This window comes from Notothenia rossii, assembly GCF_949606895.1.
Source record: "Notothenia rossii genome assembly, chromosome: 6".
Taxonomy (NCBI): domain Eukaryota; kingdom Metazoa; phylum Chordata; class Actinopteri; order Perciformes; family Nototheniidae; genus Notothenia; species Notothenia rossii.
Window position 1 is genome coordinate 43,571,126 of NC_136909.1, and position 72,089 is coordinate 43,643,214.

Sequence of the window (72,089 nt, forward strand, 5' to 3'; positions counted from 1 at the left end):
AATACATATGCAATGAAAGCCGGCGATTCCATATTTTTGTGGCCAATCGAATTGCAGTCATCAGAGAGGCAACTGATGTTGACCAGTGGAGGTATGTAGGGACTAAGGAGAACCCTGCAGATGAGGCGTCAAGAGGAATGAGGGCAGAGGACCTCCTGAATGGAAGGAGATGGATGATGGGACCTGATTTCCTCTACAAGTCCGAGGATGAATGGCCTAAATTGGACGTAGATGTTCAGATGATCCCTGGTGCTGACCCTGAGATGAAAAGGGACTTGACTGTGAATGCTGTTGTTAAAGACACAGACAATGCTATGAGCCACCTGATTCATCACTTTTCATCTTGGAAGAGACTGCAAGTAGCTGTTGCTTGGCTTCTTAAGTTCAAGGAGACTCTTGTGTTATTGGGACATAAGAGAAAGGAGCTTTGTGCTTCTGCTGAACTCAGTCAACAACAGGTTAAAAGCCAAATGAAGAGCTTTAAGTCTACACTTAAAGGACAGAGTCTGATACCTCAAGATGTGACCAGAGCAGAGCTGACAATCATCCAGTATGTGCAACATCAACGGTTCAAGGAGGAAATCACCTCGCTGCAGAGTGGTGTGAAAACCATATCCAAAGACAGTCCCCTGTACAGATTGGACCCAGTGATGGAAGGTGAGATCCTCAGAGTTGGCGGTCGGCTTAGCAAGTCCTCGCTGCCAGTTGAATCTAAACGTCCTGCTATTCTGTCCAAAGACCTGCATGTATCCACATTGATTCTGCGCCACATTCATCAGCAGCTAGGTCATGCTGGAAGAAACTACATATTGTCCAGATTAATGCGGAAGTATTGGATTATAAATGCAAACTCTGCTGCCAGAAAAGTCATATCAGATTGTGTAGTTTGCCGACGCCAAAGAGGAAGACTCCTTGAACAAAAAATGTCTGACTTACCTGTCGAGAGAGTGTTGCCTGATGAAGCTCCCTTCACTCATGTTGGCGTTGATTATTTTGGGCCCATTGAAGTTAAAAGAGGCAGGGGTCTTCTCAAAAGATATGGAGTGCTCTTCACATGTATGACCAGCCGCGCTGTACACTTGGAAGTAGCACACACGCTGGATACGGACTCCTGTATAAATTCAGTGAGAAGATTCATCTGCAGACGAGGCCCAGTCTCCACTCTCAGGTCTGACAATGGAACCAACTTTATTGGAGCTAGCCGTGAGCTCAAGGAGAATATGATTGCTCTGAATCATGACAAAATCCAAGGAGCCCTTCTTCAGGACGGCATAGAATGGAGATTCAACACCCCATCAGCTTCACATCAAGGTGGTGTGTGGGAGCGCCTGATTCGCTCAGTAAAGAATGTGCTTAACTCAGTCCTTAAACAGCAAACCTTGGACGATGAAGGACTCCAAACAATGTTTTGTGAAGTTGAGGCAATATTGAATGATAGACCTATCACAAAGGCCTCAGATGATGCGAATGACTTGGAAGCCCTTACTCCGAATCATGTTCTGTTGTTGAAAAACAAACCAGTTATGCCACCAGGACTGTTTGACAGAAATGATTTGTATGTTAGGAGAAGATGGAAGCAGATACAGTACATGGCGCAACTCTTCTGGAAGAGGTGGGTTTCTGAGTACCTGCCATTGATGCAACAGAGACAAAAATGGACAGCACTAAGAAGAAACCTCATACCTGGAGATGTTGTTCTTGTGGCAGACGCTACAGCCCCAAGAGGATCTTGGATGATGGGGAGAGTTTTAGAAGTCAGAGCAGATGTGAATGGCCATGTGCGCTCTGTGCGTCTCCAAACAAAGACCAGTATCCTGGAGAGGCCTGTGACGAAGCTGTGCCTGCTGCTGGAGGCAACACTGTGACCGCATGGACTCTCTATCTTTCTCTTTGCCTCTCTCTCTGTCTCTTTCCATCAATAACACCTTTCCTTCATAGGTTTGCCAGAGAAGACATCAGTGCCTGAGAATGCATGTTTAGTGTGTAGCTCCATGTTTTTTAAGTCTAGTAATTGTGATAAATGCCCAATTAGGGGCCGGAGTGTTAGAGCTACACAGTCTTTTGCATATAGTAATTGTAGTTTGTCATTTAATTTGTTTATTATGATTTTGCTCACATTAGAAGTATATATTTGTGGTAATATTCTGTTAAGTTAATAATAATTTGTTAGTTAATTTCTTTGCTTTATATGTTAGTTTTTATTTGGGTTAATTTATTTAGTGTGATTTTTGGTTTAGACACCTGGGGGTAGTGGTGAGCACAGGTAAGGGTGTATATAGGCAGGAAGTGGCAGACCACCTGTTTTTGCACCTGGGTAATGGGCACATGGTTTTTTAACAGCACGAGAGAGGATTGTTTGTACAAGGAGAAAGAATTGTTTGTGACCGAGAAAACAATAAAACCAGCCTCAACGACAGAACCCATGCCTGGAAATTGGTTGACTTTCTACACTGCGTACATTACCTGCCCAGGGTGCCAGAAGTGATCCGTTTGAAGGTTTTAACTTATTTTGAGTTTAAGTTTAGGACAAACGGCCACTACAACATGAATTAAGGTGACTGAGGCTTTTTAACATACAGGGATGCAAACTCATCAGGTATGAAAAAGGTGACAAGGATCCGAGCCCCCGGCTCCCCCACCCCACGGAATGACAGAGGATTTTAGCAGTCAGAACAACTAAAGCAGCAGTGTTAATAATAACAGAAACGCCAAAGAGTCACATCTAATAGAAATATATAAAAGCATTCATTTTAAATTGTGGAGCAGTCAGTTTATAATTTTGGCAGCACTGTTGGGCATTTTGAAAATGTATTTTCATGCCTCTGTGCAAGGCTTAAGTCTTTTTATCTTTATAGCCACATGGTGTAAAGTAACTAAGTTCATAAACTCAACAAGTACTATACTTGGGCACAATTTTGAGATACTTGTACTTTATTTAAGTATTTCAATGTTTTGCTACTTTGTTCTTCTACTCCACTACAGTTCAGAGGTACATGGTGTACTTTGACTCCACTACATGTATTTAATACCTTTAGTTACTTTACAGATCTGGATTAATTAAGTGAAATATAATCAAGTGTTAAATCAGACTTTAGTTCCACCTGGAGTAAATCCACAAGCTACCCTGCAGTATACAAAGTCATTCAAACTAGCTGCACCTTTAGCAGCTTTGAGAACACTTTCATGATCAATCATTATAAAACATATCATATCTATTATTCTGAAATGGACCAATCTGCACAATGACTACTTTTACTGTCGCTACTTTCACTATATTTTGATGATAATACTTTTCCTTGAGGAACATTTTGAATGCAGGACTTTTACTGTAACAGAGTATTCCTACACTCTGGGACTATTACTTTTAGTCAAGTACAAGATCTGAGTACTTCTACTTTTACTCAAGTACAAGACCTGAGTACTTCTACTTTTACTCTAGTCCAAGATCTGTGTGCTTCTACTTTTACTCAAGTACAAGACCTGAGTGCTTCTACTTTTACTCAAGTACAAGATTTGAGTACTTCTACTTTTACTCTAGTACAAGATCTGTGTGCTTCTACTTTTACTCAAGTACAATATTTGAGTACTTCTACTTTTACTCTAGTACAAGATCTGTGTGCTTCTACTTTTACTCAAGTACAAGATCTGAGTACTTCTACTTTTACTCAAGTACAAGACCTGAGTAGGCCTACTTCTACTTTTACTCAAGTACAAGATCTGAGTACTTCTACTTTTACTCAAGTACAATATATATACTTATACCACCTCTGTTTATAGCCTATGAAAAAAACTATTAGAAATAGAAGGCTAAAGATAACGTTAGCAGATAGTGACAATGTATGCTAGCTAGCTAGCTCAACGATTCCTTAAATAATATTGCCACAGAAAAACTTTTCAGTTCACATCACGCTCTGCCGCTCCGACAGGGAGCTCTGCTCTGAACACCTGAACAGCCCGTTCTAACAGCTGTTCACCAGCGGTCCAGTCTGTGCCACAGTGACTCCGGACGCACAGTTAATATTAACGAACGCACCCGTAGGTAATGTAGCTGCTGAAGCTAGACCATCATCTCGGAGCAGCAGAGCCTTATTATACATCCATGAGCAGAGCCGACAGGCAGGAAGACTCGAGCACACAGCTCGTACTTCATTATAATCAGTAGTCGAGTTGAGGGGGGATGGGGGGGGATGGCATCCCCCTTAGGTATTAAAATGGTCAAAACCATCCCCCTTATGAAACGGCCATCCCCCCTTCCCATCCCCTGTTATTTGATCAATTCATGTGGAAATATTGCCAATGTTTAATTTTCAACATTCTACATTTTATATGTGCACGTCACGTGCCCCTCGTCCACATTATTTTAGCCGCTAAAATACTGTTGAAGAGGGGCTCGTGCACATATCACGATCACGAAATTGATGTCAAGTCAGTCAGCGTCAACGATAGCAGCGCAGCCTGTGCAAGCATCATGGCCAGTAAGCGACAAGGACAGCTTGACCTGAGGGACTACTTCGGCTTTAAGAGGACAAAAAGTACCACTGAAGGTAAGTCAAGAATACTTTTGATATGTCACCAAATGTGTAATCTCTGGACAGAGGCGATAACAACAGAGTTATAGTTTGGGAGCTTACGTTTTTTTTCTTGTTAACTAGCCTAACGCCAGGCAGCTAGTACTAGCTGCTATAGTAACCAACGTCAGGTTAGACCTTTCTTATATTCACAAAGTTAATGTCAGATTTGATTTCTTTTTCACATGGAATATCTCGCAGGGTTTCCCACAGCTCTTTACTGCTTAGGCGACCGCTTAAGCAACACACTTAACTAGCCTAGACATGTTCAGTCGGGGAAAAAAATTTAATGTAATTTAGGATGAGGCAGAGCAAGCTAGTGTACAAGCAGAGATGACAGGGGCAGAAGAACACAGAGAAGAACAGGTGTCGTTGACGGTTCCTGAAACAGCCGGTGAAGTTCAGTTAAGGATGGTAGATAGTCCAAGTTTGGGATTCTTCAGTATGAAAACTGGTTCCGAAAGAACCCATTTGAATTAAGGTTCCTGGAGGATCTTTAGGCTGATTTTGTGTATCAATTCGATGATCATGTATCCACTAGTGATTTAAGCACTTTGTTTGATAAGCTTTCCATTCATTTTAGTGAGATCATATAATATAAATTAAGTGTGAAAATTGCACCTTTAGTCACTGTGAGCGACCAAAATGTATTACTTAAAAAGCTTTAAATGTGATGCATGCCTCCGAATCGTGTGATAGCGGCTTCTGGTGGTTGAATGTCATCGCTCTTATTTTATATGAAAAAAAAACACAACTTGACAGTAGGCCTACTTCACTGTCTGCTCATTCTAACAAAACCATAATGCCGTTGTTTTCTTCATATAGAGGATAATCATGGCGAGGAAGCAGGAAGGAGAGCAGAGGAGACTAGAGCAGAGGAGACTAGAGCAGAGGAGACTAGAGCTGGAGAAGGAACAGGTTTGATATTTCTAAATAGACACTTTTCTTTTTCGAAGAGGGGGAAATGTAGCTAATCCTACCAAGGGGGGGTTTTAACAGATTTTATGTTTTTGTGGTAGAAAAAAGAAGAGAGGAGGAGGCAGAAGCAGAGGAGCCTAGAGCTGCAGAAGGAACAGGTTTGATCATTCTAAATAGACACTTTTCTTTTTCGAAGAGGGGAAATGTATCTTACCAAGTGGGGTTTTAACATAGATTTTATGTTTTTGTGGTAGAAAAAAGAAGAGAGGAGGAGGCAGAAGCAGGGCGAGATAGTGTCGATGATTCTGACCAAAATAAACAGGGAGATAATGAGCAAGATATCCCTGAATGCTGGACATCTACCAAGTTCAGGGAGAAAAAAAAGTATTATCCATGGCTAATATGTCAAAGCAAAAAACTTGGCTGCCTAACCTGCCAGAAAATGAAAGTGGTTGGGCCAAGTACAGGTGGGAGCAGCCAGTTGCATATTGCTGAGGAGTGGTCCAACGTTAAGCTTACAGCCTATGGTACAAACCGAGCAGCACAGCTGCAGTCTCTTCGTAAGAAAATACACAAGCATAAAATGTCAGACTATCACCAAGCAGCTGAGAAAACCATGGAAAAAGCAAAAGAAAAGACATTGGAAACATTGACTTCTGAAATGCAAAGGGATCACTTCTTAACTACTGATAGGGTATTTCGTACAGTTTACAAGATTGTGAAATCTGGAAGGCCTTTCACAGATCTACCGTCCGATATTGATCTGCAAGTCTTGAATGGACTAGACATGGGAAGAACTTTACATTCAGACTATTCCTGTGCAACAATCAGCCAACACATAGCAAATGAAATGCGAAAGAGAGTAGTTGGAAAGGTCCTTCAAAGTGGAACAAAACTTTCTGTTATGATAGATGAAGCTACAACTGACAGTAAAAAATCAGTATTGATCATTTATATTAGAGCGAGCTTAGGGATGAGTGAAGAGCCCCTAACATTCTTCTTGGATCGAGTTGAGCTTTCTGCTACCAATGCAGGTGAAATCTATCAAGCTCTAATGAAAAATCTGTCACATCATGGCTTCTCTGAAGCTATTCTGAGTGAACGCTTTGTTTGCTTTGCATCAGATGGAGCTTCTGTAATGCTTGGAAGTAAAGCAGGTGTTGCAACCAAAATCGTAGAAAAGTTTCCAAACGTAATGGTGTGGCACTGCATGAACCACCGTCTTGAGCTGAGTGTTGGAGATGCTGTTGAAGAAACTGTAGGGATGAATGAATTCCAGTTTTTCTTTGACAAAGTGTACAGTCTCTATCATGCATCGGCCAAAAACCGCCGTGAGCTCACTGAATGTTGTGAGGAACTTGCTTTACAGTGTCTGAACATAGGGAGAATTCTCAGCACTAGATGGGTGGCATCCAGTTACAGGACCATTAAAGCTGTATGGCAGCAGTACCCTGCAATCCACAAGCACTTTTCCAATGCCTCAGTTGATCCTAAAAGAAGTTCAACAGAGAAATGCATGTTCAGTGGTTTAATAGATCGCCTTTCTAATGTCACCTTTGTGCACAATCTTGGAATCATGTATGATGCTTTAGAAGAGTTGTCTGAATTCTCTCTCTCTCTTCAAGACAGAAACATGACGCTCCCCAAGGCTGTAGCAATACTCAGTCAGCAGGTCCGTGTGTTGAAGTCCATGGCAGAGCAGCCTGGACCAGCGGCAGAAGTGGCTCAGACTGCAATCGGTTTGAAGCTATTCAAAGGGGTGCCACTAACAAATAATTTAAGACACAGCAGAGAAATAAACCACCAACATTTTTTTCATGCTTTGGCTGCTAAAATTGAGACAAGAATGGGATCACTGCCTGGAAAACAGAGAAGCAAAGAAGAGTACCAGAGCTTTCTTGACAATGTCAAAGTGCTGCAGCCATCAAACTGGCCAGATGTGTGTGGTGTTCGTTATGCTGAAAAGGAAATACAGGAACTCTGCTCCTTTTTCAAGCTTGATGATGGCAGACAAATTCAGAGAGGAATGAGGGAATATGTTGATATGGTGAAACTCAAAACTGTTGATGAAATGACACCACAAGCACCAGAAGAGCTAAAACCCCTCCTTCAAGCAGTGAACACACTGGTCATCTCCACAGCTGAGTGTGAGCGTGGGTTCAGTCAGATGAACATTTTAACCACAACTAGAAGCACGCTAGAGGTAAAAAGTATGTCAGCCTTGCTTTTCATCAAGTGTGTTGGCCCTCCACTACAAATGTTCAAACCAGAAGTTTATGTCAAGTCTTGGCTTCAAAGTCATAGCTTGGCTAATGATCTAAGAGCAAGAGCCCGGAAAGTTGTCATTAAAAAACATGATTATGAAACTCTTTGGAAGATCCTATGAGATACTACAGTATAGGGGAGAATTGGGTTGGTAGCCATTGAATAAAACTGTTTATTTGTATTTGTATATCATATTATATGTATTATTTTCAGATTTTGTAAATAGTATATTTGTTTAATCCATGTTCTTGCACTTGAATTAAAATGGACTTGACTAGAGAGGATTCATGTTCAATGTTTTGTTTCAACATTTAATGGATGAATTCCCAGTAGATTTATAGGTATTGTGAGTGTGAAGTTGAAGTTGAAGTTGCACCCAGTGGGAAAATGTGTCCTCTGCATTTACCCTAACTATGTAGGAGCAGTGGTAGCCATGGGACCAACTCTAATTCTGAGGTGCCTTGGTCAAGATCAATGACAGGAGTATCTGACACGTAATATATCCATAGCATGCAAGTTGTTTTACAGTAATAGAATATAATAATTATCTTTGTGCTTAAACACTAATCAAAAGGGTACAACGTTGGTCTCCCACCAAATGCGCTGTCATCAGATCAAATTAAGGGCCCTTAAGGCAGTCAGCACCAAACATATATCCAGTCTACTCAACTACCCTGAATTGCAGGTTAGTTTTTGTTTTTAATCTCCGGGGGGGGGGGGGGGGGGGGGGCATGCAGATCCACCATCCCCCCTGGCTTTTTTTTACAACTTGACCACTGATTATAATATATAAAAAAAGAACACCATGCGTGTCATGATGGCACATAACAGCTCACGGCCGCAGATTACTCCGGGTCCCAGCCCCCACCATACCCCAAAAATATTTGTATTGCAGATCTACTACATGAATCACACAAACGACTTATTTTGGATTCAAAACGGCGAATTTCGCCGAAAGGTGACAAGTTTGCATCACTGAACATAGACAGAGCACATCTGAAACGATGTAACAACATAATACACTTGTGGGAATGCTTGGGATGTGAGGAGTGAGGGACACGGCTTAGAACGGGCGTGTCGCCTGGCAGGACAGGAGAGTGTGTGCACCAGTCTGCCTTGATCTATGAATTCATGTCCGTGACACTCACTGCTGCCCACAGCTGTTTTATAGAAGGAAATTCCTTCACTTCATGAAAGTGTTTTAACCACACACACTTCTACACACACACATGACGGGTGTTATTTTCCCCATAAGGAACAAGTCGCTGCAAATTATCCCGCTTATTACACGGCCAAATTCTCAACAAAGTAACGACATGACTCCCAATATTAATTGAAATGCTTTTATGGATTTAGAAAATGTCTTTTATTGATTTAAAAAATAGTTGTATGTATTGATTTAAATTGACATGCATCCGCTAAGAAAAACCACAGCTCTCTCCCCCCTCCCCCCTTGATCTTTCTTCTCCAGCAGCTAAATTAACGTTAGATTACTCTGAGTGACAAGCTTACAGTTAGACACAACACTGTCATTGCAAGTGACCCTCAGCTAGTTGACTTTTATGTTCAACTGCTAAATTCGTTACTGATAAAAAAGGGCTTCTACTGTACCTAATTACCTTAACACTAGAACTGCCAGAGGTTTTTGTATAGGCCTACCTAAACCTGTCAAATCCCGCTATTAGAATGCAATTTTTAACAACATAGGGGTGCTACATAACACACTTTCAGGAAAAGTCACAGACTGGGAGACTTTAATATTTTATTGAAAAAAAGTTACATTGCACACACACACACAACACACATCACCGAAATTTAACCCGATTGGTGGTTCTAGTATTAAATAAACTCACTAATTAATTAAACTAGTTCAATACGCATTATTCTTATTCTTATCATTCTTTATGAGCGCAGAAATAGTCTTAAAATCAGATCTGTTTTTTAAATGAAATCTGACGGCAGGCAGTTAGCTCTGATCATCTATGACAAATGCGCCGCACCTAATCGCTGGCCATTCAGCCACAGACACTGTTCGAAATGGGGGGGAGCTAGGAGGAGCTTGGCTCCCCCGAAGAGGGAGGGAGCTCCCCTGAGGGCTGACTTTGAGATAAATAGGGGGAGCCCAAAACAATCGTGCATATTTGTGTCACACAGATTAGAAATGTTGAGTTTCTGTAAATAACAGTTCTTGAAATAAATAATAGTTATTGTTCATTACAGTTTCTGAATATTTGTTTTATATTTGTGAATATGTCTGGGTGTTGCCATCTGTATGTGGCGGCGCTGCATTCTTACTTACGTTGCTATGATTATGGCGGTGATGCCGGCGCGGTATTTGAAATGTTCATATTGATATTTTTTTAACTCTGGCTGTGTAATAAAAAAATATGGCAAAACAAAAACAGCCAAGCGTCACAGCTTTTGGATTCACAAGCAAAGAAGCGAAGGAGTCTAAAAATGACAACGTGAACGGAAAACAACTTTTAGTTGGCCGGCTGTAAGCGGCGTTAGGGTCGAGTTTGACAGCTCCACACCGAGGGAGAGGCCTGCCGATGCGGAGCCTGAAGAGGCTTCAACAACGGCCACATCCGCCGGCATAGTTTCACCGTCTGTATTAGTAGAAGAGTGTTTTTATAGCAATGGATCGCATCCGCGCTGCTGCGCCAGTCAACAGAGCGTGCGTGTGACATATTTAGTAGCAGGATGTGCTCTGAAAAATAGGGCTCCCAGAAAGCAAATGGGTAATTCGAAAACTGACAGAGCTCCCTCTATACAAATCAAACTGTAGAAGGTGTGAAAGCACCTATTGTTTTAAATAATGGTCGGAATGTGACCTGTGAGCCTTCTGAATTACTGTGGGACAGCACATTCTAAACTAAAATGTTCAATCAATAAAGTAACATCTTATCTTAATAATATCTTCATATTAATAATAATAAATCATACAGTATGTGTCCGAAAGGGAGCAGGAGGAAGCAAACACAAAAATATACTGCATATTAAAGCAAACGATTGTAAAGGTTAAAGTATGAGCATAACAAATAAAGAAGTGTAATGTAAACATTTACATTATAATTATGATTATTTAATATATAAAGACTATATATTATTGAATTACAAGATTAGATATACTTTAGTTGATCTAAAATATTGATGTGTTCAAATGCTCTTCAAAACACAACTGAAAGTCCATGAAACTTGTCTTTCTGTATTTGTGAATGAAGCGCCATCTCCTGGTTAAAACCTGAAATTGAAAATCTGGCAACGCCCTCTTGGAAAATAGTGGGAGGGCTTAACATTCCTCTATACTGGTCTTTGGCAGGCCGTAGGAAGGAAGCTGTAAGCTGGAGTCCGAAATTCAGTGCTACATCTGTACCTGTAATATGTGCAATAACAATAAAGTTGAATCTAATCTTGAGCTTGAACAAATGTATTTACTTAGTACATATCTGACATTAACGATTAAACACATATGTGCATTCTTTAGAAATGCAAACCGAGTCAAGCCGACTCCGGAGGTGGCGGTATGCACCTTAGAGTTGTTTGCAATCCGCCAAAAAACCGAGAGAAGAAGAAGAAGGCGAAGAAGAAGAAGAAGGCGAAGAAGAAGAACCCGACTCGGAGCTGTCCGACTTCAGGCGAGCTTTTTGAAACCTCCCCCGGCTGCGATCGGCTATTCCAACACACCATCAGTCCATTATCGTCCAGGAGCGATGTTTGGTCAGGGTCCCGTGGCGTGCAGTTGTGACGCTCCTAGGCTCCTTCAGCTTCATAAAGGGACGCAAATAGCTTTCAACTGATTGCAATTTATTCCCATCTGCGGCGGGATTTGACGCTCATGGAAGCACGGCATTCGTTTGTGTCGGCTGCCCTTAAAGGCAATGTGAGCGACAATTCCCATTGGATAACGGAGAATTGTACACCCGGAAGTAAGTATTCGCCTTACTGTCGATTGATTTTACAGTGATATCTGCACTACTCATCGACTAAAAAAACACCAGATTATCCTTGTTAATTACACAACATTGATTGGTTTAAATTGTGTGCAATGCTTTTGTATTTTTCCCCTTCGATTTGGAGAAACAAATATTTTTTCGGAGTAAAGGATGGCAGAAGACACTACACTACCCAGAATCCCCAGCTATCGTTTAGGACTACACCTTTTGCTCTGTTTGACAAACCCCGTTTTTTTTCACCATTCATTCCAATGGCTGGCGTCTATGTCACGTGATCTTCAAATTTCTCCCTGCAGAAAAAAAAAAAATGGCCGAACTTCGTTTTATTCTCGGTGGAAAATGCCTATTTTAAAGTTAGTTTGGCCATTAAAATGCATTTTGATGTCATTTGAAGCGAGAAATATGAGTTGTTACAAAGTAACAAAGTTACAAGTTACAAAGTTTAACAAAATCCGCATCTAAAGATTGAGTTTTAAAGATACGTTATTTTCCCCTGTGCAATTCCAGCCTCACATCTCACATCACATCGTCATTAACAAATAGACCGAAAACAGTTCCCCGAAGAACACCGTTAATTACCAAACAGCTAGGAGCTCCTCTCCGATATTCCCATCTCATCAGATCCGGCTCCCGAAGAGGCATTTCAGCCTACATACACATCAAAATGCTGTAATGCCCAGATGAGTGCGAGGGTTTCCTTTTCGATTACCGAGTAGTTCAACTGAAACGAGTTAAACTTCTTGGAAAAGAAACTCACGGGGCGGTCCACCCCACTACCATCATCTTGGAACAGTACGGCTCCTGTCCCGACATCACTTGCATCCACATGCAGTTGAAAAGGTTGAACCATGCAAGGAGCGGCCAGCACAGGAGGTGAAGACAGAACAGACTTGACATTACCTTGCCTGCTGGCACACGTCTGACCAAACATACCGGGCCTTCCCTTTCAGCAAATCGGTCAGGGGAGCTACCACAGTTGAAAAGTTCTTACAAAAACTGCGATAATACCCAACTAACCCAAGGAACCCCTGAAGTTCCTTTTTGGTAGTAGGAACTGGGTACTTGGCTATCACACTTACTTTGGCCTCGACGGCACACACTGTCCCCTGCCCTACCACTTTTCCGAGGTAAGTGACGGTGGCCTTTGCAAAGACACAGATAGACACAGATTACTAAAAATCAGAGCAGTCAACTCAACCCTTTCTTCTGCCGACAAATGACCCAACAGTGACTCGAGATTCTGCAAAGTTTCAGTATTTTTCAACCTTCCCCGCAACAAGCTCTCATCAGGCGCTGTAACCCCATCATCTTCACCTCCGAAGAACTGACTCCCCACTGCCGCTGCTGCTGAGAGGTCTACCCTCACCACCATAGTACGACTTCAGCAGGTTTACATGGCAGAGCTGAGTGGCTTTTCTACGCTTCGGCGTGGACAGGAGTACATTTTGGTCAGATACCTGCTCGAGTGCTGTGAAAGGGCCAGAAAACTTTGCCTTAAACGGCGAATTAACCATTGGCAACAAAGCCAGGACCTGATCACCAGGACTAAACGAGCGCTGATCGGTTTTCCGGTCATACAGGCGCTTCATCTTTCCCTGGGTGGACGACAACTTATCCCTGGCCATCTCCGCAGCTGAATACAACCGATGCCGGAACCCGTTTACATAGTCAACCAGATTCCTAGGGGTTTCCGACGGCGTGACAGCATCGCTCAACAGTGCAAGCGGCCCACGCACTCTGTGGCCAAAAACAAGTTCATTAGGGCTGAATCCTGTACTCTCCTGCACAACTTCTCTTGCCGCTAACATAAGCCATGGCAGCCCTTCCTCCCAATCCTGATTCATCTCCACACAATAACCCCGTAACAGAGACTTCAGAGTCTGATGGAACCTCTAACACTCCTTGGCTCTGTGGGTGATATGCAGAAGACTGCTTATGCTGGACCTTCAACTGCTTCACCACCTGCGCAAAAAGATGTGATGAGAAGTTTGAACCCTGATCGCTCTGAATAACTCTGGGGATTCCAAAGGTTGACATGAACCATGTCAGGGCTTTAACAACTGACCTTGTGGTGATAGAACGCAGCGGGTACGCAGCTGGATACCTTGTGCTTTGACACATCACAGTAAGCAAATAATTGCTACCTGCTTTAGAACGAGGTAAAGGCCCAACGCAATCAATAATCAAATACTCAAAAGCCTGCATTACCGCTGGGATGGGAGACAATGGAGCGGATTTCACTTTCTGATTTGGCTTACCCGTCATTTGGCACGTGTGACACGATTTAATATACTGAGACACATCTTTCCTTAACAGAGGCCAAAAAAAAATACCGCAAGATGTAGTTATAGGTTTTACGGATGCCCAGGTGTCCCGATTGATTATGTGCGGTCCTAAGGACCTCCTCCCGAAATTTTAACGGGACCACAACCTGAAACACTGGCTCACCGATGAAATCCTCCCCATGTGATAACCGTTTCCTGACCAGCAGCTCCCCCTGCAGCAGATAACCACCGGCGGCGCTCCTTCCATCCTCAGTGGAGAGAACCGCCTCAAAGAACCGACTGAGGGAGACGTCAGCCTTCTGTTCTACCCCCAACTCACTGCAGGAGACAGACAACAATGAGTCAGGAACAACCACAAAATCTACATCAATCGCATCCTACTCAGATTCCTCTTGGACACGGCTCCCAGCCCGTGTCACCGCACAAGCTACAAACACATCAGGAAAACACCTAGCGATCTCATCGGGGTAACCTGTCTCCGAGGGTGAAGATGACACTACCAGAGGTGGAGGACCATCAGCCCATACCCGGCTGCCAGCCAGGCCGTTCCCCAGGATGATATCCACACCTTCAATCGGTGGTACAGGACGGGCCCCCATGACGACCTCCCCCTGTACCAAATCAGAGTTAAGCACAACCAAATGCAGAGGAACAGGCACAATATGCATCCCAATACCTCGCATCAGGAAGAAATCCCCAGTTCCAGAGTTGTGTGAAAATGATAACAGAGCTCAAAATGTAGGAATCATATGCTGCCGTGTCCCTCAAAATTCTTACCGGCACCCTAACGTCACCCCCCACCAGTGACACGTATCCATTTGACATAAACGCAGCGAAATCAGGTTCCTTCAACCCACATGGCTCATTAACCTGCTGACAGGGAGAGACGACAGGGACAGGTTTTACAGACACCGCACAAGCAGCAGAGTTACCCTGGCCTACATGGTTCCCCCTGCTAGCCTTAGCTTTGGGACAGTCAACCTTCCAGTGCCCTCTCCCCCTGCAGAAATGACATATATCCGAATCACACTGTGCCTGACTTCGCATCATACGTTCAGGTCTACCCCAGGTTGACGTATTTTTCTCCTCCCATCTACCTCCTGCACGATACATACCCCCCTTCATCCTGGACCCTGAAGTCGTGGCCGCCCCTGCGCGTTAGCACATAATCATCTGCCAGAGCAGCAGCCTCTGCAGCAGTTTTTACCTTTCGCTCGCTGATGTAAACCGCAAAGTGGCTGGGCACAGAATCTTTAAATTGCTCCAACATCATCAATTCACATAACGCGACATACGTATCCACTTTCAAGGAGTTACACCACCTACCGAAAGAGGTAACCAGGTCCCTGGCAAACTCAACATGTGTCTGCCTGTCAGACATCTCCCAGGACAGAAACCTCTGTCGATAGGCCTCAGGGACCAACTCGTAAGCCTTCAACACAGCAGTTTTAACCATCAGATACACTTTGCTGTCTGCCACCGTTAAAGCAGAATAAGCTTCCTGGGCCCTACCTGTTAGCACACACTGCAGCAATAAGGTGCTATTAGCCTCTGACCATTCTCTGCTCTCAGCCACCCGCTCAAATAAGTAGAAAAATGTATCTGATCCCGCTCATTGAATCGAGGCACAACCCGCAGATTACCGGCAACGTCAAAAGGAGCAACTCCACCAGGGAAATTAGAGGCCTGACTTGCACCACCAACAGGAAAACCCAACCTCCGCTCCTCTAAAGGCCCAGATACACCGGCCAGTCACCTGAGAAGTCGCCGACACCGACTGTTGTGTCGCCGGACTCTCCTGCGTATTTGCCGACTTCGCGCACTGGAACACACCGCAAATCCGAGCCGAGCACGTATGAACTGCGTATGCATGAGTGGCAATAACTCTCCTTACCAGCAGGCGGCGGTAGTGTGTATTCATCATTCAAAAGAGGCAACAACCGGAACAACCAGAAGACAGAGAAGAAGAACAGACTCCGTGATATAAACAAACAGCATTTCTTTCCATTTTCACTCTCGTCCATTGAAAACGTGAACGAACAGGAGCTCTATAGACCGATGAGGTGAAATAGCCGTCCGTGTGTGTTCCATCTTCCATTTTAAATCATTTGTTTACCCCCCTCACTTCCGTTAACGCTTCTCATGCACTGATTTGCTAGCTTAACAGCCAATCAGTGTTATCCCTTTGTCCGACTTCCGGTGGTGTTCCCAATCGGCAAGAAAAGGCGTCAGGTCGGCAGAAAAGACCCGACGGTGCGGCGCACACCACTCCGAATAGGGCGTGCCCACGCTCATGTTCGGCCCGTCTCCCATTTAATGCCGATTTCGGGCCGGTGTATCTGGGCCTTAACTCAAGCCTCTTAATTTCCAGCTGCAACACCAACAGTCTCTCTCTCTGCTCAAAAGTTAGGTCCGTATCACGGCAGCCAGACATGTTGACACTGTCACTGCCAGGATCAACAGTATCTTTCCCCCCTTTGAAAACACCTTGCTCGAACAGATTCTCTCTAACAATCCCTCTTATGTTTTCCTTCATCCTTTTATCCCCAACATCCAAACGAAAATGTTAAGTAACACTGACCAGCTGCTCACGTGAGAAACCCTGCAGTAGCTCCTCTGTAGGCGCTCTCACAAACTCCTCCACACTGTCCATCATAGCACACTGTATGCACGCCAACGCTACTACACAGCCTTCACGCTACCGCAGCCGGTCCCTCTAACTGCCTCACAGTACCTGGCTAAACTCCCAGCTAGTCTTCAGGTGCTAGTTATGGCGGGTACTTACGCACTAAATACCGTAAGCTCGTCGAAGCGACCAGAAAACCGGCAACTCCACCTGCAGCCTCGGTGTGCTCCCGAGCTAATAGCTCTAACCACTTTCACACCGCACTAACAGCCCCCCCTATTACCTCCAAGGGAGACCGTACTATACCTAACAGGGACAGATACCACGGTAACTACTGATACTGTGTTCGTACTCGCTGCCATACAATCCCTGTGCATTAACACTGCAAAACACTCACCCCCGTAACGCTACTCCCAAACAATCAGCTGCACTCAATGACAACAGCAGCTGCGCGAAATCCGTCCCCACAACGGACATCCAGTTTGCACCATAGACTGTTTCCCAGGTCCAAAGCAACGAGCCCCCATCTGTTACAACCCGGCTCCTGGGCTAGAACCAAAAGCAGGGAGGCGAGACGAGGGTTGTAAATAAAGAAGCCGTTTATTTTAAATGCCACACAATGATCCAGCAGCAACAGATCCCTGAAGCTGGCCCGGCGTGAGTGCCCAGAGGAGTGAGACAGACGTAACCGGCTGGGCTCCTCTTGAAGGCTTCCGGCCAGGTGTAGCTCATCAACAGCTGCAGCTGGAATCTGCAATCAAACACAAACACACATCCAGACGGCACCCCACGTGGTATGGAGGGATCGTCACAGCTTGCTTTTCTCTTTGAAAGTCATCACATAACGGCATTGTAATACAATGTTCGGCTGCATTAAATATTACATATCTGCCGTAGTTCTCTATTTATAGAGCCCTGATGAGAAGACTTCTAGACAAACATGAGGAACTGCCGCCAACACTGAAAACGTGACGTGGATCATAAATATATCAGCAATTAAACAACATCTTACATTCCTTTTCACACAAGCAGGATCAACACTAATTCGGCTGACTTTTATATTTGATCCAATTGGTAGATAGGCTGTATTTACACCATAAAGGTGCACAGCTGATAGAAAGGGACACCTGGTGGTTAAACCATGTTATTGAATTTCATTATTTTTATTATTAGATATTAATAGGATCCCTATAAAGTATATTCATTACTCGCTATTCTCTACTAATAGTTAATTAAAGACTGTATATAATGACTATTTTGCACATCCCTTTCAAGATTTCAAGATTTTCTAAGGTTTATTGACATATCATATTCACAAACGGTGTAGTTATGCAATGAATGAAAAACTTGGGTCGCAGGTTACTCAATAGTGCATAACAAGACATCTATCAATATTTGTGCATACCTCCAGCAATGTTAACTATGTTGAAGCACTTATTTTAACTGATATTATACATATTATACTCTTATAGGATGTATATAGATATTTCATCTCCGGGCTTTTCAGGTATTGAACAATCAATAAATAAAGAACAAAGAATTATTAAATATAAAACACAGAATTTGTGTGATTATACTAAATGATTTACAAATAAACACCACTGCATATTTACAACTGTTACACATGCTGATGTAACGCAAATGTTTCCAACTTGGGATCAATAAAGTATATCTTATTTTAAGATGATCGATGGCTACTGCCATATTTGCAAAATTTGCCTCTGAACCTTGACAAGTGCATGTTTTAGGCTTATCAATTAATGTAATGTAATGTAATGTTATCAATTAACAACAGGAGGGATCACAAACATAAGACCAGCTGTTAAATAAAGCTCTTCTGACCTTAGCTGGCATCTGGGTATATATATTAATGCTGCCCATTATGGGCACAAGCAATTTTCACCCATTTATTAATTATATGTTTTAAATTTGAGTGTTTCCTATCCCCTAAACCTCCAGGCATGTACACAGTATACAGTACTGGCAACTTCTTATTATGGGAAATACGAAAACGTCTTTTAAAACTACAACTCCCAGTAGAGACGTGTCATAGATAAAGAACCTGTTGCAAAACACAATATCGATAGCAGCGTCCCGAGCAACAAGTAGTTAATAATAATAAAAGACATTAAGAAAAAGGCATTTTAAACAGTCATTAAAAAGCAACACAATCTACCTGCATTGCATTACTCTAAACGTGTAATAACGTGCTTTAACCAGTAGGTGGTTTGGGTTAAAAAGCTGTCAAGTTTACAGTGAAAAAATATACTGCTGTTTCTGGTTTAGTTTACGACGGATATATTTAGTTATTGTTTTGATATTTGTAACACAAAAGCGATGGAAAAAACCCACAGCAACACAGAAAAGATGATCTTAAAATGACCCAGCGGTCTAGTAGTTAATAAAAAACAATAACATCAAAACAAAATATTACTACTAACTTTATTGTGAAAAACTGAACGGTAAAAGAATAGTTTCCGGTCTATTCTGAGCCCGATCTCTGTAGATAAATAAAAATAAAGAACTACGACAGATGTGTAATATATTTAATGCAGCCGAACCATTTATTACAATGCATTCATGTGATGACTAAAGCAAACACTGCTGAATAAAGTATGATTTTATCTTTTACGAAACTTTTTTTTTCATATGGAATGCAGTTGGAGGTCAACCAATCACAGAGCTTGATAACTAATCACGGGGTTTGTCAAACAGAGCACAAGGTGTAGTCCTAAACGATAGCTGGGGATTCTGGGTAGTGTAGGGTTTTCTGCCATCCTTTACTCCAAAAAAATATTTGTTTCTCAGAATCGAAGGGGAAAAATACAAAAGCATTGCACACAATTTAAACCAATCAATGTTGTGTAATTAACAAGGATAATCTGGTGTTTTTTAGTCGATGAGTAGTGCAGATATCACTGTAAAATCAATCGGCAGTAAGGGGAATACTTACTTCCGGGTGTACAATTCTCCGTTATCCAATGGGAATGGACGCTCACATTGCCTTTAAGGGCAGCCGACACAAACGAATGCCGTGCTTCCATGAGCGTCAAATCCCGCCGCAGATGGGAATACATTGCAATCAGTTGAAAGCTATTTGCGTCCCTTTATGAAGCTGAAGGAGCCGAGGAGCGTCACAACTGCATGCGACGGGACCCTGACCAAACGTCGCTCCTGGACGATTATGGAGTGAGACTGTGTTGGCTATTCTCATCAACTTTCGAGGCGAGCCGCAACGCGTCTCAAACAAGCCTAGTGCTCCGCCTCGCTCTCAAGGCTGCCGGCGTCTTTGTCCCGCGAGATTTCAACGTCTCATGCAGTCGAGCCTCCAGAGAAAAGGCTTGTTTGAGACGCGTTGCGGCTCGCCTTAAAAGTAGACGAGAATAGCCGATCGCAGCCGGGGGAGGTCTCAAAAAGCTCGCCTGAAGTCGGACAGCTCCGAGTCGGCTTCTTCTTCTTGGCCTTCTTCGCCTTCTTCTCTCGGTTTTTTGGCGGATTGCAAACAACTTTAAGGTGCATACCGCTGTCGGTACCAGATGTGTTCGGGGTACCATATTTTTTCGTGGGCCGTCTCTTACCAATGACGTCACGCATTGTACGCATTGTGATTGGCTGTACGGTAATTTACCCAGGGGTGCTCGGGGGCAAATCACATCTACAGATCATGACGAACCGAATTGAAGTATTCCTATGCTCCTAGCGTGTGAAAATGCTTGTGAAAAACATGTTAAAAAAACATGAAAACGGAGCAATGGCTGTACGCCATTGGCTGTACGGCAACTCAAGAGGACCATCATACACGGTCAAATTCCGAACATTTAAACATAGCCTACACTTCATTCTTTACTTTGTCCGTTATAATATGGAGAAGATGAACTACCTCTCTGAAAGGTCCCAATGTGTTCCTTTTGATGGGCTGTCTTCTGATTGGTTAAACATCACTAATGATTTTCTGACTTCTTTCTGCTTTGGATACACAATTACACCACAATAAGGTTTTACTATCACAGTGCACTGAGATTTGTGACAAACTGTAAAGCACTTACGCATCACTGGACACTGTAAACCAAGGCGGTTTTGCCATCACTTACTCTACGGAGGCTCAGTCACTGGTACATTTTCATTTACAAAGCCATGTTGGATAAAGTACCATCTTATATCTGCTCCCTGATCTCTCGGCAAATTGAAAGTAGTTATTGCCTGAGATCTCATGCTGTGGTTTTATTAAATGTGCCAAGTGCTAGGACTGTCTTAGGGAAGAAAGCTTTTTGATGTGCAGCTCCACTAACTTGGAACAGTCTGCAAAAAGAATGTAAAATTACCAAGCTGGTACCACTACATGTTTTTAAAGCTCGGTTGGATGCTCGAAAATCAGATGCTGTTGGTTACTGTACATGTGGATAGATATGTAAATTGTAATCCCTGTAATTTTTGCTGTATGATGTCCTTTTGTTGTTCTGTTGTTTATGTTTTTATGTCTTCATGTGGAACCTACTGCTGCAGGTCTCCCTTGAAAAATAGATCATTGATCTCAATTGGATTTTACCTGGATAAATAAAGGTTTTGAATTGAATGTCGAGCATTAACTGCAAGTCACTCAAATGCATAAACTGGAGAATAATTATGTTACAAATATTACAGAAAACATATCCAAGTGTAACAAACATCCAGTATTAACCTTACTGTTTTTTACTAACAGTAACCAACTAATAATTTTCATGAAGTGCATATTTATTCCAAACTCACAATATATATATATGTAATAAAACATAATGCACAATGGTACACAGTATCCAAACTCTTTAGGCACTGGTCAGAGGCATTCATGTAAAGCAGATCATCAGAATTCAATACTGGTAAAAACGTTGCAGAGATCAAATATTTCCTTGTCTGAAAGGAGAAACCTAATTTTAAAACAACATTTTCAGTGTGTGACTTGAAAGATAAGTTCTGATCAATAATAAAACCTAGATATGTGTATGTAGTGACCCTTTCAATGTCAATGTCAGTCCCTTGAACAGTAAAAATGTGAGGAGAAAATAAGTTAACTTTTTGCCATTTGAGAATATCATGAGTTTGGAGTTGTCTGCATTTAATACTAACTTCAGTTGAGATAAATGGGATGGAATAACATCAAAGGCAGACTGGATGAAATCAAGACTTTGCTCTATAGAAGAGAATGAACAATAAATAACAGTATCACCTGCATAAAAATGGAAAGCAGCATTTGAAAAATTATTAGAGATTATTTACATATATGGTGAAATTATTGGTCCTAATATGGAATCTTGGCGCACACCCTTTCAAATCAAATCAATCAAATCTAGTTTTATTTATATAGCACATTTATAAACGATTTTTGGTCGAGCCAAAGTGCTGTACAAATAATAAAAATACCCTACAGTAAAGACATTTTACAGCTAATACAACAGCAGTTTGTTCAGAATATTAGTATGAGAAGAAAACGACACCCTCTGTCCTTAGACCCTCACATCGTACAAGGAAAAACTTCCAGAGAAAACCCAAAGTTTAAAGGGAAAAATGGGAGAAACCTCGGGGAGAGCAATGCATGTGTCTATAATAAGAGGATGAATCCACGAAGATGTCAACAATCCTGTGGGAGCCTTCAGGGAGGCAGCACGACGAGACACAGGCAGGACCGCAGAGACAGGTTCAGCCACGACCCGAAGTCCACGACTTAATCCAGAACTCAGGATAGAGGATCCAGGATGCGGGACCACAGCAAGAGGATCAGCCTCCACTCAAGATCCCGGCGTCGATATAGACACAAAAGAAGAAAAATTTGGCTGGGTTAATCGGAACATGAGAATAAACAGATTCAGACAGACAGAAGGAAGAACAAGGACTCCCTTTGGAGTGATTTTTTTTAAATATTGAAGTTAAATGCATCAATCTGGTGCACTTTGAGAGCAAAATGAAGAGATATATGGATACCTCTCAATATGAAACAACTGTAAACAGATTTACTTTGTCTTTATGGATTCGATTGTGGACTTGATTGTGATTGCTGCACATTATCCCTTACTTAATAAATACTTTTTTTGATAATTTATTATATAGAAAAGTATATCATATTGATATATAATATATAATTTATTGATAATATATAATATAATCAAATATAACAATCAAAACGAAATAAGTAGTATTAAGTATTAGGGCTAAGAAAATATTGTACATGTGAAATAGTTGTATGTATTGATTTAAATTGACATGCATCCGCTAAGAGAAATAGTCCGTTGTTACTGTTTGAACTAACGCACTGAACATATGACATATTACCTACCATATTACGTTATATACTTCTTACCTTCGATTTCTCTTATTCTTCTCCTCATTCGTCTTTGTTTTTCTTCAAGTTTGTATTGTATTTCTTCAAGTTTTTATCTTGTTGGTCGTATGCACTTAAGCGTCGTACTTCGTGACGTCACTGGTAAGAGACGTACCCCGAACACATATGGTACCCCGAACACATCTGGTACCGACACCGCCACCTCCGGAGTCGGCTTGACTCGGTTTGCATTTCTAAAGAATGCACACATGTGTTTAATCGTTAATGTCAGATATGTAGGCCTACTAAGTAAATACATTTGTTCCTGCTCAAGATTTGATTCAACTTTATTGTTATTGCACATATTACAGGAAGCCTACTGAGACAACGAAATGCAGTTTAGCTTCTAACCATGAGTGCAACAAGCAGTAAAGTGAAAAGTAATGTACACAATCTACAGAAAAAAATATAGAATGAATTGAATGATGAATAAACAGTGAGGGGTATGAATATACACAGCAGCCTGTGAGCAGTGTGAACAGTGTGTATGAATATGCTAAGATATATAAAGTATGAAAACGGTAAGCAGTGCAAGTATAGTATAACATATATAGATATTAATTTCATGATGATAAACATTGTGGAACAATAATGAAAAATGTTAATGGGGGGGGGGGCGACGTAAAACTGACACAAAACAACAACAAACTTTTGCCGAGCCAATTGGAGAGTTTCATCACCAGCACGTGGTAAAGACCACCAATGAGCGCTCAGCTCGAACGAGTCGTTTCCCATCAAGCATTTCGCTTCCGAATATCGAAAGCCAAAGGTGCCATAATACGCCCGTATGTTCGTCCGTAGTTTCGCACCAAACGTATGGAAAGCCAAAAGTGCCATAATACGGGGGTGAAAAAACTATGGAAAGCCAAAAGTGCCATAATACGGGGGTGAAAAAACGCGCGAACATACGGGGAGGTCCCTTTTTTCGCGCGAAAAAACGCGCGAACATACGGGGAGGTCCGTTTTTTCGCGCGAAAAAACGGGCCAATATACAAGCGAATGTTCGCGCGGTTTTTTATATGATAATGAGCCCCTCCTTCTGATTTCCTTAGCCAATAAGTTAAAAGTGTCTGTAACCAATCAGTGAAGGGTAAAGCCAGACCAAAACAATCTGTAGATGAAAAGTTCCTGACATGGTGAGGCTGTGCTGTAAATTGTGCATTATTCCAGATTCAGGGGACTAAGTATTAATTTGCCTTTGAATATAATAAATATATCAATCAATATATCAATATAACCTGCCTTCATTGTTTTTTTTTTAAATAAAATGGTATTACCCTTTTCCTTAAACCTCTGGAGTGTGAAGTGAAGGTATTTTCTCAATTTTTAGATGTCTCCTTAAATCCACTTTTAAATGTACTTCTTATAACATGGCATGGTGTTACATGTCAAAATGTTCAGTAGTCTCTGGTGTTGCTAGAAATGCAAATTCACTCACCTTAGAGCACTGTCTTATGAGAAACCTAGCTTAGAAATCCGATTTTTGGAAAACTTCAAAACTGTTGTGAAACACATATGTACTCATGTCATCCATTTTTTTTGGTGTTTCAGATTTTGTTCACCAAAGTCTTTGGTTCACAAAAGTAGTGAAATATATCAATTACACTATAAGCCTATATAAAAGTGTTGTTCATGTCTAAAATGAAAATGTGTAAATTATAATTTAGAGTAAAATATTTCCATCCCTCTACTTTCACCACAGAAAAGTTACATCAGGACTGAATAATGACTTCATATTCCATACCAAGGTTTATGTGATGTGTACAAATACAAATTCAGCATTTCAACTTTATTTTTCAACCAACTATTTATGTTAACATATGAAACTGTAAAATCTCAATATTTCCAATATCAGAACTTTTTCAACCAACTATTCATTATAAATGTAAAGACAGGGGGTCTTTGTCCATGGTCTTTGTCTGTCTTCCAAGACAGTGGGTCTGGCTGCTGTGTAGGTGGGGCTGATGGTGCATGGCCTGCTGGTGGCTGTGTCGGAGGGAGGTAGGTGGGATTGTCCCGGGTTGATGCTGGGATTGTCCCGGGTTGATGCTGGTGGCTGGATGGGAGGTACGTGTGCTAGGCGAGACTTCTTTGCTGGCTGGGTTGATCGTGATGGCTGTGGTGGAGACCTTTGTATCGAGGTGTATCTTAATCTTGTGGCAGGCACAGATGGAGGTGGAGGCCGCTGTAGGGATGCTGGTCCTCTGGTCCTCGGGTCCTTGGTGGTGATGGCTGTGGTGGACGCCTTTGTACCGAGGTGTATCTTAATCTTGTGGCAGGCACAGATGGAGGTGGAGGCCGCTGTAGGGATGCTGGTCCTCTGGTCATTGGTGGTGATGGCTGTGGTGGAGGTCTTTGAGCCACGGTAGATTTTGACCTGGGGGCCGGCACAGATGAAGGTTCTGGCTGCTGGATAAACGCCGCCTCTGGGCCACTAGGCCCAGGCAGCTGTGAAATCTGAAGGAAAAAAACCATACCTTTACATTTAGCAAATCAAAATAACTGTATGACGTATTTTTCTCTAATCAAAAATGGAAATAAATCCACATGCCATATTATGACTTTTATGAAGGATTAAAGCCTTCTTCATTTCCAGTATATAATACAGTGATAACACACACAACCCGGTTGACTGTACTCACTTTAACCTGGCTCTGTTGTACACTGATAGGCACAATATTAGCATAGCATTAGCGCGCTATTAGAATTTCAATAATATGAACAATTATGAACTCAGACCAGCATTTCACATATTTATACAAGCAGAATACACTTGAAATGTAAGCCAAACTACTGCACGGGAGTCATACACCTAGTAACATAGAAGAACAAAGAAGCTAGCGGACGCCATTAGCCACTGTAGTGGAGCCGAACTAGCTGACAGAATGACATTAAACTACACATAAAGAACAGTTTCAAACACACTTCTTAGATCGAAATATGACATAATCTTTGTACACACTACTAACCTGTTGAACAGGAGAAATGAATGAAGCAGAGGGAACGTTGTTGCCGTTCCAGCCAGAATGCCAAGTCTGCGGCAGACACATAATAACAACACTTACTTTACGGCATGCGCTCAGCAACACATTCCCTTTTACGGCATGCCCACTGAGGCCTTTCCGTGTCCTATACTGCCCTCTGCTGTTTGTAATGATATACAATATTTAACATAAACATGCCTTCGAGAGTATAACTTAATTTATACAAGACAATATACATTGAAAATGTGCCCACATATTTATGCGGTTATCTGAATCATATTTCTACCCCTTATATTAGAAAATATATGATTAAATATCTAAAATATGCGCACTTCGACGCTGCGTGGGTGGACTCCAGTTATATCTTTCAAACTAAATCTATCCACTATCTGCTTGTAGACTAACGGTCAAAGGGTCTAATATCCGGGAGGGCCGGGCTCGAGTCTCGGAAAGGAAACGTTTTTTTGTGTTATCTCTTTTCATTCACTTACAATCTTTATATAAATGCAAAGTATTCCAAGGTCTGCTTCACCTTAATTGTCCCAACTGCTTGGCAACAGCTGTCTGTTCTCCAGTTGTTTAAGGTGGTAGCCTGTCGCCTGCGTTCATGTTTCAAATAAATGGGAATTGATCAGCCTCAGATGTATTAATTTATAAAAAAAAAAAAAATTTAATTCGAATGTTTCTCTTCAGTGCAATTGCAATTGCACATTGCATCATTTTTGTGTTCTTTGTTCTGTTTTAGAAAGGAAGGATTGTTTACTTTTTTCGTTGTCTACAAAACCGGAAAAACAACATAATTGTGCTTTTCCAGACACTGAAGAAAGAAAAATACCATGAATTTTCGGTATCAGGGCTGTTAGGGAAAAGATCAGGCAATATATCTTGAGAGAAAACGTATCTTTTGATCCCGTTTGAATTGTGCCACGAATTACACTTATGATGTTTGTCATCTTAAACAATCACTTCCATGTCAAAAAACTCAGTTTGTCGTAAAACTGTTGAAATATAAGACTATGAAAAATACGCAACTAGAAATAAGTGAAATGTGCCAACGTGACGGCCGTCTTGGTGTGTGGTGCGCGACGGGAGATGTAGGTCATTGACTGGTTTCAGGCAAAAAAAAAGTGTTACTTCACAGTTTTACGACACATTTACATTTTTTTGACTTGCAAAATTATCTTTTAAATTGACAAAAATCATATGTGTAATTTGTGGTTCAATTCAAACGGGATCGAAAGATAATCTTTCTCTCTCCATTTACTTCAATACATACCTTTTCCGAAATAAGGTCCCATGGAGCTCAACCGGAAAGGGAGGGACTTCGCCTCTCTATAAGCATGCAGCAGCAGTAGCAGCAGCCGGAAAAATGTCCACGAGAAACTTCATCTTGCGTTGCAAAAGGACAATAAATGACTGCACAAGACTTCTCCAAACAGATGATGCCGGTCATGCCGTGTTACAATCCACAGTAACGAGGTAAGGGCCAAGCCTATTGCTACTGTTAGAAATTAAAATCAATGTTTTAATGGGGAAATGTAGTTTAAACATGCCGTCAGTTTTAATGCTCTTTTATACTGAAAAACCAGAAATTCTTGTGCACAAGCAGTTAAGCTTTTATTCTGAAAATCCTTCATCTCCGGTTAGCATTTAGCATGTGGCTAATATACGATTTCCTGAAGAGGTGAATTTAGTAGCGAAATGAGAGAGTGGTGCAAACCGAAGCCTACTGACTTAACACTACAACTATAGATGTCGAGATACTACCATGCTGAATATTAAATGAAGGTACAGTTTATTTGAATACATTATTTACAGACGAGAGTAGCATGTGACAACATCCGGAATGACCGGAAACCAAACGAGCCGAGAAGTATTGTTTAGAGTATTGATTACAGCGTTTAGAATGTGTTAAATGAAGAGTGATGAAAGAGAATATGAGGAGAAACTGCGTGTTAAGCATATATTGAATGTGAAAAGAACCTATCCTCTGTTTAAATGCAATAACGGACATTAGAGACGAGGCGAGCCGGCTGGCGGGGAGGAGCCAGCAGACGATATATAAACAGCACCGGAGGAGAGATCCGGGCTCTTCTCTTCCCTATCGAGGAGAGCCAGATCACAGCTGTTTGTCTGACTGAACAATATTCTGTCTGTAACACTACCGCGCCTCTTTTAATTAAAGTACCCAATTGAACTTTCACAGAGACTCCATTTAGTCTCCTATTTTAAAGCTTCTCTCCTGGTCGGGAGAATAACGTACACAGTTAACACTACTACCAACACAAAGGAATGTAGTTTGTTTTTGCATGTAACCTAAACTGAGGTTGTGTGAGATCTTTCACACTTACAAATTCTGTCTTCTCCCCTATTTCACCAAACCGTTTACTGGCAGGTTAGAAACCATGGAAAGGAGCCTCGAGTGGTCACGGGGCAGGCTAATTAACGTCCCTACAGCTGATCTTTTACTTCAGGACCTTCGGGAATATATACTTGAAGTCCGGAGATCTTGGCCTACCACACCCGCACAACAAGGTAGGTCGATGTGATAATTGTTCACTTTAGCATAGGCTTTCGTTGATAAACCAGTGCTAGTATTGTTGAGTACTAAGTGTCCAACAGGCCAATACATTTTAAAGTAATTATTTGTTTTAAATATGGGTAATACCAATATAAACACCTTTTTTAATCTGTAGTTGCCAGCTATTAATTACAACATTCTGGTGAGACGCTCTGAGTCTCGAGTTGTCCACTTAAAACTGTACTCCAAATTCCACCTTTATATCCTGCCACAGTAGAGGAGACGCTATTCCCCCTCCCCCGTCGAGGGCAGTCTGGCCATCTGTAGTACACCACGTATCATCAAACGTGTGAATGAGGACATTGAAAGGGTGCCAGAGGGGGAGTCTCTGTCTTCAGGGTTGGAAGACACAGACTGCAACTATGTATCTCTATGCCCATACACATTTATGCTTTTGTTCTTACTGTATACTACAACTATAGTGTATTGCATGTCCACTGGTTTAATGCCAAACTGCATTTCATTTTTTTTAAAAGTATCTTTAGGCTGGGCAATGACAATAAAATAGACGCATTGTGTGCGTTTCTGGCACAACGGCATAAATGCGTTGCTTTTACAACAATGACAATAAATGTAATCTAATGTTTTGCTGTTGTTGCAGGTCATTCTGGCTACCACGCCCCACTCATTTTGTTGGGTGGTCGAGGTCCCCCACAATTCAGCATTTCCAGAGAGCAAATCTCTTTTTTGAGGAGCTGTGGTTTTACAGCAACAAAGATGGCACAGATATTAAAAGTATCTCTGCGCACAGTGAGACGGCGATTGAGGTATGTAGCAATGTCTTCAACATTGGAAGTGCCATCTTGTCTCAATTTATTGTAAACATCCCAAGGAGGGGTTATAGCCATGTTACACTATGCATGTTGTAAAGTAAATCTGAATACCGTAGGTCTCATATATTTAAAACATGTTTATTTTTCAGGCAGTTCCACATGCTGCGCTCTGGGACATACTCCACCATCTCAGATGCTACACTAGACGACCTCATCAAGGAGATAGTGGCTGGGAATAACCAGATTGGCCCTGAATCTGTCAGGGCACAGCTGCAGGCCCAGCAGATGTGGATACAGAGACGCAGAGTGCGGGACAGCATGAGGCGGATAGACCCAGAAGCAGCTTCACTGGACATGTCCTCTCAAGCTGCAGAAGACAACTCCAAAACAGTGGAGGATCTGCAGAAGCAACTGCAGGAGTTAAGAGTCCAGCGAGAGTTTTGCTAACAGAGGTTTGCTGGCTCCGACGACAACATCCGATTCTATACAAGGTAATGTTTTGGCTAAATTCTATCCAAGTTTTTGAGATGGGTTAGCTTATAAAGAATCCTGTTTACCTGCCGTGTGACCGCTGACTATATGCATGCAGTGTTGGAATAAGTACTCAACTTAACTGAAGTATAAGTACAAATACTATGGTTTTAAAATACTCCTGAACTGAACATGTAGAATCATAAATCCTGTGTTTTCATATATAAAAAGTAACTAGAAACTATGAAGGTTAACTAAATGTGGTGGAGTAAAACATATTAATACTAACAACATACTGAGAATATTTTACTACAAGTGGAAATCTTCAAAACCTTACCAAAGTAAAAGTATGTCAATATCCACTGCGTTTCCCCCAGTTGCACACGTAAGAATGAAGAGTAAACGTAGTCATTGTGTGTAAAATGTTCCCTGTATGTTTTAGATTATTATTACTGCTGCTAATATAGTTGCTACATTTTACTGCTGTAGATTACTATACCTGCACCTAGTGCCTTCTTACTCAGTCTATTTGAATTGTAATGTATTATAGCAAACAAGAGGAAAGCATTAGCCCATGTGTTACAGTTAACACGATTGTATTTACTGTCAATTAATGACTGACATGTGTCTTTTGTGTACAGATTCCCGAGCTATAACCACCTGATGGCCTTCTGGTTTTTAATTGAGCCTTCAATTCATTAAATGGTTTGTGTTACTAGAGCGATATCAACTGCCAAGAGTAATGAAGAAGTGGTTACACACGCACGTCCATCAACGGTAGGTTACGTTTCTTTTAACACACAATCTAAACACAAACTGAAGGGAAAATGTCTCTCCGACATTTCATTGCTTTTGTGTAGGCTAAAAGGCTAAAGTACTCAATCCTTTTTGAATACATCAGAGAACTAAAACAACTTAATGTTTTTCCCATAGTGTGCTACACTCATGACATTAATATAGTAACCTTTTTTTGTTTTTATCTTCCAGAGACAGCTGCTTCAGCCAATTGACGAGTTCTTCCTTTTTCTATGCTTCCTGTCGGTGGGTTTGAAAGAGAGGGACCTTGCAAACCGCTTCAACGTACACCAGTCCTCTGTGAGCCGCATCATTGCAACATGGACAAGTTTTCTTACAACTTTATTGGGGTCACAGTGCATCTGGCTTACACCTGCAGAAGTTCAAGCCCACCTCCCAGAGGCATTCAAAGATTTCCCAGACACACAGGTGATCCTGGATTGCACAGAGCTGAGGTGTCAAACACCATCCTCACTCCTCCTCCAAAGTGAAATGTATTCTACATAGAAATCTCACTGCACCATGAAAGCCCTGGTTGGCATAGCCCCACATGGTGCAGTGACATTTGTTTCCAGTCTGTATGGTGGTTCTGTCAGCGACAAGGAGATTTTCAAACAATCTGGAATAGCTGCGTTGTTGACTGAAAACATAGCAGTGATGGTAGATAAGAGCTTCCTGATCAGCGATTGCTGCAAATGCAAGGTGTACTGCCCACCTTTTCTGTCAAAGCAGAAGCAAATGCCAGCCTATGAGGTGAGGGAGACACAGGCCATTGCCAGACTGAGGGTTCATGTAGAGCGTGTCATTAGGAGGATAAAAGAGAACAAACTTTTTGATGGTGAATCCCACATAGGTATTGTTTGTATTCTTATCGATAGTCATGAACTTTCTCTTGTGACAAAATAGACTCTCCGTTAGTAAACGTTTACTCTGTGTAAAAGTGATTTCTGTGTGTAAAAGTGAGGTAACATGTGTAGATGAATAACATCAACTTGTATTCGTCCCACACATACACACCTATAGATGTAGTTATATTTGTGTCTGTGACTTTATATTGAATGGGAAATAACTGGAAAATACCTGTGTAAGAGAGAGACTCCTGTCCCGCCTCTCCATTTTATTTTTAGTTGTGCATTGTTATTTGTGCTTTAGAAACATTCCACTTGAACTTTATTTGAATGAACTTAGTAGTAATTATTGTCCTATATTTCTTTCAGATTTCACAGCTGCCTGGGCCTAGGAGAAAGAACCTCCATCTGTGCCTGCACCAAGGTCGAGATCTACCGTTGCTCAAGGGCCTTCACCAGAGCCATCACCACCGAGGACCAAAGGACCAGCATCACTACAGCGGCCTCCATCTGTCCCTGCCACAAGATCAAGATACACCTCGGTACAAAGGCCTCCACCACAGCCATCGCGATCAACCCAGCCAGCAAAGAAGTCTCGCCTAGCAGACGTACCTCCAATCCAGCCACCAGCATCAACCCGGGACAATCCCACCTACCTCCCTCCGACACAGCCACCAGCAGGCCATGCACCATCAGCCCCACCTACACAGCAGCCAGACCCACTGTCTTGGAAGACAGACAAAGACCATGGACAAAGACCCCCTGTCTTTACATTTATAATGAATAGTTGGTTGAAAAAGTTCTGATATTGGAAATATTGAGATTTTACAGTTTCATATGTTAACATAAATAGTTGGTTGAAAAATAAAGTTGAAATGCTGAATTTGTATTTGTACACATCACATAAACCTTGGTATGGAATATGAAGTCATTATTCAGTCCTGATGTAACTTTTCTGTGGTGAAAGTAGAGGGATGGAAATATTTTACTCTAAATTATAATTTACACATTTTCATTTTAGACATGAACAACACTTTTATATAGGCTTATAGTGTAATTGATATATTTCACTACTTTTGTGAACCAAAGACTTTGGTGAACAAAATCTGAAACACCAAAAAAAATGGATGACATGAGTACATATGTGTTTCACAACAGTTTTGAAGTTTTCCAAAAATCGGATTTCTAAGCTAGGTTTCTCATAAGACAGTGCTCTAAGGTGAGTGAATTTGCATTTCTAGCAACACCAGAGACTACTGAACATTTTGACATGTAACACCATGCCATGTTATAAGAAGTACATTTAAAAGTGGATTTAAGGAGACATCTAAAAATTGAGAAAATACCTTCACTTCACACTCCAGAGGTTTAAGGAAAAGGGTAATGCCATTTTATTTAAAAAAAACAATGAAGGCAGGTTATATTGATATATTGATTGATATATTTATTATATTCAAAGGCAAATTAATACTTAGTCCCCTGAATCTGGAATAATGCACAATTTACAGCACAGCCTCACCATGTCAGGAACTTTTCATCTACAGATTGTTTTGGTCTGGCTTTACCCTTCACTGATTGGTTACAGACACTTTTAACTTATTGGCTAAGGAAATCAGAAGGAGGGGCTCATTATCATATAAAAAACCGCGCGAACATTCGCCCGTATATTGGCCCGTTTTTTCACGCGAAAAAACGGACCTCCCCGTATGTTCGCGCGTTTTTTCGCGCGAAAAAACGGACCTCCCCGTATGTTCGCGCGTTTTTTCACCCCCGTATTATGGCACTTTTGGCTTTCCATACATTTTCACCCCCGTATTATGGCACTTTTGGCTTTCCATACAATTGGTGCGAAACTACGGACGAACATACGAGGAGGCCCGTAAATTGGTGCGAAAAAACGGGCGAACATACGGGCGTATTTTCGCGCGGTTTTTCATATGATAATGAGCACCTCCTTCTGATTTCCATAGCCAATGAGACCAAAGCAATCTGTAGAGGAAAAGTTCCTGACATTGTGAGGCTGTGAATTGTACATTATCCCAGATTGTACAACCAGATCCCTCTGGAGTGTGAAGTGAAGGGTATTTTCTCAATTTTTAGATGTCTCCTTAAATCACCTTTTTAAATGTACTTCTTATAACATGGCATGGTGTTACATATCAAAATGTTCAGTCTCTGGTCTTGCTAGAAATGCCAAGTCACTCACCTTAGAGCACTGTGTTATGAGATACTTAGCTTAAAAATCCGATTTTTGGAAAACTTAAAAAATGTACTCATGTCATCCCTTTTTTTTGGTGTACCAACGTTTTTGGTTCACAAAAGTAGTGAAATATATGAATTACCCTATAGGCCTATATAAATGTGTTAATTATGTCTAAAATGAAAATGTGTACATTTGAATTTGGAGTAAAATACTCTACTTTCACCACGGAAAAGTTACATCAGGACTGATTCATGACTTCATATTCCATATTCAGGTTCATGTGATGTGTACAAATGCAAATTGAGCATTACAACCAACTATTTATGTTAACATAAGAAACTGTAAAATCTCAATATTTACAATACAAGGTTCATACACTTTTTCACTAATGATTTTCCATGACCTTTACCTCATTTTCCATGACCAAAAAAAAAAGACTCTTTCATGTGGCAAGCATGCCTTGCCCATATTCGAAATATTTAATATGTTACAACACAGTTTGCATTTAGCACGTCTTGGGTCAATGTCTTTTGATAACCACAATTGGTATTTATCCTTTAGAAGCCATACATTGTTGAAACTGCACTTCCCTGGCATCTTGGCAGCTTTATATGAAATAGTAGCTCCTGTAGACTAGAGGGCGTGATTGTAAACATCCCTCACCAGTGAAATACTCAATTGTACGTTTCATTATACGATACAGTATTTATTATCATTATAGTATTACTATTTTGGCGATTAGATAACATAAATTATATTTGATGCAACTTTAGTTATGTTTCCATGACTTTTCCTAAACTTTGGGAAAAATATGGCATTCCATGACTTTTCCGGGTTTTTAATGACCGTACGAACCCTGACAATATCAAAACTTTCTCAACCGACTATTCATTATAAATGTAAAGACAGGGGGAGCAGTGTCATGGTCTTTTTGTCTGTCTTCCGAGACAGTGGCTCTGGCTGCTGTGTAGGTGCGGGTGATGGTGCATGGGCTGCTGGTGGCTGTGTCGGAGGGAGGGAGGTGTGCTAGGCGAGACTTCTTTGCTGGCTGGGTTGATCGTGATGGCTGTGGTGAAGGCCCTTGAGCCACGGTAGATCTTGACCTGGGGGCAGGCACAGATGGAGGTTCTTGCTGCCCAGGCAGCTGTGAAATCGGAAAGAAATATAGGACAATAATTACTACTAAGTTCATTTAAATAAAAAATAAAATAACAATGCACAACTCAAAATAAAATGGGGAGGTGGGACAGGAGTCTCTCTCTCTTACAACCTATTTAACTATGTTACACCCACACAATGAAAGTACACTATTACTGTAATATTTACATTGACCTATCTTCAAATGGATCCTTGTTGTGGTTGCTGTATTCTCCAGGTTCTGATGCTCCATCTCCACTGCTGCTAGTGTTACAAGTCTGCTGTGCAGGGCTGGTAATCAGATAATAAGCCTGTTGATCAGGATAAAAGAATGAAGAAGAGGAAAAGTTGCTGTCGTTTGTGTGGTTGTCCTAGCCAGGATTTATTAAACACATTAATAAATTCACTTACAAATTATATCCGTTTTCTCTATTTATCTAATCATTCTCTGCGTCTCATTTGACGCCACATGTATCTCTGCGTTGTGTTGTGTGGTCGAATTAATATGACTTCCTTCTTGCCAACCAGGTTTATTATCTGTGCAAACAGAATATAATGACAGCAGGAAATGGCTTCACCAGCTTTCTACCTCAATACTTCTCCTCAGTGAGGCCTGAAGCTAACTGAGAATGTACATTCTACATACATTTAGCCAATCAAAATAACTGTATGTCTGACATATTTCGTTTTCTAATCAAAAATGGACATAAATCCACATGCCATATTATGACTTTCATGAAGGATTAAAGCCTTTTTCATTTACAGTATAATACAGTGATAACAGATAACACACACAACCCGACTGTACTCACTTTAACATGGCTGTTGTACAGGCACAATATTAGCATAGCATTCGCGCTTTAGCATTTAAATAATATGAACAATTATGACCTCAGACCAGCATTTCACATATTTATACAAACAGAATAAACTTAAAATGTAAGCCAGACTAGTGCACGGGACTCATACACATAGTGGTTTGAGCCCTACATTAGCGGACGCCATTAGCCACACGCTAGTGGCGTAGCTCACAGAATGACATTAAACTACACATAAAACAGTTTCAAAGACACTTCTTAGATCGAAATATGACATAATCTGTGTACACAGTACACACTACTAACCTGTTGAACAGGAGAAAGTAATGAAGCAGAGGGAAAGTTGCTGCCATGTGTCTGTCGTCGTCTTCGTCTTCTTCTTCGTCGTCGTCGTCGTCTTCTTGTTGTTGTTCTTCTTCTTCTTCTCTCGGCCCATGCCGTTTCTCTAACGCTAAACCGGAAGTGAGGCTAAGAATGGCGAACTTCAAGATAACAATACCATTAGCACTCCTAGTGGTGACTTTATGAACTGCAAACATTCCTCATTCCACCACTGCACCACTTTCCTCCTACTAGTTGGGTCTAGAACCTCAATTCCGTGACCATTCTTCTGCTAAGATGTTTTGACACTTGATTTGACATCATTGGACCTTTTATAAAAAATATAGACCCAAGGTCCCTCCCAAAAATCCCGGCAATTTTTGCTAGAGGGCCAAATCCAAGATGGCTGCTCGCGCCATCTTAAAAAATTAACTTTTGAACCAGAGCGCCTAGAGTCATGTGTAAATGCACTTTTTGGGGTAAGTCGGCCACAAGGATTCAATTTCTGACATCAGTTTGGTGCGATGACATCGTTCGGACCCACAAATCCAAGATGGCCACCATCCGGTCGAGAAAATATACACGTTTTGAACGGGAACATGCAGGATCACGAGGTACCGGTCACGGCAGTAGAACAAGCACTCACTGTTATAAACTGAAGTATATATATGTACTATATATGGGGGCGGAGCTTCCTACAGGCGATATAGGCGTTTGCCTAGAGCGCCACCCAGAGGGGGGCGCCACAAATAAAAAAAATAAAATAAAAAGTTTGCTTGGCGCAGTTTTGGCTCTATATCTGCAACCATTATTTAAAAAAAAAAAATAATAATCTAACATAAGGGAAAATGAGCCAAAAATCTAAAATGGTCGGTCGGTCTAAGAGCCTCAGCTTTAAGTGTTCACAGTCAGAACATGCTAGAGCGCTGTGCATTGATGGGTATCTGTCAAGTGTTTTTAAAATTGAGCGTTGAGGAAAGAAAGACTAACGTTAGAGAACTGTGAAGAGGCAAAAGCCATCGGGGCGCAGTATAAAAACAGAAGAAAAGAAGAAGAAGAGAAACGTGCCAAGTTGAAAGGTAGGCTATGCCATTTTGATTGTATTGTCAACATTAGCGAATGGATCATGTAATCTTGCTAGTTAGCCAAGCCAACGTTAGCTAGCCAGCGTTTGTTATTACCATTCAGTAGAAACTGTCATAAGGCTATTTTTGTTGTGTCATGAAATAGAAATATTAGTAATAATAACAATGTTAGTTTTGGTGTAGCGAGCTACACGTTAAGTTTACCTCAGAAAGCAGATTGACTATCCGAGTCAAAAATTTGCCAAATTCAACCCTGTCATAATGTGCGCTAACGTTAGCTAACTAGCTCAGTGGTTCTCAACTCCAGTCCTGTTGAATGTTTTCGTTCCAACCCAGAACTAACACACCTGATTCAACTGTTCTAATAAGATAGTCATAGCTCTTGATTAGTTGAATCAGACCTGTCAGGCTGTCCAAATGCTTACTAACTAAATAATAGCTACATTTAACAAATGGAAATTATTCTTAATTTCTTATCTGCCCCCATATCAATATCTAATACGTAGGCCTACTTGTGTTTCTTATAGGGATTCATGAGTATGCCGCACGATATGGATCATAGCTTGTGACAATGTCCAACATTCCGTGTATCCTGCAGTGTGGAAGGGTTTGCAGCAAAGCCACCGATGCCATTACCTCAATTGAAAAATGGTACACTCTAAAGAACAATACAGAGTTATGGAGCGGTCTTGACAAGTTCGGAGACGTCCATACATCCATCGACTGGGATACAGGTCCCGTCGGACACTGTGTCCATGATACATGTAGGTTGACCTTATGCAATGCCACAAAACTGGAACAGGCCAACAACAGACAGAAAAAACGAGTTGTCGATGAATGCCAAGCTCAGTCTTCGTCTACGTCTGACATTAGTTCCACAGCTGCAACTCCATCTTTCAAGCGGCTGCGATCTAGTCTAGGGCTGATACACGATAAAAATAAATGTGTGTGGTGTTGTAAGACGGAATCGGCAAAACATCCAGAATCAAAGTTGGTCCTGATTTCGTACGATCATGCATGGGCAGCGTTCAAGAGCCATACGGTGGCTCTGGAAGATGAACTAATGCGCGACAGAATCAACTGTCTGATCAATTATGCAGCTGATCAGCCGTATGCACTTGAGATCAGATATCATCACAAATGCTGGTTTAAATATGTTCGTAACTACCAGAGAATGAGTGAAGATGACAAACTTCCCCACATGCACAATGTCACTCTCCGTGAAGCTCAGACCATTTTCTTTGATGACATCAGAACAGTTATCTTTGATGAACATGAACTAAGGTCACTGCAGAGCCTCCTCAGAGATTACAGCTCTATCGTTTCTCGGTATGGATTCCCAACATCTGGAGTCAAGTCATCCTACATCAAAGATATCCTGACCCGGGAGTTTAAGGACAAGATCGGCTTCCACTCTCGCCCTCAGAGAAACCAGAGCGACCTAGTCTATGACACGTCTGGGAGCGGTTCATATGTCGAAGCAGCGATCTCCTCTATTGGTGTCAGCAGTGAGCAACTGGTGCAAAATGTGGCTGCGCGGCTCAGAGATGATGTCAAGTCCATCAAACTCGTCCCATGGCCTCCACGAGTCGAGGAGCTAGAGGAGGAGGAGGAACTCCCGCCTCTCGTTTTGCAGTTGCTATCGGCTTTGCAGGGGAAGCATGGGGTAGATCTGTCTCCAAGCACACTTTCTCTCACCTCTCTCATCACACAGTACATTATAAAGCGACCCACCACTACCGCCATCAATGCCACCGTCTCCCTTCACGGATTGACTCGTAGCAAGGAGCTTGTTGATTCGTACTACAAGCTGGGCATGGGGATCAGTTACCCGAACGTGCTTCTGCTACGTGATGTTTGGACAATGCATGACCTTGAGCGGTGCTCGGTCTGTCCGGCAGAGATCGCTGAAGGGGAACCAAGCAGTATCAGTATCATCGACAATGACGATTTTCGGAACGATACATTGACAGGAGGAGGTACTTCACACCGCTGTAATTGGATGTTTCTGCAACGCGAAGAACGTCTTGTACATAAGCATGAGGCAAACACCCAGGATGAGCAACCGCGGATCAAACATGCCAAGACTGTCTCGGACGTGCTGACTGAGAAGGCCTCTGAGATGCAAACGGTTATGCCATATAGGACCGTCAAGCGTGGCGAGCCTCCGATCCGTCCTAAGCCTACTACTGTCTCATCGAGTACTGAGCCTCAGCGCCAGCGAAGCATTATTCATGCCCTTGCACATGCTGATGTGAATGGTGCCTTGGGGGACTTCTTGGAGACTTCTTCTTCTTCTTGGAGGAGTTAGATAATCTCCTCTCACACATCCCTGAAACTGGCCCTCCCGCTGTACTTCTCGGAGATTTCAACCTCCAGACAGGGAAGATATCTGAACTAACATCTCTGTTAACCACCTTTGCTTTCTCACTGTCTCCATCCCCACCAACTCATAAAGCTGGCAATGTCCTTGATCTCATATTCTCAAGGAACTGCTCTACTTCTAACCTCTCTGTAAACCCGCTCCACACATCCGATCACTTCTTCATTTCATTCTCTCTACCCCTTTCCAAACATAACAACCTCATCTCTTCTAACTCTGCTCCTGTCCGCCGTAACCTCCGTTCCCTCTCCCCCTCTACCTTTGCCTCATCGGTGCTCTCAGCCCTCCCTTCCTCTGACTCGTTCCAACTCCTGCCTCCAAACGCTGCTGCAAAAACTCTCCTCTCTACTCTCTCATCCTCTCTGGACTCTCTCTGTCCTCTCACATCGCGGCCGGCTCGTCAGTCCCCTCCTGCTCCCTGGCTAAATGACGCACTGCGTGCTAATAGAACCATCCTTCGGGCAGCAGAGCGGAAATGGTGGAAATCCAAACACCATGACGACCTCCTAACCTATCAGGCTCTCCTCTCCTCTTTCTCTGCTTCCATCTCTCAGGCAAAAAGCACTTTCTTTCAAGATAAGATCCAATCTTTCTATTCCAATCCCAAAAAACTATTTTCTATCTTCTCCACCCTCTTGGACCCTCCCAAAGCACCTCCCCCCTCCTCCCTTCTGTCAAGCGACTTTGTTAACCACTTTGAAAAAAAGGTTGATGATATTCGCTCTTCCTTTTCTGACTCACCTTTACTCACCGCTGGGTCACCAGACCCTCCCTTCACCCACACACTGACCTCCTTCTCCCCTCTCTCTCCAAGTGAGGTTCTTACCCTCGTTACCTCTGCCCGTCCTACCACCTGTTCTCTGGACCCTATCCCCTCAAACCTCCTTCAGACTATCGCTCCTGATATTCTACCATTTCTCACCCATTTCATCAACACTTCTCTAACTTCTGGTCACTTTCCAAACAGTCTCAAGGAGGCAAGAGTAAACCCTCTCCTTAAGAAACCCACTCTCAATCCGTCTGATATTATTAACTACAGGCCCGTCTCTCTCCTCCCGTTCCTGTCTAAAACACTTGAACGCGCTGTCTTTAAACAACTCTCCTGTTATCTCCATCAGAACAACCTTCTGGATCCGCACCAGTCTGGTTTCAAGGCAGGTCACTCAACAGAAACTGCTCTCCTTGCTGTCTCTGATGAACTGCACACTGCTAAAGCAGCCTCCCTCTCCTCTGTCATCATCCTTCTGGACCTGTCTGCTGCATTCGACACAGTGAACCATCGGATCCTCCTTCGCACTCTCCAAGAACTTGGAGTTTCAGGCACTGCACTTTCCCTCCTCACCTCATACCTCAACGACCGCACCTACAGGGTTACTTGGAGAGGGTCCGAGTCCGACCCTTGTCAATTAACTACAGGGGTCCCTTAGGGCTCGGTTCTTGGTCCCCTCCTCTTCTCCCTGTACACAAACTCGCTCGGGTCTGTCATTAGCCCGCATGGTTTTTCATACCACTGCTACGCTGACGACACCCAACTAATTCTGTCCTTTCCCCGCTCAGAGACCCAGGTCGTCGCACGCATCTCTGCTTGCCTAGCAGACATCTCTCGGTGGATGTCTGCTCATCACCTCAAGCTCAACCTTGACAAGACTGAACTGCTCTTCCTTCCGGGAAAAGATTGTCCCACTCTTGACCTAACAATCAACATCGGCACCTCTGTTGTTTCCCCGACTCAGACTGCAAGGAATCTGGGTGTGGTCCTAGATAACAAATTGTCCTTCACTGCAAACATCGCTGCTACAACCCGCTGCTGCAGATACACGCTTTACAACATCAGGAGGATACGTCCCCAGCTGACCCAGACATCAGCGCAGATTCTGGTCCAGGCTCTCGTCATCTCACGCCTAGACTACTGCAACTCCCTCCTGGCTGGTCTACCTGCATGTGCCATCCGACCTCTGCAGCTCATCCAGAATGCAGCGGCTCGTCTGGTCTTCAACCTTCCCAAATTCTCCCACACCACACCGCTCCTCCGCTCCCTTCACTGGCTTCCAGTAACTGCTAGAATCCACTTCAAGACACTGGTACTTGCGTACCATGCTGTGAATGGATCTGGCCCTTCCTACATCCAGGACATGGTTAAACCGTACACCCCAGCACGTGCACTCCGCTCTGCATCAGCCAAACAGCTCGCTGCACCCGCACTGCGAGGGGGACCCAAGTTCCCGTCAGCAAAAACACGTGGGTTTGCTATCCTGGCTCCAAAATGGTGGAATGAGCTCCCCATTGAAATCAGGACAGCAGATAGCTTACACATCTTCCGACGCAAACTGAAAACTCATCTCTTTAGACTCCACTTCGAGCGATAGAATTACTAGAATTACTAACAAAGCACTTATATACTAATAAAGGGCTGGCTTTCTAAATGCCAGTTGAGTAGCACTTGAAATGTTTGGCTCTATGAAACCTGATGTACTTATATGATTCTGTTTTCTTAAAGGTTGTATCTCCCTGGTCGAATGCACTTATTGTAAGTCGCTTTGGATAAAAGCGTCAGCTAAATGCAATGTAATGTAATGTAATGGTGACCGCCCTGTTGCAGCCGAACAGAATATCCCTTCGTACAACGGGTTTCACGCTGGATTGAATATGTGGCAGGACAAAAGCAAGGCTTATTTTCATACATCTTACAATCAACCGCCCGACAAGTCAGTTGTGAAGGACGTCATGGACAAGCTGGTTACCATCATCGCAACTAAGCACATGCCCTTTGCCTTCTTAGTTGGAGATCATCCCGTGTATGTCCTCATCACCCTGCTCAAGGCCGAAAACCCAAGCAAATTCAGTGCCATTGTACCTTTTCTTGGTCCCTTCCATACACAGTGTGTGATGATGAGTGCCATCTACAAGCGGTACAAAGGTAGTGAACTAGGTGAAGTACTTGTCGCGGCTGGAGTTATTGCCGATGGCTCCATCGATCGTGCACTGAAAGGCAAACATTATAAGAGGGGGCTACGCTGCTTGCGACTCATGTACGAGGCCCTTATGTGTCAGCTGATGAAGGAGAACCTCGGGCCCGACCTGGCTGATGAGACGAGGGAGAACCTTGACATTCTGAGAGATACGAGTCAATCCGAGGAATCCCGCGCTGATGCTAATGTGGCACTAGAGAATGATGCTGACCTCAAGAGCCTTGTCACCAACATGTTCACCCACGTTGAGGCCAGTGACATGGCAAACTACTGGAGGGATTTCCTGTCCATGACAGACGCGCTCATGCAGAATGTACATGCGGTCCATATATGCAACTGGGATGAGTATGTGAGCTCTCTGCGTGCGATGCTGCCATGGATGGTAGCTTACGACAACAATAGATATGGGAAGTGGCTGCCAGACTTTTGGGCGATGTTGACAGCTTTCCCTGCAGATGAGGTTGCGTTCCTTCGTACTGACTTCACCCAGTCCATCACAGGCAACCCCTATTCCAACATGGCCTGGGACATGTGGATCGAATGCACCATGAACAAGGGTAGCAAAATGAAGTCTGGTTGGCTCTCTATCCTACAGAATGAGAAGCAGCTGCTGGTGCACTCCAGAAATGTGAACAATGTGGCCCAGATCCGGGCAGCTCACAATGCCCTTGCAAACCGAAAAAAGACAAAGAGGAAGCACACGGAATGCGGCCCCAAACGGATGCGAGAAGATGAGCAGTGTGTGCAAGACCTGGTTGAATGCATGCATGAGTTTGACACCTTCCCGTTCGATACGGCCTCAACCACCCTCCGTACCTTGCAGTCGGCCATGCCCGCCTCTGATGAGCTCGTTGCAGACTTCAACTCAGCCCATGCCGCAGGGGAGAAGAAATTGACCCACTTTTTGGAAGAACGGGTATTCAATAAGAATACCTCTCTTCATGCACCCGTCCCTCTGTGCAAACGATTGACGTTTGCGAAGGCGTTAAGCAAGGAGAAGCCATCAGATGAACTCAAGGCGAAAGCTGCAGAAATGGAGCGAAGCGCCCTCAAGGCAATGATAAACCTGGTTGAGGGCAGTAAACTTGTGAACCTCCCCGAGTTGCTCGAACATCGTATTGTCGAGGAGTGTGTGCCATTATTTAACTCCAACGGCACCTTCAGAAAGACACAGAAGAGCATGCTCGTGCAGAAGCTCTCTCTGGAATCTGTAGATCTGCAGGAATCATACATCGCTCTTGTGGACATGGGCATGATCTGGAGGATGGCAACTCCATCAGCAGAGGATCGACGGACGCAAGATGGCAACCCATACAAGTGGTCGGACTATGTCCACAAGCTATCATCTATTATCCTTGCACGCCATCATAATGCTCACCGTATCATATGTGTGAACGACCCGTACGACACAGCATACTCGACGAAGGATGACGAGCGAGACCTGAGGGTACAGGGAAACACACATGTGCCCAACACCTACATGAAATTGGGTGACGCATTCCCCACTGCCAGAATGTTCAAGACGCTGCTGTGTAGCTCCAGCAACAAGGGGCGGCTGCAGAAAATGATATGCAGCTACCTGACCGATCTTGCACAGAGTGTTGATGTGGAGATTGTCTACTCTGTCGGCTCCCACTGTACCAACTTATCAACCCAACAACCGATGCAGAACTACAGCTTTGACCAGTCTGAGGCTGACACTGTCCTGTTCTCCACCTATGTAGTTTTGCGCGAGTCAGGCTACAGTGGTCCAGTTGTCATCGATGCCACTGATACTGATGTATATGTTGCGGCAGCACTTATCTCACAGCAGCTGCCAGGTATGCTCTGTATCAAGAGGAAGCAGGAAACGGTACGCTGCTGTGACATGACAACTGACATGATGGCCGACTGTATTGTGCAGCTGCATTGTATGACAGGCTGTGATGCAAACTCAGGCTTTTACGGCAAAGGTAAGAAGTCTGTGTATGACCAGGTGGCGAAGAGCCCTGTTGCCCGACAACAGCTCTCGCGATGTGGAGATAACCTTGCCCTGACAGAGGAGGTGCTGGAGCAGCTCTTTGCCTTCACACGTAGCATCATCTACGGTGACAACAAGAGCAAAACCATGGCTGAGGCCCGTGCTGCTAAATGGAGGACCATCAAAAAGAAATCCTTCATCCGTCTCCCTCCGGATGCCGACAGCTTGCGTCAACATTGCCTCCGTGCCAACTACCTGGCGTATCTGGTGCGCCATCCATCGCTAAAGCACCATCCCTCACCAATCGGACATGGTTGGGAGCTGGTTGGTGGTTGCTGTCGCCCTGTACGTCACACGCGACCCGCACTCCCGATGCATCTACCTGCACCAAGGCCAACTGAAGAGGGACAGGAAGATGAGGAAGATGAGAGCGATGATGATGACGAAAATCGAGTTGCTGCTGTCCAGAGAGGCGATTCATCGGAATCGGAGGATTCAGAATGTAGCGAGGCAGGGTGCTCTGATTCAGACTGATACGGACTCTCAGTGTCATATTGATAAATACAAAAAAAAGCAGAATTGTGTTTCATTTGTGTTATTGTTCAAAACTTGCCATTTCTCGAGGCAGCATTTTTGCGTTATTACATGTTGTTTGAAGTGTTCTCATTTGCTAACTAGTCAAGTTACAGCTAATAAAAGTATTTTATTTGAAGGTTAAGTAGTTGTATATCTTGTCATACATTCTTATTTCATGGTAAAATATTAATATGCAGATTATTTGCTTATAAGTCGATCAGTACTCAAAACGTGTGTAATTTCTCGACCGGGTGGCGGCCATCTTGGATTTGTGGGTCCGAACGATGTCATAGCGCCAAACTGATGTCAGAAATGGAATCCTTGTGGTCGACTTACCCCAAAAAGTGCATTTACACATGACTCTAGGCGCTCTGGTTCAAAAGTTAATTTTTTAAGATGGCGCGAGCAGCCATCTTGGATTTGGCCCTCTAGCAAAAATTGCCGGGATTTTTGGGAGGGACCTTGGGTCTATATTTTTTATAAAAGGTCCAATGATGTCAAATCAAGTGTCAAAACATCTTAGCAGAAGAATGGTCACGGAATTGAGGTTCTAGACCCAACTATACCCTCTGTTGTTCTTTTTGGTATAGTTTTATTTGCTGCTTCTTTAATGTGCATTGTGATTTGATTTGAGCACTCCTCTATACTTCCTTCTAATGCTAACAATTGTGCTGACTCCTTACGGCAAAGTCTACATTTCTCCCAGTCTGCTTTACCAAAGCACCACCTGGAAAATATACTCACTTCCTATTTGTGTTGATGATAGTGAAAACTGGGTAACGATCACTTCCTATGGTACAGTCACTTTTTACATAGGCTACCATTCACACGATTTAGCTAAACTATCCGTCACAAGTGTGAGGTCCAAGCATGATTGTGTCCCCCTATTCAAGTCTATTCTTGTTTTTTGTCCATCATTAAGGCAAAAACAATGATCTTTCCTCTTTCTTCTACAACATCCCCATTACTGTCTGTTTGACTGCTTCCCCATAGGCTGTTGTGAGCATTAAAGTCACCACACCATACTTCCCTTCTGTGAGCCGTCCCTGCCATTGTCTGTCAAGTTTCAATGTGAAGATTTTTACACGGGTTATAGAAATTGACAAGCTTTATGCTTCCTTCTTTCATTGGGCTGCACATTTCTAGTATGACACATGCCTTGTCTTCAGGGGATGGAACTGGGGGCTGAAAAGAAGAACCGGTTCCGACCCAAAAGAGCACTAGCACGGAGCTAGAACGGGAACCGCGTTGGTGTGAAAGGGGCACTGTGTTCTTTGTTCCGTTTTAGAAAGGAAGTGTGAATACACAGATTCTGATTCTGAAGAAAACGGATATAATTTGTAAGTGAATCAGAGCTGGTCAGATAATAAGCCTGTTGAACAGGAGAAAATAATGAAGCAGAGGGAAAGTTGCTGCCGTTTGTGTGGTTGTCCTAGCCAGAATTTATTAAACACATTAATAAATTAATAAGTGTGATTGTCATTCATGGGGGTATTGATGGGTATAGCCGCCTGGTCGTCTTCCTCCGGGCCTCAGACAACAACAGGAGCACTACCGTGATGATGAGCTTCATGGACGTGGTGGCCAAGTATGGTGTGCCCTCGAGGGTCAGAACCGACCATGGGGGCGAAAACAACGCTGTCTGCCTAATGATGAACATTTTCAGAGGCTCTCACAGAGGCAGTGCTCTCCGTGGAAGAAGCACTCACAACCAGAGAATAGAACAGCTCTGGGGTGACCTGTGGCGAGGTGTGAGCAACGTCTATTATGACCTCTTCAACAAGTGAAGGCACAATAGACGTAGACAATGAAATGCACATGTGGGCCCTGCATTATGTCTATCTCCCACGCATAAACCATGACCTACAGGGTTTTTTGGACCAGTGGAACAATCATGGGTTGAGGAGCGAAAGACACCAGAGTCCCATACAACTTTTTGTCCAAGGTTGCCCGGAACGGCAGGGCCAGACCAATTCTGCCATGCAGAGCCTCTTTGGTGGAGGACAAGGAGATGCTCAGGAGGAGCCAGAAAGAGAGGGTGGAGCTGATGCAGGGGATGTTGCATTGGACTGGCCAGAGAGGGTCACCGTACCTCGAAACCAGCACCTGCTAAGCGTTGAGGACATGGAGCAACTCACCGCACAGTTTGATCCTCTTGCTGGTCGTAGAGGAGATCTTGGATTGGACGTCATCCAAAATATACTGTCATTCATGGCAACATTGAATGTTGTCTGATTTTGTCACGGACATGACACATATTTCACAGCGGCTCCCCTGCAGGCTGTTCTTTGCCCTTTGAACTCATACAAATTGCCTTTTTTAAAACTACTACTTTGCACATTTTTCTAGTGTGCAGTGTATATATGTGTGTACCTATGTTTTTATGTTGCAGTATTCAAGTGAATTTTCCTTAAATAAATTACTTAGTTTAAACCAGGGGTCGGCAACCCCTGGCACGCGTGCCAGTATTGGCACGCGGCACGGTAACCAGTGGCACACTAGGAATAAGTGTGCAAAATATTTAAATTAATTTTCGGATCCTGAACCGCCGCCAGAGCGCGTCTCCCCGTTACCTGCAGAAGGAAGCCATGCACGCAACGCAGACCCGCTCTCTTTATCTCCAGGTGACTTTCTGCCGCTTTCCTCCGTGGTGCAGTGCTGATCGTTTCACCACGGAGGAAAGCACTTCACTAATTGCAGTACCCATAAGGAGCTGTACAAATGACGCAGTTTTTGCGTGGCTGTGTTTATTTAGTTGAAAGCCCAGTGGCGATCTGCTCATCTTTTATCGAAATAATATGCTACAAAGGGGCGGACTGGCCATCTGTGTGTTGAACTTTCCTGTCGGCTCCCAGACCGTAGTCGAGGAGGGCAGAAGCAACAAGCTTCAGGTTCAATAACCCACTTTAGCTTAAATGACTGGAGAGAGGCGAGCTCTTCTTGGGAGGCCGTTTCATTTATTTAGCTGTTCTTCTGTTTCACAAAATACATCACAGACCTCTGTTTTTCTGCTTTCCCGTTTCACTTCCAGAAACATACACACGTTCCCTCACTGTCGCTCTACCATTCACAAACACACATGCACAAGCCGCACCCCTCTCTCTCTCTCTTAAAGGAACAGCGATCTCATCTCACTCTGCATGACCCTAATATCATAACTTGTGTGTTCTGGAGAATCACAGAACGGACGATCGTCCTTATCATTATGCAGTTTAAACCAATTATTTAAATGTGTTTGTTAAATTCGGCATCATGTAAGTTGCGCTGACAGGTCCACACACTGCTTCCCCGCAGCGAGGCTCCCCCGCCCTCCTGCTGATAGTTGACGAGCGTCAAGCTCCTCAACCCCCCCCCCCCCCCGCCCCCCGTTGATAATTATCGATCGTTGGCACGCTGATAACATTTTTTTTTTTCAATGGCACTACATATCAAAAAGGTTGCCGACCCCTGGTTTAAACAATGGTCTCTCTCATTGATGTTGTGACAGTTACTAGCCCGCTTGTGGCCTGCACTTTGCCACGGTGACTGGGCTTTATATAGTCATCCATTGGGATGTGTTTTCGACAAATAACAGTCCAGACCTCATGGGGGAATTCAATAATAGCCACTAAATGTTTTTTTAAAGAAAACATAATGTGTTGACATTGATATATTACAAAACATATCCCTGAGTTTAACATTTTTCATTAGTGCCACGGTACATAAGCACATACTGTAGGAAAGCAACAAAAAAAAGCTATAGATGAATGCACTATGCATTGCTGCCTGAGAACATGCACAGCTTGAAATGCTATTAATATCTGCATGAAGTTTAAAAAATGCTCTTGTTTCTTTTACTAATTACAATGCTTTTCAACATGTATCTATCCATTTTCATTCAGTCTTCATACGCGGTGCTGTTTCTTGGTGAGCTTGACAGTAATTCTTGACTCCAATGAGGTGAAGAAGCTAAAATTAAGTTTATAATGTAATCTCTGGATGATCTCAGACATCTAGGATATATTCTTGTGAGTACCTGGCCATAATGTAATAAAATATTCCGACTGACTAATTTTGATACCACTTTTACCTTCTGATAATCTAAAACCGAGAAACGGATAATGTAAAATTCTCGTGAAAATGCATAATTGGGAATTGATCACGTTTTCAGGTTCGTTTATTTATATTTTTTAAACTGATAAAGTTATACATTCGGTGTTCTAAGACCTGGGATGTATGTCATACATGTGTGCCATGGCATTCAGCTAAACTGAAAATATCTCCATCACAGCTACACACTGTGTTGTGTGTCCACTTGCACTTCATCCCCTCGTCACCCTGTTAGTATATAAGTCCTGGTTTTCTGTCTTGTCGGTTCCTTGTTTGTCTATGTCATGAAGTTCTGTTTTTTCCCGTGTTGATTGTTGTTACTTGAGTTCCTGTTCTGCCTTTTAAATATACATTTTTGTTAAGTTTTCTGCTCTCTCCGCATTTGGGTCCAACCACTCCTTGCTTCACATGACAGTGATTGATTTGTACTATATATCGAATTGCTATTTTTGCCATTATTGTATTGTAATTAGTGCTTTTGCAGGGAATTATTATTATTACTTTAAATCTCATAGATATTAATATTATTATACATATGGCTGAAATAATCATCATCATTAATTGTTTTGTGATATTATGTCCCTCTTGTTTTCATATATATATATATATATATATATTTATATATGTGTCCCCTCTTACTTCACAAGCACTATATATCAATATATATATATATATATATATCTATTCTGAAGCATGCAATGAAATACGGTAGAACAGAAAATGCTGCAGTGTTTGTGATGAACCTTTGACATTTCTGAATAAGTCTCGGAACCATTTTGTGGTACACTCTAAAAAGTGTACTTGATAGTAGTTGAAGTAACTTAATACATTTAATACATCTGATTTTCCTATTGTGTACTGGCGTAGCTGCTTATTACCAAATTAGCGCAAACTAATGCGCAAACTGGGTCATGTTAAGGCTAGTCTAGTACTATCATTATTAGTACATAGCTTGTCACCAAACTGCACACATTGTTTTTGGTACTATTTCGGCGTGTGTGTGTGAACGGTTTAATGTAGTGTCACCGCCGCTGCGTCGAGTGTAATTATAAAGACGATACGGCATCACCGAGCAGTAAGGGGGCATGTTGCGCTGGTGAAAGCCCGGTGATGCATCCGGCTGACGAACATAGAAGTTAACCTCGCTGTGTGGGAGATGTAGTAATCATTTGTTCTATTTCGTATATGGCTTCGCCCTCTAAGGCTATCGCTATTGGGTAATCCCCCTACGCCCCCGCGCAGCCCTGAAACACTTGTAGTCCACGCCCACCCGCAAGGTGGGCCCCACCCTCGGGCCTCCTTCCGGTATAAATAGGAAGGTGGCCCGGCAATCTGCTCCCCTCTTTTCTTCAGCAACCGTCAGCAGTACTGAAGCACAGGAAAGGAATTAGAGTCATGAGCAACAATTGTGTCCGTGATTGTCCCTCATGTAAAACGGGGTACATCATGAGCTATGACCTACACGCGATATGCGAATCCTGTCTGGGGCCAGAGCACGCGTAAGCGGCTCTCAACCAGCAGGTCGTGTGTTCGCATTGTGCCCGTCTCCCATCAGCCGACAGGCAGCGAAGAGCGGACGCTCTAGCTGCCGCGGCTGAGGAGGACGACTGGCCCGTCCAGGAGCACAGGGACGACAGCCTGTTTCTGGAGCCGAGTGGTGGGCAGGAGTCGGACGACTCCTACCCCGTTTCCCTCCATGGCTCGCCATGCGGCTCTCCCCTCCCCCCCGGACGGGGGAGACGGGGTCGGAGCGAGGTACGGGTATGGCGGCCGAGCACGCGGTCCCCTTCTCCGTTGCCACGGCACTGCCAGCGTTGGGGGGCATCATGCTGGAGCTGCCGGAGATCATCGGCAAGGCGGCAGCCTGCAAGGGTCTCCTCGTTCCCCTAGGACGGGAAAAGGTAGCTCTGGATGACATGGCCGGAGTTTTTTCCCGGGTTCAGACGGGCAGAAGTGACCCGATCTGGCCGCGCTTCCCAGCCATTAGGAGGTACCAGGAGGGGGCTGCGGCGAACCCGAGGACCCTGAGGGCTCCGGTGGCCACCTTTGTTCCCTTCACTAAGGTGGAGGGATTCACTGACGAGGGTTTCGCAACCACCCCCGCTCTGGAGCAGAGCTTGACGGCGTTATTTGGGGTTAAGCGGGCCAACTTGGTCGCCGGACGGCGCCCTGTGTTGGCCTCCCCCAAGGACCAGTATGTCGCCCGCCAGGCTGACCGGGCGCACCAGTGTGCGGTTCAGGCGTCTGCGGCGGCGAATAACATCGCGTTGCTGGCAAACTCGGTGGTTACGCTGGTGGAGCGGTCCACCACCGAGGCTCCAGAGGGGGCGGAGGAGATCGGCAAGGCGGCCAGCACGGCGCTCACGCTGTGCGCCTCCGTGGTTGTCTCCCAGGCGAGGATCGAAGCGTGGATGACGCAGATCCAGCGCCACCTCTGGCTGCAACAGGCGGCTGTTACAGAGCCGGCCAGGAAGGTCTTGCTGGACGCTCCGATCAGCTCGGAAGGGCTGTTCGGACCCCAGTTTTTGGCAATGGTAGAGTCCATGAAAGCGGCAGCGGAGCAGGCGGATCATATCCGCCAGCACGTCGGCTGGCTCCAGCCTGCGGCGAAGCCGCAGCGGCACCAGCGGCAGGAGCAGCAGCAGCGGCCAACCCGGCCACAGCGGCAGGCAGAGAGACAGCCGAGGCGGCAGACTCGCCTGTCGGCGGGGGCAGGGGCACCGTCCCGAGCCTCCGCCCCCCCACCAGTAAAGAAAAAAGAAAAGTACTCCCGTTCGTCGTCTGCTCCACGAGAGCCGCAGAGGAAGCAGAGCCGGCCCTGACGGTTTGGGGGGGAGTGTGAAAGAAATAAAAGAAGCTTAATTTCCAACCTTTTGTCATCAGTTTCAAATGGGTTTCACATATCCCCCACTCTGGGTGAACCAGCTGCCTATGACCTATCGGTTAATAGCCAGCAGGGTTCGTTACAAAAGCCTGCACATTTTAATCTATCGGTTAATAAGTTACAGAGCGCAGTAACTACGCCAGCTGCCTCCAATCTGTTGATTAGTAGGCAGCGGGGTTCGCTGCGGGGGCCTGATGGTTATAACTTTTCGGTTATTAAACCACAGACCTCGCGGCATTCCTCTGTCCGAGATCTGCCACCTACACACGGTCACAATAAGCCCATGAGCGCCGTGGTAACGCCTCATGTGGATATTACTGCACACACCTCTACTCATCCTCTGAGAGTGTACGCGCCTCACGATGAGAGTCCGAGTGAAACGCAGCGTGTAGAGGCCCCCTCACAGCCCTTTCGCTCTAGGCCCACCTTGGGTTGCCTCACGGGCAGCGGCGGCGAGGGCTCTGGCGTGGCTCGTCGTCATGACAACCACAACACATCTCGAGCATGTGCGCCCGCTCTCAGAGTGTTTCTCGGAGTGGCAGCGCGTGTGTCTGATGGACAGATGGATGAGCAGGCTGATCAGCAGAGGGTACACCCTGCAGTTCGCCTCCCCCCCCCCCCCCCACAGTTCAACGGGATACAGGAGACACGCCTGTCATCCCGGGAACAGTGTTGGGCGCTCCAAGCAGAGCTACGGGAACTCCTGTTGAAAGAGGCTATTTCCAGGGTTCCCCGAGGGGAAGAAAATCAGGGATATTACTCCCGCTACTTTCTTATCCCGAAAAAGACGGGGGGAATGAGACCCATCCTCGACCCGTCAGCGTTCAACGAGGCAATAATGAAAAGGCTGTTTCACATGCTGACGGTCAAAAGGGTGCTAGAGTGTGTTCACCAGGGAGACTGGTTCACCTCTATAGACCTAAAGGATGCATACTTCCACGTACCCATCATCCCACAACACAGGAAATTCCTGCGGTTTTCATTCCAGGGAATATCGTACCAGTACAACCGTCTGCCGTTCGGTTATTCCCTGGCTCCTCGCACCTTTTCGAAGTGTGTAGAGACGGCATTGCAGCCGCTACACAGAGGAGGGATGAGAGTACTATTTTACCTGGACGACCTGCTGCTGATGGCTCGCTCCAGGGAGGAAGTGGCTTTACAGACGGTACAGCTCATATCGCATCTGTCAAAGCTGGGTTTCATGATAAACTAGAAAAAGAGCTGTCCTCTTCCCTCCCAGAGTATTGTTTACCTGGGTGTGGAATTGAACTCAGCCCGCATGAGAGCGCGACTCTCACGGCAGAGAGTGGAGACGCTGACAGCTCTCCTTCGACGCGTCACACCCTGCAGCGTGGTGACAGCCCTCTCCGTGATGCGGCTGCTCGGCATGATGGCAGCCGACCACGGGGTGATTCCCCTGGGTCTCCTTCACATGAGAAGACTCCAGAGGTGGTTTATTCGCCTACGCATCGACCCCGTGCGACAGAGGAGGCGCATGGTGGTCATCCCTCTGTCCGTGGGTTCAGACTTAACCTATTGGAAAAGTCCCCACGTCCTGTCAGAGCGTGTGGCCCTGGGCAGAGTTACATCACACATCTCGGTGTTCACAGACGCATCTCTCTCAGGGTGGGGAGGAACGTGCATGTCGCAGGCAGTGGGGGGACAGTGGCTGACTCACATGTCCTTCCACATAAACGTGCTGGAATTGATCTCCGTACGGAGAGTAATTCAGCATTTTGCCTCACAGCTGCAGAATCAACATGTATTGATTTGCACAGACAACAGAGCCGCGGCAGCCTACATCAATCGCCAGGGCGGGGTACGCTCAGCGCAGCTTCTGAACACAGCCAGACGGCTGTTGATCTGGGCGCGCGCGCACCTACTCTCCATCAGAGCACTGTATGTGCGCGGCGAGTTGAACAAAGGGGCAGACCTCATGTCCAGAGGAGGCCCTCGCCAGGAGGACTGGAGCCTACACCCCGAGCTGATCGCCCAGGTTTGGAGCCGGTTCGGGAGGGCGGAGGCGGATCTTTTCGCCGCACGCGGGAACGCGCAATGCGCCCTCTGGTTTTCCCTGTCAGCGCGGGACCTCCCCCCCCTAGGGGTGGACGCGTTCGTACATCGTCCATGGCCCAGGGGACTGCTGTACGCCTTCCCCCCAGTCCCGCTGATTCCCCGGTTTCTGGACCGAGTGCAGGAGGAGGGGCTGTCAGTGATCCTGATTGCCCCGGAGCGCACGGGCGCTTCCTGGTTTCCATGCCTACAGCGTACGCTGTCAGGCAGACCGTGGGAAATTCCGTGGCGCGGGGACGCTCTCTCGCAGGTGGAGGGAGCGATTTACAGTCACCCAGTGATAGGCCAGCGCCTATGGGCATGGCCCCTGAACGGGAACACTTAGAGAGGTTGGGTCTCTCTCAAGATGTTGTACGCACCATTCAGGGCGCCAGGGCCGCGTCTACCAGAGCGACCTACACAGCCAAATGGGCAGCGTTCCAGCGCTGGTGTGTAGAAAGAAGCCTGGACCCCACTACGTGCCCCCTGCCTCACCTGCTGTCATTCCTCCAGCTGTTGTTGGACAGGAATTTGGCTTTCAGCACAATCAAGGTATATGCGGCTGCCATATCATCTTGTCACGTGGGTTTCGGAGCCGGGACGTTGTTCAGTCACCCCCTGATGAAACGCTTTCTGCAAGGGGTACGAAGACTCAGACCGGTGTCACGCGCACTGGCGCCTCAGTGGGATCTGGCTTTGGTGTTACGAGCACTAAGCAAAGCCCCATTTGAACCGTTGGAGCAGGTTCACCTTAAAATTTTATCAGCCAAAGTAGTACTGCTTTTGGCTCTAACATCAGCAAAAAGGGTGAGTGATTTATCCGCTCTCTCTGTGGCCCCGTCATGCCTCCGGATCCAAGGAGATGGCAGTTCGGCTGTGCTACGGCCTAACCCAGCCTTTATGCCAAAGGTCATCACAAGCACTTTTAGGTCAAGAGTGATCACCCTGGATAGGTTTTTTCCGCCTCCTCATAAATCGGAGGAAGAAGCCACATCTCATCTCCTCTGCCCGGTGCGCGCGCTGTCCTGCTATGTGGCGCGCACGGCGGCCTGGCGCCGTTCTCAGCGCCTGTTCGTGCACTATAGAGAGCGCTCGATCGGGCAACCTCTGTCTGCACAACGGCTGTCACACTGGCTGTGTGAGGCTGTGTCACAGGCATATATGTCTCCTCTGGGGTGGAGCCCCCGGAGAACATCAAGGCGCACTCCACCAGAGGAATTTCCTCCTCCACGGCTTTGCACGGAGGAATGTCAGTGGAAGATATTTGCACGGCTGCATCTTGGTCTTCCCCCTGTTCATTTATTCATTTTTATTTGAGGGATGTCTCCCATTCCTCTCTGACACACCCTGTACTGGGTGTCCTGTCGGGGTGAGTGATGTCAGGGAGCCGGCTGTGCGCCTCTCTCTCTCCTGCCTTTTGGCACGCGGAGAGCGGCCCATTTCCCCTCTTATAGGAGGGATGTTCCTTTTTCCTCTGACACACTTTGTACGGAGTGCCTGGTCAGAGTGAGTGACGTCAGGGATCCAGCTGGGCGCTCTCCTGCCTGTCTGCACGCAGAGAGCTGCTGTTCCCCCACTACGATCGCAGGACGAGGTGGGACTTTCGTCTCTACTTTCTCACAGCGGCCGGTATGTATTGTTCCCAGCCTTCACCCCGTCGGGAAGATAGGCATGTTTTGCTATGTTCCAGGGACGGTGAGGAGCCATTACGCATGGCACAACAGGCATGGGGTGTTATTGAGCAGGTATGTCTGTGCTTCTAGTGCCGGGCGGACCCAGTGGGGCGCAGACTACATCATGCTTCGCCCTTAACCCAATAGCGATAGCCTTAGAGGGCGAAGCCATATACGAAATAGAACTGAGGTTACCTACTGTAACCCCAGCTTCTATGAGTAAATGGCGCAGCCCTCTAAGTGCGGGGCCCCACTGGCTCTACGAATAGCTGAAGAAAAGTTATGTTGTATGGGAGCAGATTGCCGGGCCACCTTCCTATTTATACCGGAAGGAGGCCCGAGGGTGGGGCCCACCTTGCGGGTGGGCGTGGACTACAAGTGTTTCAGTGCTGCGCGGGGGCGCAGGGGGATTACCCAATAGCGATAGCCTTAGAGGGCTGCGCCATTTACTCATAGAAGCTGGGGTTACAGTAGGTAACCTCAGTTGTGCCGGTCGCCTCGATGGCGGCACTCCCTTCTTGTTTATGCTGTAAGTGATTGATGCGGCGTTGATAAAGCCTCACATTTATAGTAGCTTGGTGGTTAAAGCGTTATCCAGCTCTGTGTTGCTGTGCTAATGTGCTAATAAGAAGCCAAGTTGTAGTGTAATTTGCAACAGCAAATTACACTACAACTACGTTTGGGGTGATAATACGTGACTGTGAAAGCTTAACAACAAATAGAAATGTCCCCCCTAATACAGTATATAAATGTATTTATTTTTCTTCTCATGATTTCTCATGCCTGACCGGTGGTGGTTTCTTCAGGCTTTGACACATCGTATTGGACTACTACCTAAGGTACGTGAAGCTACACTACTGTGAGTGATATAGAGAGTACTTTAATGTTGCTGTGTGTTCTGAAAGTAATTTCAACGTAAACGCAAAGTGCAGGAGGTGATTATAGGACAAAATCCACTGTTTTGTTTTCTGTGGAGTTATTCAATTTAGAGTTCAGCCAAAGCTAATATACAAACTAGTTTTTACCTACAAAGATACTCCCAGTAAAGTGTGGGATGATCTTGATCGATGGGTCACTGGGAGGACTCCCAGAGTTTTGTGAAATCCTCCAAATGGTGATACTGCAGGACAAGTTGATCTTCATTGTGAAAAAGATCAGTGGATGGTACATTGAACATTATAGAGCTTATGATCTCAAAACGTCACCAGGCAAGGAAGTGGAACTTCTTGAGCCACAAGATGATTACCCACTGGCAGACTTCAAAATCCGAGGGATGCGTCTTGTCACATTGAAAAGATATGTCCATGTTTAAAGGGTGAGGAAGCGAAAAGTGATATTTCATTAGGTGGAAAAAGAAATAATTCATAACTATTGTGTTCTCAAAACAGATTTATTTCATACCAGTGTTTTTTTTTGTTTTCAAAGGTTTTATTTATCATTTCACCAACAAATAATTACACTAGGTAAATATCAGAAAATAATTTGTGAGAACACTCAAACAGTGTGTGGGCTTTTTTTGAGTGGTCAGAGTTTTAATGCTTCACCTGCAGAACAACAATATATTTGTTTTTTTTATGATTTCCTATACATATTTGTTATTGGTGCAAGACTAACTATCAACCCTTTGGAGATTGCAAATGATAACATTCAACTTTTTTGCACATACAAGTTGTCAACTGCAGATTTCATTTATTTAAAAGGAACCTAACATTGAGGGTAAGGGTGGGCATTATGTCATTTTTTAAATATGTGCTGATGGAGTCCAGTCAGCAAATGCCGCCAGTGGAAAAGGGATTAACACGAAGTTGTAGTCCTTTTACTGAAAACTGATAACACATCTATAAGATGATACATTAACAGTGTTAATAATAAGGAATTATGTTTAATGTGCCTTTCTTAAAACGTATTGTGCCTGTGTTGCCTTCTCAGACTGCCATGGCTGATTCGACGCCTGCAAGACTGAAAGTGATTTTGGGGGAGAACAACATTGAAAAACTGTCACTTCCAAATGGCATACCGGAATCATTGGATGACCTTCTCATCAAGTTAAAGACTTTCTTTGGGTTAAAGGGCGATGTCAGACTGCAGTACATGGACCAAGACTTTGGCAACGACTTCTTCAATCTGAATTCCACCACTCAACTTCAGGATTTGGGAACAATCAAAGTGATCCACCAGCAAACAAATACACCTTTTGAACATTGCCACTGATACCACATCATCGTCTTCACTTGAGTGTGATGGCAATGTTTCGTTGGCATCAGATGACACAATCAGGGCTCTCGACTAACTTTGTTCACCATCCTCCCGGAACCGTCCCGAAATACAATCTAAGCCTTCCCGAAATTAATGTGGACCGTCCTGAATTTAAAATATTAGTTTTTCTACTACTTATCATTAGTTAAAATCATTCAAAGTGACCTTTAACATAAATAAAACATCATACAAATCATTAGATGATAATTCATCAACCTTTTTATTTGAGTAAATCAGTCAATCACATGACAAAGGCCAAATATATTTAAACAAACACACAAACGAGAAAATTACTAATATTGAATCAAATCAAGTCCCATCCAATTATCAAAAAAAATCCAACACTCTGTCCTGAAGACAGAACCCAGAGTAACCACTAACCAGGAGGACAGTCTGTAACACAGTCAGGAGACCTTTACAAACTGCCCCGCCCCCTCGCACACAGACGGGAGAGAGAGATCTCGTCTGGATTGGAGAGCTCGAAAATACATCATAGACGCATGTTGTAGTCTTATTGCATATTAGAAACGGAGTTGGATAAACTAAAACTGCGATATAATGTTTATGTAGCAATACTACATATGACATATATTTTTTAAATGTCTCCAGTACCGATAAAAAGTCAGATAACGTCGGAGCTTAACGTTACCACTGTCTTTAATAATTCCGGCCCGGGCGGAGCCCGTTTAATACCGGGGCTCGGTACCCATCCATACATGGGGAGAGGCGCAGCCTATTGCGAAGGACTAAATACGATGGAGGGTTCTGTTAAGTATTATTATTTGATGACGCCCTTAGTCTGTGTACTACGGTAGCAGTCGCACTGTTATTCTGTTCTTGTATGAAGGTACGTCCTAATGTGACGTCACTACGTTGACTGTTGTCAGTCTGTGAATAAACTTACCGGAGACATGCTGAAGAGAATACCGAGTCTGATTTACTTATTGTTCATACGCGATTCATGTGCACCCAAGCTTAACAGGTTATGGGCCCAGGCAGAATTGGACACAAACCGACTTGGAGATAAGTGAGTTAGATTATCGGAAGAAGTGTTACGCGACGTATTACGCGTTAGCCAATTAAGCTAACAAGCTAGCTTAGCAAGTGAAGTATATTAGCAAGCTAGTAGCCCTCGCGGTAAAGTTGGCGCGCAAAAATGGCAAGCAGAGAAACAGGTCTCCTGGCACCGCAGCTCTTATTCAAAGGATGTGAAGATAAGTATGACCTTTGGGAAACAAGATTCCTAGGCTGCTTACATACTCTGAGGCTAAAAGAGACTATCTTACATGAGCCCACCGGTGCTGATCAAGAACAGCTAGATGCAGATAGAAGGAAGAATGCTGATTGCTATGCTGAGCTAATAAGGCTGATAGATGATAAGAGCCTGTCGCTAATAAGACATGAGGCCGCAGATGACGGCAGGAAGGCTCTGAAAATACTGAAAGAACATTATTCAGGGAAAAGCAAGCCGAGGATAATAAACTTATACACGTCGTTAACGAGGCTGCACATGGCAGACAACGAGAGTGTTACCGACTAAATGATAAGGGCAGAGAACGTGATTACAGCCCTGAGAGATGCAGGCGAGACCATGAGTGATGGACTGACCATAGCCATGATACTAAATGGGTTACCAGACTCCTTCAAGCCATTCGCCGTCCATGTAACACAGAACGAAGATAACGTTACGTTCACAGACTTTAGAAGAAGATTAAGGGTCTATGAAGAGTCGGAGAAAATGAACACAGCAGAATCCACAGATAATGTGATGAAAACATGTGCAAGCCAAGGCCGAGGCACCAAGACGCACGCTAGCAACAGAAGAGATGAAGATGCCAATGTGACGTGCTACAAGTGTGGAATAAAAGGACACATATCAAGAAAATGTTTTCGAAAAGTGTGGTGCGGTTACTGCAAAAGGAATACACACGATGAATCACTCTGTAAGAAAAAGGGGGGAGAAGATGGTGCCAGAAAAGTCGCAGAGGAACAGAATGGCGACCAAGACCATCTCTTCAAGGCCAAGCACACAAAGAGCGGGAAACCACCAGACAACGTGAAGATGAAAGGCATCATGGTGGACGCAGGAGCGGCATCCCACATCGTGAACGACATCGGAAAGTTTAAAAGCTTCGACGATTCATTCCAGCCCGAGTCTCATTCAGTGGAGTTAGCTGACGGGACCAAGTGCAATGGAACAGCACAGAGAAGAGGAACGGCGGTGATATGTCTATTAGACGACGCCGGACGACAACACAGAGCACAGCTACGGGATGCACTGTACATGCCCTCATACCCACATGACATCTTTTCGGTGGCAAGAGCAACAAACGGAGGGGCGACAATCACCTTCAAGAAAGGGGACAGTCACATGGTTACCAAAGACGGCAGCAGGTTTGACATCCATGAAAGTGTAAATTTGTATTACTTACCAACTGTTGAGGGGAATGTTGACCAATGTAAAGGGTGTCACGACATGCAAACTTGGCATGAAATTTTGGGTCATTGCAATTACGAAGATGTACAAAATTTACAAGGTGTAGTGAAAGGCATGGAGATAAGAGGAAGTGCAGTCAAACCAGCTCTGTTGTGTGAAGTGTGTACACAGGGCAAGTTCACCCAAACGAGAAATAGGGAGCCAGACAAAAAGGCTAAGATGCCCTTAGAACTAGTCCACACAGACTTAGCCGGTCCCATGTCAACACCAAGCATAGAAGGGCACAGATATACACAGTCTTTTACAGACGACTACTCTGGTACTATTTTTGTGTATTTTCTAAGGTCCAAGAGTGATACAGTGCAGGCCACAGAAAGGTTCTTAGCAGACATAGCACCTTACGGAGAAGTTAAGTGTATCCGTTCAGATAACGGCACTGAGTTTACAAGCCGAGACTTCCAGGCACTGTTAACCAAAAATAGGATTAGACACGAGACGTCTGCACCCTATTCACCCCACCAAAATGGTACAGCAGAGAGAGGTTGGCGAACTCTCTATGATATGGGCAGATGCTTACTGATAGAAAGCAAGTTACCAAATAAACTATGGAACTACGCCATACAGACAGCAGCTTATGTAAGGAACAGGTGTTACAGTAGGCGCACAAAGAAAACGCCATACGAGCTGTTCACAGGCAAAGAACCAAATATATCCAAACTTCAGAAATTTGGGTCAGTGTGTTTTGCTTACAAACAAGAGAAGGGAAAGCTCGACCCTAGGTGTGAGCAAGGTGTTTTCATAGGCTATGATAAAAATAGCCCAGCTTACCTGGTGTATTATCCAGACACAGAGAGGGTCCAAAAGCACAGATTGGTAAAATTCACAACAAAGGGGGATAAAGAAAAGGAAACACAAACACCAGAGTCATACAATGAATATGGTGATAGTGATGTACATCCCAGGGTCAAGGACAGCGATGAAAATGTTGTTGATGAATGTGATGTGGGAAATGTGCCAGGTCAAGATACTCAAAGTGGTGCTTCTGGGACTTTACCTGAACAGACTGAACGTACACAGCCGGGTAAAGTCACCGAGACTCCAAACAGAAAAAAACCCACCCAGAACCAGGAGGAGACCAGCTCACCTACAGGAGTTTGAGACTGACGATACGGAGGACAAACTGCAAACATGCATGGATTTTTGTTACAGAGCAGTATGCGACATTCCTCAAACCTTCCAGGACGCCATAGCGTCACCCAAATCAAGGCAGTGGAAAAATGCCATGAACGAGGAGATGAGATCACTGGAGGAGAACGAGACCTTCAACCTCACCCAATTGCCACCAGGCAAACGGGTAGTGGGGGGTAGATGGGTCTACGCACTCAAGAGTGACATTGATGGGTCAGACAAGTACAAGGCGCGATTTGTAGCTAAAGGCTACAGTCAGAAACCAGGAATCGACTATGATGAGACATTCTCACCCACAGCTGATATGACAAGTGTAAGAGTACTCATGCAAAAGGCAGCACAGGAGAACTTAATCTTACACCAAATGGATGTTAAAACAGCCTATTTACATGCACCCATTGATTGTGAAATATATATGACACAACCAGAAGGTTATGAGAAACAGTCAAAAACAGGTGAAGAGTTAGTATGCAAGTTGCACAAATCTCTCTATGGTTTAAAGCAGTCAGGCAGAAACTGGAATGCTATGTTACATACATGTTTGACTGAAAATGGTTTTGTACAAAACCCCGCTGATCACTGTGTGTATACAAGAGAAAAGCACAGCGAAAAGGTAATCCTAATAATATGGGTTGACGATCTCATTATAGCAGCCAGCAACGAGGGTGTATTGGAAAGTGTAAAGGGGATGCTCACTGAAAGGTTCAAAATGAAAAACCTGGGAAAGTTGAAATATTTCTTAGGTATAGATTTTGAGCAAACAGAAGGTCAAGTCAAAATGTCTCAAAAGAGATATGTGAGCAAAATACTGGAGAGATTTGAAATGCAGGATTGCAAGTCCAGAGACACACCATGTGAGCCAAAACTAGAATACACAGCAGACGCTGAAAACATTAAAGAGCCAAGAAAGTACAGGGAGGCAGTAGGAAGTTTAATCTACTTGTCCACATGCACTCGACCAGATATATGTTTTGTGGTCAGTAAACTATCTCAGCACTTTGCTGAACCAACTGAAGAGCACTGGAACACAGTAAAACATGTGTTCAGATACCTTAAAGGTACAGCAGAACAGGGGTTATGCTTTAAGAGAAATGACACAGATAGACTAGGTCTGAGAGTGTACAGTGATGCTGACTGGGCATCAGACGTAACAGACAGACGTAGTACATCAGGATATTGTGCCAGTCTCAGTGAAGGAAGCTCCTTGATCTCATGGAAGGCAAGGAAACAACCTACGGTTGTACTATCTACCTGCGAGGCAGAGTACATGGCCTTAGCATCAGCCATACAGGAATACATCTACTTAGAACAATTACTCAGAGGTATAGACAAATACAAATATGCACAAACAAAGGTGTACGAAGACAACCAAGGTACTATAGCACTAGCCAGAAACCCAGTAAACAGGCAAAGGTGCAAGCACATTGATATTAAGTACCATTTCATAAGGGAGACTGTAAATAGTGGAAAGGTAATTTTGGAATACTGTCCTACTGAGCAAATGATCGCTGATGTGATGACAAAACCAGCCACCAAAATAAAGCTAAAGAGGTTTGCTCAGGATATGTTTGGCACCTAGAAGGGCAAAGAGTTAACATAGTTAAGGTAAAAGAAAAAGAAGCCTTATTTTGTTTTGTTCTCAGGTAACCCAGTAAGCTAAGAGCGAGTGGGGGTGTTAAGTATTATTATTTGATGACGCCCTTAGTCTGTGTACTACGGTAGCAGTCGCACTGTTATTCTGTTCTTGTATGAAGGTACGTCCTAATGTGACGTCACTACGTTGACTGTTGTCAGTCTGTGAATAAACTTACCGGAGACATGCTGAAGAGAATACCGAGTCTGATTTACTTATTGTTCATACGCGATTCATGTGCACCCAAGCTTAACAGGTTCTCATCTCAGCCTTATTACCCATAGGGGATGAAGTGGAGTAAGTAAATAAAGAGGCCGGCGCTCCAGGGTCTGGTTCTGCTGTGCGTTTTTGTGATGTAACGGTAAAACATTTCAGAATTCCTCCACGGGATACCATTGTCATTTTACATCACTTAACCCGCGAAATACACACACTCAGTACATAGCCTACTGTAGATAGACCCGCGAATTTGCGGGCCAGGAATTCGCGGGCACAGCCAGCTGTGCGGCTGGCTGACAGCACATGGGCACAGCTTACGTATGTGTGTGTGTGTGTGTGTGTCTGTCTGTCTGTCTGTCTGTGTGTGTGTGAGTGTGTGTGTGTGTTTCAAGGGTTGCTAAATGTTTTGTGTGTTTATGTTGACAAGGAGGTTTAATAATTGTGTGCTACACACAACGTGCAGTCGATTTCATTTTCATCGCCGTTTGTAGTAGAGTTAGCAGGGTATTTTTATTTTAACTCTCGTCCCAAATTCGTCCCAAAATTCTTTTTTATCCTCCCTGACACTATTTTTTTCGGCCCCGGGAAGACGGGACGTCCTTAAACTCGAGCCCTGGACACAATAATCCTCTCATTCCCCGAATCTGTGTCCTCTCGAGCCAAACAGTGGCCAGCGGACTTTCCGATTCCTCAATTTTCATATGAAACGGAGCTGCAGCTAGTGAAAGGGAATTCTGAGTTTAATGGAAGCCAGAAAATGTTGACTGTCAGCTCCCGAAGCAAGTCTGATATTCTGAATAGACTTGCAGAAACAATTTCTGGATACAAGGCCTATCCAGATGATTCACATTTCTGCACAGTAGCAGAGGCTCTTATCAAAAAGCATCCTTGTTTGAAAGAACCTGGCTCATTCAATGGCTGCAATGGATGGAAACAGCGCCTGAAATATAAGATGGGGAAACTACAGGACTCAGCTCAAATTGCAGGGGTGCCCAGAGCTGGTGGTAAATTCCCTGAAATCTAAAGCTGCTACAGATGCTTTCCCTGCTAAATAATTTAAGAGGCCAAAGCGAGCTGAGTCTAACTTTTATCCATCCTTCCCCACTGGTGCCAATCTGGAAAGCCTGGAAAAAGAAAGAATAGAACTTCTGACAGACATCAGGATAAGGAACAATAATAGGGTCATCGCTGACAAAATAGCTCACACGTTCGCCTACAGACGACGGGAGGTGGTAAACCAAGAGCCAGGAATCAAGGACTTCAAAGACAGGTGGCCGGCACTGTTCCAACAAAAAGAGGTAATAATCTAGTCTGTATCCATTTTTTAGTAAGCTTTTATCCATTCATCATAATATGGTGTGGTAAAGATTATGTTTAACAGTGTTTACTGACAGAATTTACATTTTTAATTTGTTATACTTTTTGCCAGTGTGTAGGCATGCTTAGTTTAGTTTTTTTTTCTCGAGCGTGTAAAACCAAAGAAAATACAAATGAAACAAAAGGTGATACAGTACTATACAAATGAATGCAATAACGAAACATTTAATTAATAATTGAATAATCTGTAGTGTCATTGTCTGGTATCAATAAACAACAAAGCTTTAGCTAATTACACGTCCAAAAAGGGGTCGGAAGAAGTTTACACTTGCTTCAAAGGTTCTTTTTTCAAATGTTAATTGCATACAGACTGAGTTCAATTGATTTTTTATGAATTTACTCACTGTCATTTTTGTATTATTCTTTCATAGATCAATGCAGAGTTCCAGAGGATAATGACCATTCCTCTTGAGGAGAAGTTCATAACCCAGTTGGACATTCACTCAAGTCAGCTAATCACAGTCATCCGTGCCAAAGGAGGATCAAAACGTCAAAAGACTGCTGACATCATGGACATTTTTGACCAGGTAAATCTGCATTGTCAAATGAGTCCTTGCTAGCTAAAAGGGATACATTTTGTGAATCCTTTTATAGATGCATTGGGAGGGCAACCGTTGTTTTATGAAACTCTGTAACTAGGACTGTCCATTTGTTTCTAAATAAAGTGAAGGATTTTAGCTGTAAGAGTAAAGAAATCTGTCAATAGACATTTTGAAAAATAAAATTAACCAAAATAATGTTGTCCCAGACTGAAGACATTCATCTTCGGAGGGAGTGTGTCCTGAGAGCCCTCATTATCTTCCTGGGAGAAGATCCAGATGAGCTGATCAAGGAATATCTAGTTTGCATGTCAGCACAGCTTGTCAAAGGCACACGTGCTAATACATATTAGATTGATATTAATGCTGTAAAAGGGAAATTTCTCTACTAAAATAACACTTGTCCGGTTTGCTTATATTCATAATCTTGGACATTTGACATCATGTAAGTTTAAAGCACCTTTATGGTTTTCCAACTCCTCATAGCACTTGAACACCACGTTCACATTCACCCATTCATACACTGATGGACCATGCCACCTGCTCATCAGGAATAACTAAAGCATAGCATCGGAATTTGGGTTTTTAGTAATTGTCCCAAGTATACCGCGAAACACAACATATATATGTAAAAAGTAGTCCTAGCATGTTTTTTTTTTTTTAAATACTCTTTGTTGAATTTTACACATTTTAACACAAAACACAGAACAATGCACGACAACCCCCCCCCACCCCCACAGACAGCCACACAGCACGTCCACAATTTGACAACAATTGAATGATATTAATCCTTCTCAACATAATCGCAATAATACAGATGGATCAGAAGAGATAAATGAATTAAATATTAGGTTCTGATCATGTGAGTCGTCAGAATAATCAGTGAGTAATCAAAGAGTAGGACTCCGGCCAGTGATATTATTGTCCCATATTAAGTGCATATTAGTGCAAAGTGATGCCAGTGATGTTTGTTGTCATTTACTCCTACTCTAGGACTCCAGAACAGATGACCTTCCGAAGGAGATGGAGGAGCTCACAATGGGTGTGTTTGTGATACGGAAGGAGGAGGAAGGACTGCAGGAGCCACCAGCAGACATCGGCATCATCATCGAGGGCGTGGAGGTGCTGAATTAACTGCCTTCAGTTGCCTCAGCTTGTGCCCTCCTTCTGGGTTTGCTATATGCACTCAACATAGCATATCCAAAACCCCCTTCATTTCACTTTTGAAGTACTTCAGAAAATAATCATGCAGCTTGACCAACACAAGATGTCTGCCAAAGTGCAAAGTCTGTATGGCAGACTTCAAAGCTCAGAGTAACGACAAACAAAACAATGTTTTCCTCCTCTGGGCCAAAACATGGCCTAGTGCTGTATTAGCACAATGGCGTCTTGACATCGGACATTGCACATGTAAAAGAAAATGTTGTGGGTGCGGTAGGTTTTTGTTTCACCATTTTAGTTTCGATTCCAAGAAACGGTTGAGTTGTGCATTGTTATTTGTGCTTGAGAAACATTCCACTTGAACTTTATATTTTAATGAACTTAGTAGTAATTATTGTCCTATATTTCTTTCCGATTTCACAGCTGCCTGGGCCTAGCAGCAAGAACCTCCATCTGTACATGCACCCAGGTCAAGATCTACCGTGGTTCAACGGTCTTCACCAGAGCCATCACCACCAAGGACCAGCATCACTACAGCGGCCTCCACCTCCATCTGTGCCTGCCACAAGATTAAGATACACCTCGGTACAAAGGCCTCCACCACAGCCATCACGATCAACCCAGCCAGCAAAGAAGTCTCTCCTAGCAGACGTACCTCCCACACAGCCGCCAGCATCAACCTGGGACAATCACACCTACCTCCCTCCGACACAGCCACCAGCAGCCCACGCACCATTACCCCCACCTACACAGCAGCCAGACCCACTGTCATGGAAGACAGACCATTACACTGCTCCCCCTGTCTTTACATTTATAATGAATAGTTGGTTGAGAAAGTTCTGATATTGTAAATATTGAGATTTTACAGTTTCTTATGTGAACATAAATAGTTGGTTGAATAAAAATGTTTAATGCTCAATTTGTATTTGTACACATCATCACATGAACCTTGGTATGGAATATGAATCAGTCCTGATGTAACTTTTCTGTGGTGAAAGTAGAGTGATGGAAATATTTTTACTCTAAATTATAATTTATACATTTTCATTTTAGACATGAACAACACATTTATATAGGCCTATAGTGTAATTCATATATTTCACTACTTTGGTGAACCAAATCTGAAACAGCAAAAAAAATGGATGACATGAGTACATCTGTGTTTGACAACCGTTTTGAAGTTTTCCAAAAATCGGATTTCTAAGCTTAGTATCTCATAAGGTGAGTGACTTTGCATTTCTAGCAAGACCAGAGACTGTACTGAACATTTTGACATGTAACCCCATGCCATGTTATAAGAAGTACATTTAAAAGTTGATTTAAGGAGACATCTAAAAATTGAGAAAATACCCTTCACTTCACACTCCAGAGGGTTAAGGAAAAGGGTAAGGCAATTGTATTTTTTTATATATTTATATTTTATATTGTTTGATTTATTGATTATATTCAAAGGAAAATTAATACTTGGTCCCCTTGGAACTTTTCTTCTACATCATAGTACATCTGTGTTTTCACAAGAGTTTTTAAGTTTTCCAAAAATCTGATTTCTAAGCTAAGTATCTCATAAGACAGTGCTCTAAGATGAGGAGTGACTTTGCATTTCTAGCAAGACCAGAGACTGAACATTTTGATATGCAACAACATGTTATAAGAAGTACATTTAAAAGGTGATTTAAGGAGACATAAATACCCTTCACTTCAGTAAGATAAGGTAAGGCGATTTTATTTTAAAAGACAATGAAGGCAGGATATATTGATTGATATATTTATTATATTGAAAGGCAAGTTAATACATAGTCCCATGCATCTGGAATAACGTACAATTTACAGCCTCACAATGTCAGGAACTTTTCCTCTACATATTGCTTTGGTCTGCCTTTACTCTTCACTGATTCGTTACAGAAACTTTGAACTCATTGGCTATGGAAATCAGAAGGAGGGGCTCATTATCATATGAAAAACTGCGCGAAAATACGCCCGTATGTTCGCCCGTTTTTTTGCACCAACTTACGGGCCTCCCCGTATGTTCGTCCGTAGTTTCGCCCGTAAGTTGGTGCGAAACTACGGACAAACATACGGGCATATTATGGCACCTTTGGCTTTCGATATCCGCAGCCCGTGGAGAGGAACTGCGCCGCCTCGCCGCGCCTCGTTCTCAAGGCTGCGGGCGTCTTTGTCCCGCGAGATTTCAACGTCTCATGTAGGCGAGCCTCCAGAGCAAGTCGGACAAAATGACTAACCATCAACACACTAGCAAGACGTTGATCGAAATTGCGCAGGTCTGCGCAGGTCTCGCTTGTCTCAAACAAGCCTAGTGTCGGACAAAATGACTAACCATCATGCAACGCACTAGCAAGACGGCGGTCACAATTGCGCAGTTCTGCGTCGGTCTCGCTCATCTCAAACAAGCCTAATATAACCCAAGGCAGAAAGGTCTGTCAAGCTAATCTACAGGAAAAGAGCTGAGCCACATTAGAAGCCATTCTATCATGGTGAGTTCACGGACTGTTCATAAAAGAAGCAAGTGATGAAAATGCGGATGCAGACATGGCGTGTATCCATACAGCTAGAAATGGCATGCAGTCCAGTGCATCAAGGTCATTCTATATTTAAAAGTTTGTTCAGTGTCCTTTCATTTGTTGAGCTCTTTAGAGCTGGGACATTTCTTACTAAGTGATGCATTTACCTGCACTGCAATTAAAACTGCTTATAGGTATTATAGTATCCAATCAAGGGCGCCGGAAGTGGGGGGGCCATTGGCCCCCCCACTTTTCAGCCCTGCCCCACATTTTCGCAGCAGCAGATGCCGTGGTAAACTGTACAAATCCATTTTCAATAATTCCCCTAAAGTCGCATCTAAAACGGGATCTGATCTCGCTCTGTATATTTTGTTATTTTTGATTGTTATATTCAATCTCACTAGTGTTAGAAATTAAAATCAATGTTTTAATGGGGAAATGTAGTTTAAACATGCCGTCAGTTTTAATGCTCTTTTATTCTGAAAAACCAGAAATTCTTGTGCACAAGCAGTTAAGCTTTTAAGCTTTTATTCTGAAAATCCTTCATCTCCGGTTAGCATTTAGCATGTGGCTAATATACGATTTCCTGAAGAGGTGAATTTAGTAGCGAAATGATATGGAGTGGTGCAAACCGAAGCCTACTGATTTAACACTACAACTATAGATGTCGAGATACTATCATGCTGAATATTAAATGAAGGTACAGTTTATTTGAATACATTGTTTACAGACGAGAGTAGCATGTGACAACATCCGGAATGACCGGAAACCAAACGAGCCGAGAAGTATTGTTTAGAGTATTGATTACAGCGTTTAGAATGTGTTAAATGAAAAGTGATGAAAGAGAATATGAGGAGAAACGGCGTGTTAAGCATATATTGAATGTGAAAAGAACCTATCCTCTGTTTAAATGCAATAACGGACATTGGAGACGAGGTGAGCCGGCTGGCGGGGAGGAGCCAGCAGAGGATATATATAGCAGCGCCGGGGGAGAGATCCGCTGTCTTCTTGCTCAGGAGAACCGGACCACAGCTGTTTGTCTGACGGAACAATATTCTGTCTGTAACACAACCGCGCCTTTTTTAATTAAAGTATCCCATTTGAATCTTTTCAGAGACTCCATTTAGTCTCATTTTAAAGCTTCTCTCCTGGACGCGAGAATAAAGAACATATTTAACAATTGGCGAATTTATAAAGAAAGAAAGAGGAAACTATTAAATAACCCTAAAAACACACTGAGGGTAGAACATATTATTCAATCTTTTCATCATATGAACAAATTATTCTTTAAGAGTTTTTTATTCATGTGTGAATTTGGGTAAGATTTAATTTGTTACAGTATAGACCTACAGTTTAAAGGGATGGTTTTAGTAACCACTCTATAAAAGCAGACAAATCTTTATTTGTATGGAAAATGTTAAAGGTAGAGCTAGTACCAAGCCAAAGATGGTGTTCCAATCTAGAGTATTGATTTCTCCATTGTAGCATGGTTATTACCTCAGGAGGGAAGATTAAGGTGGAAATAACATTTGTTTTTCGTCCAAGATGTAGAGTTTTAAAATGACACTGGGCAAAGAGCGAAAGCAAAGTTTAATTAAAAAAAAAAACTAATGTAGTTGGGAGTAATACATGCGGGGCCTTGGATCACTCATTGTGATGGTACATATTTGTTACAACAAACATCGTTTAGGGAGAAGGGGTCGCTCAACCCACCCTGCAGATGTTTTAAATCTTACTTGCAGCTTCAGAGGGAGCGCACGGCACCAGAGTATGAGTTTTAAAAGACAAGCGCCACCAGCTCCTAAAGGTCATCCATTCACCAGATGACCTGACTTTTAGAGATGTTATTTAAAGGAGAAACATATCTGCCATAGGTGTAAATTCCTGAATTAAACTACAAACCATTAATGAAATGACTTCTGTTTTTAAAATCCTTGTTAAAGGAGGGAGTAATTATCACATGCTCGGGCACCCAAGGTTCCACACACTGTAAAAGGGGTTAGCATAGTTATTTAAGTAGACCATAATTGAAAATAAATTGGTATAATGAGTTATTGATATTCCACCGGTTTTCACACCATTTCAGGGACTTTATCACTGCATTAGAACAGACCACCCAAAGGTACTGAGTAGGAACTTTTAAGTGATGAAACTCTACAACTGTTGTAACTGACCAAAATCTTCTCCCAGAAATGACTGTCTAGAATGCCGTACCCCAGAGTAGAACGTACCGATTGATCACGACGGCCCCTTCTAGAGAACATATTACTTTCATACCTTAAATGGTATGAAAGGAGGGAGGGTAAATTTCTCAGGAGGAGACAGTTACAAATGCTAGCAGAACAAGACGACCCACCCCGTATACAGATGTGGATGACAATGATGAGTTAGTTTAAATGATATGGATGTTCGGAGATGAGATTGATCAATGAATGTCCAGCCGATGTGATTCTTTAAATGATGAAATCATGTGAAGAAGTGAGCAAAATTAAAATGGAGTGAATCCATTTCAATTTACTTCATACTATTCCAAGATAGTATATTTTTATTATTCCAATTAATTTTACACTATTCTAAGATAGTCCATTGTATTTGACATTATTATTTTATACTATTCTAATATGGTAGATTTCATGTTGTATAAATCATTGCTATTCTAAAATGGTTTGTTTCTTTTCACTTTGAAAAAACAAGTGCCTTAACACTGAGTGTGGTATGAGAACGGTTTCTGTGAAAGGAGGGAGGAAGAAATGTTCTGATACCAAGCCATTGCTGCTATTTTGAAGAATGATATTGAATGTAAACACTAGAAGTTATGCACAAGGGAAAACTTTTATGTTTGAACACAGACAAGAATTTATTTTGTATTTTTGTAAAGCCGGCTGAAAAACCATTCCATTTGATTGTATGTTTGTTAATATGAGATATGTAATATGCAAAGTTCAGATGAAGAACTCATTGATTTCAGTATTATACACACCTTTTAGGTGTGTAAGGAGGGACTGTTAGAAATTAAAATCAATGTTTTAATGGGGAAATGTAGTTTAAACATGCCGTCAGTTTTAATGCTCTTTTATACTGAAAAACCAGAAATTCTTGTGCACAAGCAGTTAAGCTTTTAAGCTTTTATTCTGAAAATCCTTCATCTCCGGTTAGCATTTAGCATGTGGCTAATATACGATTTCCTG

The 72,089-nt window shown here is 43.5% G+C and overlaps 2 protein-coding genes and 3 long non-coding RNA genes across 7 annotated transcripts; 2 read left to right on the forward strand and 3 right to left on the reverse strand.

The window, feature by feature from the left end:
- Positions 1 to 24,744: 24,744 nt before the first annotated feature.
- LOC307042574 lies at positions 24,745 to 26,412 on the reverse strand. The gene is made up of 2 exons (XR_013809164.1): positions 25,940 to 26,412; positions 24,745 to 25,427 (listed from the first exon to the last, which is right to left on the reverse strand). It is a non-coding gene; the product is annotated as an uncharacterized lncRNA (long non-coding RNA).
- A 758-nt stretch (positions 26,413 to 27,170) lies between these two features.
- Positions 27,171 to 31,772, forward strand: LOC307042566 (uncharacterized protein). 3 transcript variants are annotated; one of them, XR_013809160.1, is made up of 6 exons: positions 27,171 to 27,433; positions 28,350 to 28,489; positions 29,137 to 29,302; positions 29,458 to 29,799; positions 30,421 to 30,556; positions 30,767 to 31,772. XR_013809160.1 is itself a non-coding variant. In XM_079686537.1 (5 exons), the coding sequence occupies exons 1-4, from the start codon at positions 27,324 to 27,326 to the stop codon at positions 29,753 to 29,755; spliced, it is 714 nt and encodes a 237-aa protein (XP_079542663.1). In that variant the 5' UTR covers positions 27,171 to 27,323; the 3' UTR covers positions 29,756 to 29,799; positions 30,421 to 30,595. The 3 variants fall into 3 exon arrangements, 2 of the variants coding, with proteins under 2 accessions (XP_079542663.1, XP_079542664.1); XM_079686537.1 differs by lacking the exon at positions 30,767 to 31,772 and having other exon boundaries at positions 30,421 to 30,595; XM_079686538.1 differs by lacking the exon at positions 30,767 to 31,772 and having other exon boundaries at positions 27,172 to 27,742; positions 30,421 to 30,595.
- A 229-nt stretch (positions 31,773 to 32,001) lies between these two features.
- On the reverse strand, positions 32,002 to 33,222 carry LOC307042578. The gene is made up of 2 exons (XR_013809168.1): positions 33,163 to 33,222; positions 32,002 to 33,120 (listed from the first exon to the last, which is right to left on the reverse strand). It is a non-coding gene; the product is annotated as an uncharacterized lncRNA (long non-coding RNA).
- Positions 33,223 to 33,930: 708 nt separating this feature from the next.
- LOC307042573 lies at positions 33,931 to 36,027 on the reverse strand. The gene is made up of 3 exons (XR_013809163.1): positions 35,887 to 36,027; positions 34,952 to 35,073; positions 33,931 to 34,769 (listed from the first exon to the last, which is right to left on the reverse strand). It is a non-coding gene; the product is annotated as an uncharacterized lncRNA (long non-coding RNA).
- Positions 36,028 to 56,780: 20,753 nt separating this feature from the next.
- LOC307042563 (uncharacterized protein) lies at positions 56,781 to 67,250 on the forward strand. The gene is made up of 5 exons (XM_079686530.1): positions 56,781 to 56,887; positions 64,429 to 64,603; positions 65,054 to 65,209; positions 66,215 to 66,343; positions 66,806 to 67,250. The coding sequence occupies exons 1-5, from the start codon at positions 56,871 to 56,873 to the stop codon at positions 67,223 to 67,225; spliced, it is 897 nt and encodes a 298-aa protein (XP_079542656.1). The 5' UTR covers positions 56,781 to 56,870; the 3' UTR covers positions 67,226 to 67,250.
- The last annotated feature ends 4,839 nt before the right edge of the window (positions 67,251 to 72,089 follow it).

Coding starts and splice junctions, on each gene's coding strand:
- LOC307042563 (XM_079686530.1), top strand. Junction 65,210..66,214: donor TCATGGACATTTTTGACCAG/GTAAATCTGCAT, acceptor CTCCTACTCTAG/GACTCCAGAACAGATGACCT. Junction 66,344..66,805: donor TCATCATCGAGGGCGTGGAG/GTGCTGAATTAA, acceptor CCGATTTCACAG/CTGCCTGGGCCTAGCAGCAA.
- LOC307042566 (XM_079686537.1), top strand. CDS start 27,324: ATGTCCACGAGAAACTTCATCTTGCGTTGCAAAAGGACAATAAATGAC. Junction 28,490..29,136: donor TACCACACCCGCACAACAAG/GTAGGTCGATGT, acceptor CTGTTGTTGCAG/GTCATTCTGGCTACCACGCC. Junction 29,303..29,457: donor ACAGTGAGACGGCGATTGAG/GTATGTAGCAAT, acceptor TTTATTTTTCAG/GCAGTTCCACATGCTGCGCT.